Source organism: Pollachius pollachius (genome assembly GCF_949987615.1).
Source record: "Pollachius pollachius genome assembly, chromosome: 17".
Classification (NCBI taxonomy): Eukaryota; Metazoa; Chordata; class Actinopteri; order Gadiformes; family Gadidae; genus Pollachius; species Pollachius pollachius.
Window position 1 is genome coordinate 16,866,735 of NC_136950.1, and position 67,258 is coordinate 16,933,992.

The 67,258-nt window shown below is 43.1% G+C and overlaps 3 protein-coding genes and 1 pseudogene across 4 annotated transcripts; all 4 read left to right on the forward strand.

The window, feature by feature from the left end:
- Nucleotides 1–1,317: 1,317 nt before the first annotated feature.
- LOC307088882 (myelin-associated glycoprotein-like) lies at nt 1,318–7,297 on the forward strand. The gene is made up of 8 exons (XM_079754937.1): nt 1,318–1,549; nt 1,777–1,846; nt 2,689–3,063; nt 4,003–4,326; nt 4,464–4,721; nt 4,849–4,921; nt 5,290–5,323; nt 6,381–7,297. Exons 2-8 carry the CDS (start codon nt 1,780–1,782, stop codon nt 6,576–6,578), a joined length of 1,329 nt encoding a protein of 442 aa, XP_079611063.1. The 5' UTR covers nt 1,318–1,549; nt 1,777–1,779; the 3' UTR covers nt 6,579–7,297.
- Nucleotides 7,298–18,242: 10,945 nt separating this feature from the next.
- On the forward strand, nt 18,243–49,846 carry LOC307088883 (myelin-associated glycoprotein-like; annotated as a pseudogene). The gene is made up of 7 exons: nt 18,243–18,309; nt 18,605–18,981; nt 19,396–19,719; nt 19,853–20,121; nt 20,252–20,321; nt 20,435–20,468; nt 49,211–49,846. The product of its transcript is annotated as a myelin-associated glycoprotein-like (transcript).
- Nucleotides 38,170–40,480, forward strand: LOC307088884 (myelin-associated glycoprotein-like). The gene is made up of 6 exons (XM_079754938.1): nt 38,170–38,272; nt 38,571–38,948; nt 39,362–39,685; nt 39,819–40,076; nt 40,202–40,274; nt 40,363–40,480. The coding sequence occupies exons 1-6, from the start codon at nt 38,194–38,196 to the stop codon at nt 40,463–40,465; spliced, it is 1,215 nt and encodes a 404-aa protein (XP_079611064.1). The 5' UTR covers nt 38,170–38,193; the 3' UTR covers nt 40,466–40,480.
- Nucleotides 49,847–52,875: 3,029 nt separating the features above from the next.
- Nucleotides 52,876–58,799, forward strand: LOC307088881 (myelin-associated glycoprotein-like). The gene is made up of 8 exons (XM_079754936.1): nt 52,876–53,107; nt 53,335–53,404; nt 54,232–54,606; nt 55,546–55,869; nt 56,007–56,264; nt 56,392–56,464; nt 56,829–56,862; nt 57,920–58,799. Exons 2-8 carry the CDS (start codon nt 53,338–53,340, stop codon nt 58,115–58,117), a joined length of 1,329 nt encoding a protein of 442 aa, XP_079611062.1. The 5' UTR covers nt 52,876–53,107; nt 53,335–53,337; the 3' UTR covers nt 58,118–58,799.
- Nucleotides 58,800–67,258: the final 8,459 nt, after the last annotated feature.

Below are 67,258 nucleotides of genomic sequence, written 5' to 3' on the forward strand. Positions count from 1 at the left end.
TTTCCCTAATTTACCGACGCGGGGCGCAGGAGGGAAAAGAACGCTCTGCGCCAGTTGCAAACTAGCAACGACACATGCGCCAGTGAGCAAGTCAATTGCGCCGGATGCAAGATAGGGCCCTCTGTCTGTCTGTCTGTCTGCCTGTCTGTTTGTGTAAGAGTACGTGTGAAACGTAAGTCTCTAAAGACTTCAATCTATCAGAGGCGATAGTCGACCTTGACTCTCCAGAGTCCGCGCCACCAGTTGTTATTAGTGGCGGAATTAGTCGCGCGGTGCTGCGTGTGTGTGCGTGTGTGTGAGCCTCTACGTTATTGCCAGAGAACTAAACCCACGGGGAGGTCCGAGCAGCTCGAGCGCTAGAACGCGCTGTTTACGTCGTTTACGTCACGCACACGGAGACGCGTCCAGTGATCGCCCCGTACAGCGCGTGATATTTTGTCCACACATTAAAAGTTAGCGGAAGTGGTTGAAAGTCGTGTGTCAGAGTGTGCACCCAGGGCCAAAGCACCAAATTCTGGGCCCTGTATACAAGAGGTACTGATGGCCCCCGGCAGGCAAAAAGTTAGTATTGCCAAAACCGGTTGTAATTTCTTATTTTGAGGCGGCAGGGGGTGTTGTCGCAGCTAAATGTAACTAATAAAGTAACTTGTAATCTAACTTAGTTACTTTCAAAATCATAAGTTAAAGTAAAGCAACTAAGTTGCTATTTTAAGGAGTAATCAGTAATCAGATTACTTTTCCAAGGTAACTGTTGCAACACTGATTAGGACTCACAACAACAGGAGTCATTACAGTCAACCAGCAACCGGAGTCTCTACACCAGGACCCACAATTGCAGGACTCACTACAGCAGGACTCACTACAGCAGGACTCTACAGCAGGACTCACTACATTAAGACTCGCTACACCAGGAGGACTTCCTACAGCCAACCAGCAGTAGAGCTTGAAAAAGCTTCACAGAAGAATTGGACTAACTTGTAGAATTAAAAAACAATGGTTCTGGTTTTGTTTGTCGCATTTCAGTAAGACTTAAGAATAATTTACGATCAATTTATTTATTTGAATGAGTAGGCTTTCTATACTGATTTTAAAATGCTGTACTCATTTTTTGGTGAAAGCTTTTTCCAACTTCTTCTCTTTGCATTCACAGGACGGCAACCAAACAATTGCTTAATATGTGGTTGAGAGGAGGAAGTAACACAATGCTATAAATATAATTTCCTGCTTTCAACAAGCCATGATTTCTTGATATTTTATGTTCAAGTGACAGGGAGTATTAGGTCGGATCCCAGTTACTCTTTAGTTAGTGCAGTTTAGTCTCCTCACTCAAGGAGAATATCTAAGACAATTACTAATAGCTGACATCCAGGTCGATTAGCCGTGCATGGATCATAAACAGAGTGGTCACATAGGGACAATCGCTAAAGGGGGAAGTATCCTAACTTTGGTATTTAAGTTTACCTATCTCTAACACCGCATTAGTGCAACACTGTTCTTCTTTTAGAACAAACCCTGCCTGTTGGCTGTGAAAAAGCACCTACTGCTCACGGTAAGGAATTAAAACAGGATGTATATATGTAATTTTTTACAGGCCTAGAATAAACTGATTAATGCATTTTCTTGTAACTTCTGTTTTTCCATGTAGCCTACTGTTTTTCCATATTCCTTATTTGTTGTATTTGTAACAATGAAGATGTACAATAGGTACCTTTACCCAGGCCACATCAAAAACTAAAACGAGTATACCTTCACTCCTTCTTTGAAATCATGATGCAGGAGATGAGGTTCACAAGATGCATCACGATGATACAGTTTGAAATGCTACTGAATGTCATCTTTGTTGCAGGTCAGTGGTGTTCATTTGTTATATTGTGAATATTTAGTTCCAAGCACTGAATATGTTTAGGTGTTGGCTCGCCAACAGACCCGTCAGGGGTTGTTCGGAATTTTGGACATTGGACCTCATTTCCAAGTGAGCCAGTGTGTTATCTTTCATTGGAGACTGTTTTCAACAGGTTTCATTCAGTCCTTCTAGTTGTAGAGATCGCTGGTGCTAGGTTAGCGCAGGTCGACGGTTCCTGCTAGCCTGCCAATAAAAACAGTTTTACCCACTCCACAGTACACCCGAGGCAAATCAATTATAACGCCAGACTGTCGATGTTAATGTCTGTGTTGATAGAATACTGTTAGAAATAAAACTATTCTTTCATCGCAATTATCGAATAACATTTTGAGGGACTACTTTCTCAGCAGTGGCGGAATTTTACTTTGCTCCGGTGTAGCAACCAATTCACTAGAGCAGAACGTTAACAGAGAAGCACACTCCAGTCAGGGACACCTAATAGTAGGTGCCTTTGTAATATCAGTCCGTCGCTGCCGTATACTGCTTCCAACTACAGGGAAGTATAAACTAAATGCAATGCGACACTGGCTCACTTGGAAATGAGGTCTGATGTCCAAAACTCCGAACAACCCCTTCAATGGACCCAGAATGAGTCAATTGTTTTACACCTAATGGACTAAATGCTAATCTGCATGTAATCAATCTCTGAAATGAAGCCGGTATCCATGCTCAGAATGTGATGCCGGTCTAGTAGAGATGTGGCCAGGCTGTTGGAGGAGGATGTGGTGGTGACAGGAAGGATGCATGTCATTGGCCAATTTGGGTAAAAAATGCTTGTGTTGCAGGTGGTGAGGGAGACTGTCCTGCAGCCCTTAATGCATCTATGCCAAACAAGATGGAGGCACTGAGTGACACTTGTTTGCAAATTCCATGTTCATTTGATTCAGTACCATCAAATCTACTGGATAAAAACAAACCCCTTATTGGTTTATGGCTAAAATCGACTCACTATTTTGGGCCTCATCCAGAAAGTGTGGTTTTCAACGGCAGCAAAACCAATAATACAAATCCAATTAGTATCATTGGGAATATGAGTGAATACAACTGCACAACCGTTTTTACAAACATGAACTCAAGTTATGCTGGCGTGTATTACTTCAGAGTGGAAAGAAGTTACAGGGCAACTGACATCTGCAATCCTCTTACAATCACAGTTAACGGTAGGAGAACCCTTTTGGTTTGGGGGTCTATTTTTTGATTACTGTCATTATTATAATTGTTTGTATTCCTATTTTAATATTATAACAGGGTTCCTGCACATTTTCCATTTCAAAATTCCATACTTTTCCAGACTCAAATTTCCAGACTTCTCTGAGAATTTTCAGTCACTATTAAACACCTGAATAACAATTATAAGATGCTTTTATGTAAATAAATGGGAAAAAAACGTTGAGAGACTACAGCGCTTTTGCCCCTGCATATGGCTTAAATTTGCCACCTCCCCCATGTTGGAGATGTCAAACGATTTCAAGCATAGTTTGCATCGAGCTTTATTTCCCCACTTGGTATCCTTCATCAAGTCGCACAGTCGTGCGGCGAAAGTTAACCATGGTAACCAAACACCGTTCTCAAGACAGCTTGATTAGTTTCATATCATCACAGGTAGGCTATGTTGCGGTAGTCAGCTTGTTTTGATTTGTATATATTAATATATTTTATTTTAGAAAGTGAGATAAGAGTCTGGAAACACAAACACTTGTCAATACTCTTTTCTCATATCCATACTTATCCAGACCTGGAAATGACGCAAATTAAATTCCAGTTTTCCATACTGCGTAGGAACCCTGTTATTATGATCATTCTTAATTTTTGGCTACTACCTGAATAGGTAGACATACTTGTTCTCCTTGTCTAGAATTTAAGTATTGATACCATGTAATTGTAGTTTCCCTTTATAGAATGTTTTAACAATGTTTTATGCCAGTGTCATATTGTAATAATACTTATTATGGACTATGGGTTGTAGCACACTTCCCTCCCCATGATTATTCTCCCCTATGGAATATACTGGTCAACACTGAACATGCTGAATTCATTCATGTGGATATTAAAGCTACATTTCAGCCTAATACAAATGTTTATTGAAAACAACCATGTAGATTCAGCCCCAGCACCCTCCATACAGACCCTCCAGGAGGGACCACTAACGGAGAGGAGCAGGGTAACGTTCACCTGCAGGGCCATCGCACCCTGTCCCACCGAGCCGCCTCACCTGAGCTGGATCCTGTCAGGAGGCCCTGAGGGCCGGCCGGAACCGCACGGAGACCAAGAGCCTAACGTCAGGACACGGCGGCTGGATATCAATCTGTCGGACCGACATGACGGAGTCCGCCTCACCTGTCTGGCGGCGTATCCCGTGAAGGACCCAGCAGGCAGGCCCAGCATCAGAACAGCAGAGAGCGTCGTGACGCTCAACGTTTCCTGTGAGTGACCAGCAGACGGTCCAATCAGTGAGCCGGGACGGCAGAGAAGCGCAAAGAAAGAGTTTACATGCTGCATTCAAATCCGTCAACAGCGGGACCATAGCTTGAAATTGAAGACTCATCTTGTGTTCCTGTAGATTCCCCGAAGGATACCCAGGCCTCCATCAGCCCCCCCACGGTGTCGCTGGGCAGTGTGGTCAACCTGACGTGCACCAGCAGAGCCAACCCCCCCGTCCTCCGGTTCACCTGGTTCAGGAGCAGTGCGGAGGGACCCCTGAACGTGTCTGATGGATCTTTGTACAGCTTCAATGTGTCCAGCTACAGAGAAATCTACTACTGCGTGGCCACGAATCCCTTGGGAAACCAAACATCAAAAGAGATTACGCTAACCTTCGGTAAATCAACTTCTACCCATAGACCCTATAAAATACTTTACTCTAACAAGTATCCCAATTATATCCCTAAAATCTCTAAATGGATATGACAATGCCCCAGTGATCTACAATGTTTTATGTCCTGCAGATTCGAATGTCCCTCTGATAATTGGTGGATCCTTTGGTACCGTCTTCTTTATTGGTCTGGTCATCTCTGTCTTGTAAGTAAAACACACTAACACAAATCTATATCTATAGCTATAGATATATAGCTGTAGATATACATTTGGATATGTATAAATCAATATCTGTAGAGATCTAGATCAATATCTGCATAGAATTATAGATATAGATAAGGATCTAAATGTCTATACGTTAGGGATAATCCACGATGAAGTAAGAATCAACTTGAGAATCTTAAAATAAGGGTGTTTATTAATATTGTTGATGGTTCTGTTATATATTTATACATATATGCATAAATAAATTAATCATTTAGTTTGAACAATGATGAGTCAAGATGAACCTTTCCAGTATTTGTGCTGGGTCCGTCTCCGTTCTAACCCGTGATCCCACCTCGTGTTTTTAGGTGGTTATTGAAGAACCCTTCAACCCAGCAACAGGTAGGACTCACACAGTGGTGGACAGCGTACTAGCATCCTGCACTTGAACGTGTAATAGTTTACCCTATGAAGGCAAAGTTACCAAGTATACTGAACTGATTGAAGAAAACAACTTCAATGTGGACGATGTGATGTCATTAACGTTTTTGTAGGATGCAGTAATTTCTGTACATCGTCTTATTTTAAGCATTCTCAAATGTGCTTGCAAAAAACTAAATAATAGTACTTCTTGCATGCCTGACTAAAATTCTATATTTTTGCTACAATTTAGCAAATATTCTGATTGAATTAACACATACAATTGTCTACAAGGGAATAATCAAGCAAAGAACAAATGCAAATAAACGGTACTTAAAGCAAGTCATTTTGATTATAAATGTAAGCAGAAGACTGATAGTTGCTCTTCCATCAAGCCTTCCAAGCCGTTAGTTTTTTCCCAATTCAACATTTGTAATATCCGCTGCAGTGTGTGGGCACTCCTCCGTGTAAAGCTATTTTTTAATAAAAAAAAAACAAGATTCATGGGGGCCTAGGAACATGATTATGCAACGTACACTATTAAATCTTAATCGTTTGGACCAGGATGACTGAACATAAGGGGATTAGAATAAAGCCGGCTCTCCTGGTATGTAAAATACATTTGTTCCTCATTCAGATGAATTGGACTGCAGCGCTAAACACGTGAAAGTAGCTGGTACGTGAGGAGGAGTTGAAACGATCGTTTGGGCTCAATTGGGCCCTGGGATATTGACACATTCAGCCAAGCAGTGTTTCTGCTCTTTAGAATATCTCATCTCATACACAAGCGGTCAATCACAACACACACTCACAGAGCCAACTAAGGGACTGATGACTATGCTATACTTAGCCATCATACTTAGCCTTCCAATAATTAAACATTATCTTAGCTCTCCCAAAATAAGCATAATGTACTCAGCTACCTCAATAAACACATATTGTTCAAATGTTATCATAGTAGGTTTGCCATTATTCTATGGGAACCACTCGTTTACTCTTCTTTCAGGTCATGTATTCATGTATCAATGCTGTTCCACAGAATCCAATATTCGAGGCGTCAGACAAGCAGGTGGAAGAGGAGATCCACTACGGAGAGATCGACTTTGCCAAGCGAGGTGCTGTGCAGAACCCAGGCCTGGTGTTCCCCCAGGGGGAGGAGCAGACCTCAGAGTACGCTGAGATCACTGCTCAACTAAGAACAAACAGATCAGGGCTGAACTGGAGAGGAGCTGAATAGTTTGGACTGGGATCTCTTTAGTATCCACTCATGTCAGTGTAAACATATCCTGCTTAAGCATCTATGGCTTTCTGCAAAACGTTTCTAAAACACGGCACCCCTTATGCTTTTTTGTCTCTAAGGCACCATTAAACCAAAACAAAAGTTTGAACGACTCCCTGCAGGGCTATTTGATGTTTAGGAAATCAACAGCAAGTAAAATGTTAGGAATGACCGCTTTTATAAAATGCTGCAAAGAAACACTGCATTTCGTTAAATTTTAAGGGACAGCTCAAGATAAAATGCTGCGACAGGAATACATATGCAATGCATTGTATGAAGCTGGCATAGTATGTAAATGAGTCATAAATACAATTTAAATGAAATCATTTTATCCAACCCTTTTCCAAAAATGCCCCCTCTATAAAGTCGACAATAATGAAAAGCAAATAAAAATGTATTTGTATTAAAATTTGAATATTGTCCACTTTAAAGTGGACAATATTCAAATGTAAATAAGTGGGCGGGAGTAACTTCACCCATTGGAGAGCAGGTATGTCCACAGCGGACGAGGATGTGATGTGAAGGGTGACACTGATTTTAAAGTTCAGCCAGTAACCCAATGGGTGGACTTTGTCCCACCCACTCATTTGCATTTTAATATTGTCTACTTTGAAGCGTGCCATAGTTTGAAAATGCAAACGCAAATTGTTTTAATTTTCATTTGGATATTGTCCACATTTAAGCTGACATGTTTTAAAATGAGATAGCATTTTAATTGTATATCTGAGTCAAATAATGTGTATATTACGAAAAATAAAAAGCATTACTGCAATTGCATTTTCATCTTCAACATTGCATTTAATTTTGGTCCTCAAGACCCCTCCATAGTACACAGCCCTTGAGAGTATGGTAGGGAGGATTGGAGTGAGTGTGGATGCTGATGGAACTGGTTCTGGACAAGATCAGATTGGTGGAAGTGTAGATTGTCCCAGATGGCAATGTATCTCCTCTGCTCTGCAGACATTTGACATTCAAAATATCTGTGATGTTTCTCCATGTGACCTTCTCAGATGAAACCCTTCATCTATGAAAATAGATTCATGCAGGATTTCATAATCGTCTATTTGCTAAATTCTCAAACAGTTTATTCCAATATAGGCCTACTATCAAACAGCGCTTAAGTGTACATTACTTCCCTCAACACATTAATTTTATATGTTTGTCTGTCTACAGATTTTACTGGAGAAAGTAGAGAAATATTATTTTTGCCTGTTCTTTTAAACAAACCAAATTCACTTTTGCAACACTCCTCTGCTGAGGTCGGTCTGTCTGTTCAGCTCTCAACGTCCCAATGTCCCACAACATGGTCACGTGACGCTGCTCCAATCTCAGCCCATACTTAGGTCCTCGTCTCCTATGTCCACGTCCTCCTTCAGGTCGATCTCTTCCCCCCACGCTCCCCCCCATGACGGCAGTGTTTGATCATTGGTCCATAGGTTTGCTATATTTCAAGGCAGGGTTTTAAGTTCACAGAAAACGTGTGAATAGATGTGCAGATCCGGGCTGAGGTTTTGCTCCTTTAGTGTCAATCACTAATCATTCATAAATATACAACTATACTGACAGACAATTAGAAGGAAGCAGCGTTTGCAGCCAGGTTGGTGCCTACACAGGCAGGAAGAGGCAAGGTAGCGCTGGAGCTGAGGCCCACGCTGATCATGGACATGGAGCTGAGCTGAGAGAGCACTAAAAGAGAAAAGAGGCTTCATGGCCGCTGTGATGCCTCGTTCATGAAGTGGAGGGCTGTCCACACATGGCCACAGCATTTATAGTGTTTCGGAGTGGATGCACATACGACAAATCCCTTTATGGGACTCACAACAGCAGGACTCACTACAGCAGGACTCATTAGAGCAGGACTCACTACAGTAGGACTCACTTAAGCAGGAATCACTACAGCAGGAATCATTACAGCCAACCAGCAGCAGGACTCACTACAGCAGGACTCACTACAGCAGGACTCACTACAGCAGGACTCACTACAGCAGGACTCACTACAGTAGGACTCACTACAGCAGGACTCACTACAGCAGGACTCACTACAGTAGGACTCACTACAGCAGGTATTATTACAGCCAAACAGCAGCAGGACTCTACACCAGGACTCACTACAGCAGGATTCACTGCTCCAGGACTCACTACAGCAGGACTCGACACAGGAGGAATCATAACAGGACTCACTACAGCAGAACTAGCTACAGCAGGACTCCCTATAGCCGACCAACAGCGGAGCTTGAAAAAGCTTCACCAAACAATTTTACTGACTTTTTGAATGAAACCAAACAATGGTTCTGGTTTTCTTCGTCGCATGTCAAATAGTAAGAACAAAGAATAAGTTATAATCAATGTATTTGTTTTACATAGTTAGTTAGTTAGGCCTTTAAGTTCCCTAGGGAACATAGGCCATCGATGAAACCCCTCCATCCTCTTCGGTCTTGTGCCTTCCGATCCAGTTGTTGCCATGTCAGCCCTTTCGTCTTCATCTCCTGCTCTGTGGTTCTTCTCCAGGTGGCTCTAGGTCTTCCCCTCTTTCTGTTGACTTGTGGGTTCCATGTTAAGGCCTGCTTTGTAATTGATTTGTTTTTTCTTCTGAGTGTGTGGCCAATCCATTTCCATTTTCTCCTCCTGATTTGGGTCTCTATTGGTTCTTGTTTGGTGAGTTCCCAAAGGTTGGCATTTGAGATTTGAGAGGTGTTGGGCCAGTAGATTCCCAGGAGGCGTTGACAGCGGTTGCTGAATGTCTGTAGTTTGTTGAGTATGTTGGTGGTTGTCTGCCAGGTTTCGGATCCGTGAAGTAGAGTGGATTTGACATTTGAGTTGAAGATTTTTAGTTTGGTCTTGAGTGATTTTTTGTCTTTTTGGTTTTCCAGATTTTATTCAAGATGTTAAATGTTGTCCTTGCTTTCCCAATTCTGGCTTTGGCATCCGCATCTGATCCTCCTTCTATATTAATTACACTCCCAAGGCTTGTGAAACTGGTTACATCCTCTAGCTGGTTTTGATCCATGGTTATTGATGTGTTCTTCTTGTTGTTGATTCGCATTACTTTGGTTTTTGATGAGTCGATTTTGAGCTTGAACGAGGCAGCGGTTATCTCTAGTTCGTGTGATTTCTCCTGCATCTGTTGGTGGGTGTGTGCAAGTAGCGCCAAATCATCAGCAAAATCCAGATCCTCTAGCTGTTTGGTCAGGCTCCACTGTATGCCGGTTCGGCTGTTGTTGGTTACCTGTTTCATAGTCCAGTCTATGCAGAGGAGGAAGAGGAAGGGTGAAAGCAAGCATCCCTACCGCACCCCAGTCAGGACCTCAAAGGCCTCTGATATGCATCCTTCATGGAGAACTTGACATTGCATCCCATGGTAAGTGTTCTTGATGATGCTGATGAACTTCGGTGGGATGCCATAATGCCCCATCAATTTCCACAGCATCTCCCGATCCACACTGTCAAAAGCCTTTTCAAAGTCTATGAAATTTACTAAGACAGGAGAGTTCCATTCTATGGATTGTTCGATGATAATCCTGAGGGTGGCTATTTGGTCTCCACAGGATCTACTGTTCCTGAAGCCGGCCTGGTTTTCCCACAGTTTCTCATCCACCGCCTTCTGGAGTCTCTCGAGTATAATGCGGTTGAGCACCTTCCCTGGTGTTGAAAGCAGCATTATTCCTCTGTAGTTTTTACACTCCCTGAGGTCCCCTTTCTTTGGAATCTTTATAATGTTGCCATCTCTCCAATCTGGCGGGACATTCTATTCCTCCCAGATGATTTGCATGAGATGGTGAAGCATGTTGGTGGAGGTTTCGATGTCTGCCTTGAGGGCTTCGGCTGGTATCTCATCCGGCCCCTCTGCCTTGCCTCCTCTCAGGGCCTTGATGTCCTTCTTGATTTCAGTCTTGGTGGGGGGGTTGCAGTTTATCTCCAACAGGTTTGCGGCTGGTGGGATCTCTGCTGTTATTTGAGGGCGGGTGTCTGTTAAGCAGTACTCTAAAGCAGTGTTTCTCAAACTTTTTCAGACCAAGGACCACTTAACCCATAAAGAAACACTCAAGGACCACCTAACTCAAAATAGCCCCAAAACAATATGTTAGTTGTTCTCAGTTTCCCATCTGATGCAATGTCCACAAGGCTGTCAACCTCTTTTTGTGAAAGTTTGGAACTGACTTGGTCAATGTACGTTTTGTCCCCAAATGGATTTCTGATCCACTCAAAGCTTGTGTCTAATTCTGGGATATATATTCCCAGCTGCAAGTGGAGGTCTTGCAGATGTTGCTTGAAGGATGCAACTGTGCTCCTATCCATGTCCTCTCCAGCAGTGAGGAGAAAATCAGCAAGTGTGGGAAAACTGTTGAATTCTCCGCGATCGAGACAGCCACGCCATAATTCCATTTTCATGTGTGTGGCTTTAATTTTGTCTTGGACATTGAAGATGATGACGGTCTTCCCTTGCAGCGCCACATTCAAAGTATTGAGAGAGCTGAAAACATCAGCCAAGTATTCCAACTTTACGAGCCACTTGAAATCATGCATTCTGTCATACAGTTCATCGCTGTGGTGCATTAATAACATTACCTCGTCTCGCAGTTCAAATAGACAGGTGAGAACATTGCCACGCGACAGCCAGCGAACTTCAGTGTGGAACAGGAGTTTTGTGTGTTCTCTCCCCATTTCTTCATACAGAGCTTTAGAAGACGTGTGTTCAGTGCTTTACCTTTGATCTTGTTGACTATTTTCACAGATTCGTCCAGTAATGATTTTAGGCACTGTGGCATTTTTTTCACAGCCAGTTGTTCTCTGTGGATGCAACAGTGTGTTGCTGCTGCAGACGGCGCAACTGCGCGAACGCGCGCCACAAGTCCTTTATGCTTACCTGTCATTGCATTTTCACCATCGTTGCAAATGCCGACACATCTTGACCAGTCCAGATTATTCGTCAAAATGAAATCGTTGAGTGAGTGAAAAAGTGCTTCACCTGTGGTGTGGGTCGGCAGGGAACGGCAGAAGAGAAAGTCATCATGCACTTCACAGGCATAAATGTATCTCACAAAACACAGCAGAATTGCCTCATTCCCAATGTCGGTGGATTCATCCAGCTGTAGTGAGAAGAACTGGCTTTGGCGCCAACGTGTCACCAGCTGATCTTCCACGCTTTCAGCCATAGATTTGATGCGCCGCTGGACGGTGTCATTGGAAAGAGGAATCCTGTTAATTTCTTTGCTGGCTTTTCCCCCAAACAATATGTTAGTCATCCCCTTTGCAGCTGGTTTAACTAAATTTTCACCTATTGAATGAGGTTTTCCAGCTTTAGCGATCAAGAGGGATACCTTGTATGAAGCCTCAGTAGCCTTAGCATTTTCTCCGGGTGCAAAAAACTGTGCAGCCTCTTTTATCATATGCTGCGTGAGTTTGTCGCGTTTCCGTTCGAAAAATCCAGTAGGTATCCCCAAGTACTCCTTAGTTTCCATGTGTCGCTTCAACTTTGCAGGTTTCATTCCCTCGTTAGCTAATGTTTCATAGCACAACACAGTGTGGTTTAGGATCCTCCTCGTCGCCAGTCCAAAAACAAAACAAACTGTATGTAGTCGCTGTGGTACCTCCGTTTCACCTTAGCGGTGGATTTTTCACGTTCATGACGAGCTGGCGGCGGGATCTGCTTTGACGACGTCGTGGGCGCTGGACCAACATCCTGGGACTCAACAACTTTTCCTGTCTAATCAGAATTTTCATCTGCTTTTCTTTTACATTACCCGGTCCTAATCCACCGATCCATTTGTAACTTGTTCGCACCATACATCCAGGCTTTACACCGCTTTGCACAGTCACATTCCCACAGTTACGGCAGCAGGGTCACACTTCATTTGACGTAAACCGGTTGCGGTGTCGCAAACCGGTCCACTGCACTACTCAAGTCAGACAATGCCACAGAAAAAATACAAATATGTCACAGACAGTTTGAGAAACACTGAAATTTAAACACTGAAATTTTAAATTGTATTTATTTATTTTTTAATTTTATTTAATTTATATATTTTTATTTTTCCCCTGTCACCTCGCAGACCACTAGGGGTCGCTCACGGACCACCTCTTTAGTTGGTCTTCCTTGGTTGTGGGAGTGTTCCCTGTGAGTTTTTAATGTGTACTTGAGTTTGTTTGACCTTGCCTGTGAGCTTTACAAGTAGAGTTCCTTCAGGTTGTTCTTTCCTGCTGCTTCCTCCGCCTGTTGTGCTAGATCCTCAATGTACTTCTTTTTGTCTCTTCTGACACTTTTTCTCACTTCTTTGTTTGCTGCTTGATCTTCCTTCTGCGCTGTTGCCTTTGTTGCTCTGGTTTTACTCCTGTTTAGTACCTCTTTCTTCCCCCTTCGTTCGCTCACTTTCATGATCGTTTCGGTGGATAGACAGGGTTTGATGTTTGTTTGCCTTCTCCCTACCACTTCTTCGCATGTCTCTTTCCAAATGCTTTTCAGACCTTTCCACGTATCCTCCAGTGATCTTGGGGTTTCTGCTTCCTGCTGTTGTAGTAATTATAGTGCTTAGAACCGGTTGTGTAATGTGACTCGGTAGAGTTCCGATGTTCCTATATCCTGAAATTGCTGTAGATTGAATTTGACTCTTCCTTGTCTGGATTTCATGCGTTTCAGTTACAGCTGGATCCTTGCAGTAACCAGGTAATGGTCAGATCCAGCATCAGCTCCTCTTCTAACTCTGACATCCAGCAATGAATGCCTAAATCTTTGGCTAATGCAGATGTGGTCAATCTGATTTTCTGTGGTATGGTCAGCAGAAACCCAAGTTGCTTTATGGATGTCCTTGCGTGGGAAAATGGACCCACCGATGACCAAGTTGTTGTCTGCACAAGCCACTGCAAATCGTTCTTCATTTTCATTTATGGATCCTAGTCCATGTCTTCCCATTACCAGTTCGTAGCCATTGTTGTTTCCTCCTATCTTGGCATTCATGTCTCCCATCAGCATTATTATGTCATTTTCTTTCTTGGCCTGAATAATGTCGTATAGTCGGTTGTAAAAGTTACCCTTGGTTTCATCGGCTGCGTCGTTGGTGGGGGCATAGCATTGTACTACCTGGAGGTTTATTTTCTTGTGTGCAGTATGGAATCTGGCTGTGATGATCCTTGAGTTGATGGGTTCCCAGCTGATAAGGGCCCTCTGTGCTTCTTTGGAAAGCATGAATGCTACTCCCTCTGTATGTGGTGCAGAGTCATCTGGGTGCCCGGAGTACAGTATGGACTCTCGGCTCGCTGCTGGACCTGACCCATGTTCTCTTATGTTTTTCAGTTCAAGTGCCAGCAGTATTAGGTCTGATCAAAGTAACTCTTTATTTGGTGCAGTTTAGTCTACTCTCTCAAGGAGAACAAACATGCTGCATCGTTCATGTGGATATTAAAGCTACATTTGAGCCTAATGTAAATGTTTATTGAAAACAACCACGCAGCTTCAGCCCCAGCACCCTCCATACAGACCCTCCAGGAGGGACCACTAACGGAGAGGAGCAGGGTAACGTTCACCTGCAGGGCCATCGCACCCTGTCCCACCGAGCCGCCTCACCTGAGCTGGATCCTGTCAGGAGGCCCTGAGGGCCGGCCGGAACCGCACGGAGACCAAGAGCCTAACGTCAGGACCCGGCGGCTGGTACAGCGCTCCCTATCGACTGGTACAGCGCTCCCTATCGACTGGTACAGCGCCCCCTATCGACTGGTACAGCGCTCCCTATCGACCGGTACAGCGCCGCCTATCGACTGGTACAGCGCCCCCTATCGACTGGTACAGCGCTCCCTATCGACTGGTACAGCGCCCCCTATCGACTGATACAGCGCCCCCTATCGACTGGTACAGCGCTCCCTATCGCCTGGTACAGCGCCGCCTATCGACTGGTACAGCGCCCCCTATCGACTGGTACAGCGCCCCCTATCGACTGGTACAGCGCCCCCTATCGACTGGTACAGCGCTCCCTATCGCCTGGTACAGCGCCGCCTATCGACTGGTACAGCGCTCCCTGTCGACTAGCACAACGCCTCCTATTGACTATAACAATAATGGTAAAAAAAAAAAATACAAAACATGACGATAACTCTAAAGCCAAACGGTCCAATCTGAAGGCTCTACTTAACCAAGAAATACGAGGTGTGGCGTGTGAGCGTGTGCATGGGTTGAAATGCGTGTGTCTCACGCCAAGTGCGTGAGACTTGAGAGCCCTGTGACAGTATATCAAAGCAGGTTTTGGAGAGCTTTTGGGCGAAAAATGATTTAATTTCTTCCAGGATCAATCGAAAGGGACTACATTACGCTATGGAGGGGTATCCTCAAAGATCTTGAATACAGTTGGTATTCTGGCCTGCCGCACAGTAGCCACGTTTACATGGCCACTTCTCAGATTAGATTTCTAGTCGGAATAGATCTATTCTACTTGCGGAGTGATAAGAAAGACGTGAATCAGGCAAAAAATCCACTTTCCTTGACAGCGGTCAAGTTCGGTGTGCATAAAAGTACAGACGGACCAATTGCGAACTACAGCAGCTGCTGATGCCGTCTATCTAAGTTAAAAAGTAGCCGCACCCATCCCAAACCAATCGGAATAAGTGTATACGTGTTGATTATAGCAGACTACACCACCTCTTCTGTTCTGCAAAGAATTCTATTCCGATCAGAGGATTGTATTCCGATTGAGGCGTATATATGATCATTTTATATTCCGATTGAGCTGTTCTTCCACTTCTAATCGGATCAGAAGTGTCCATGTAAACGCGGCTAGTCTGATCCACATTACACACTTTCTCTTGTCACGGTGTGACTTGGGAGAAGGGATGAAATATACCCCATTCTGCAGCCTCTCGGGATATCAACTGTCTGTGTTACATGTACCCCAAGCACATCGTTTGACCATGTTTATTTTTTTTTTACATAAAAAACATAAATCCACCATTTAATTGTTATATTATGCCACTGTAGGTGTACACCTAGAGTGTGCATATATTTCTTGATATGTAGCCCCTACGATAACCTTTCCCTTAAAGGGGACATCTCATACCACCAGGTGTGAGTGTGATTAGCCATTACAAGCAGGTTTGAAAATGTGCAGCATTGTGACATCACAGGTGGGCGTGTCCATCTAGATGTGTGACGGATAGATGAGAAGAGTTTTTCCATCTTCTCTGAATTAGGGGCGTCTCATCCTCTGTCTTTAAAGTATAGCAGTTAGGGGAATACACGGTAAGTCACGCACATCGATAATTACTGATATTCTGTTCTTTAGGTCTTCACCGTGACAGGTCCAAATCCTAAAGCCTAAGCTGTTGTACTTCAACTGAGCAGGCAGAGTAGACACGAGACTAATAGGTCTGGGGGTTAGGGACCTAGATCCTCTTATTTCCAGCCATTCAGGGAAGAGTGATTTACCCATACTAAGGGGACGCAGGTCCCGTTCGCTACACCACCTCCCTGTTACTTTCAATGGAAATTGCAGGGATGTCCGAGTTTAGTTGAGGCTAGTTGAGGCTGGAATGTCATCGGCTCATCTGCGTTCTAAGGGCGGAGCTTAGCGACAGGTCAGTCCCATCAATTCACAAATGTTTTTTTTCCATCACAATCGGTAACTCCTCAGTCTCGCCCTCCCCTCAGGTTAAGAGCCTGGGTGTCATCCTCGACAGCACACTATCATTCCAAGCTCACACCAATAACATCACCAGGTCTGCCTTTTACCATCTACGCAACATCAACCGCCTCCGCCCACCCCTCACACCCCATAGCACAGCCATCCTTGTTCACACCCTGGTAACATCACGCATTGACTACTGTAACTCCCTTTTATTTGGTCTCCCCCTCAAGTCCATCCGTAAACTCCAACTGGTCCAGAACTCTGCCGCCCGCATCATCACCACCAGAACACCCTCCATTAATCACATCACTCCTGTCCTTCAGCAGCTTCACTGGCTCCCGGTCAAAACACGCATCCACTTCAAGATTCTGCTCCTCACCTTTAAGGCCCTCCACAACCTCGGGCCACCATACATATCTGAACTCCTGCACACCAACACACCCACCCGCACTCTCCGGTCATCCTCTTCCATTCAGCTCACCATGCCACCCGCCCGCCTGTTTACCATGGGGTCCAGGGCCTTCAGCCGATCTGCCCCCCTCCTCTGGAACGCCCTCCCACCTGACATCCTTTTTCCACTTTCAATGCAATGAATAAAGTAAAAGGCAGACTAAAAACATTATAAAAGGCTACAAAGGGTATGTTAGCAAAGCGTAAGGATGTTACCTTGTGATGCCATTGGACTGATAATCTAGCCCTTGGTGGACGTCGCGTGTACAACAGAAGTCAGCATTATGCAGTCAGCAGTATTATGTATTTATTTATATTTGCTTGCGATCAATTACTGTTAGAATCTCAGTTTTTCCAGAATGCAATATTCAACTAAGATATTTGATCCAGTTCACTATGGGAGCATTTTAAGGACAATAAACAAATGAATTGCAATGCTTTTTATTTTTCATAGTATACACTTAATATTTGAGTCATAAATAATATGAAAATGAAACCGTCCAATCATAATTAGCATTTTTTTTAAATGCCCCGCTATCAAGTGGACAATATTCAAGTGCATTTTTCATTTCATTTCTGACTCAGATAATGCCTGTTTATTAGGAAAAATAAAAAGCATTAATGCTATTGCATTTTCATCTTCAAGATTGCGTTTTAATTTGATTATGGTCCTTCAAAAGCCTCAAAGCAAAGCTTGAAAAAGCTCTCACCAAAGAATTTGAGAATTTTAGAATGAAAGAAAACCATGGTTCTGGTATCATTTGGCGTGTGTCAATTAGTAATGACTGAGAATAAGTTATAATCAATGTTTTCTAAAAAGCAACTATTTTGGAATTCTTCTGTAAAAGCTTCTGCAAACTTCTCCTTTGTCAATATAAACTAACTATGCTCAATAAATATAATGCAGGCCTTTTTCATCTTCATGAATTGATCGATTTTCATAGGATTGCAAGCAGACAGTTGCCTACTATTTGGTTGAGAAGTGGAAGTACCACAATGGTCTAAAACCCATTCTCTGCTTTCCACAAGCCGTGTACCCTGATGTTTTTCAGTTCAAGTGACAGCAGTATTAGGTCGGATCAAAGTAACTCTTTAGTTAGTGCAGTTTAGTCCCCTCTCTCAAGGAGAATATTAAACACAATAACTAATGACTGATAAAGGTCAATTAGCCGTGCATGGATCATAAAAAGAGTGGTCACATAGGGACAATCGCTAAAGGTGGAAGTTCCTAACTTCTGCATTTAACTCCACCCATATCTAATAAGTCATTAGTGCAACACTGTTCTTCATTTAGAACAAACCCTGCCTGTTGGCTGTGAAAAACCATCTACTGTTCTCGGTAAGGAATTAAAACATGATATAAATATATAGTTTTTTTAAAGGCCTTGAATAAACTGTTTAATGCATGTTCTTGTTACTCGTGTTGTTCCATGGAGCCTACTGTGTTTCCATATTGGTTATTGGTTGTATTTGTATGGAAGATGTAGGAACCTTAACTAAGGCCACGTTAAAAACGTAAACGTACGTGGATTAACTCTAACCTTCTTTTGAATTCATGATGCAGGAGATGAGGTTCACAAGATGCATCATGATGATCCAGTTTGAAATGCTACTGAATGTCATCTTTGTTTCAGGTGAGTGGTGTTCAATTGATTTATTGTGAATATTTTGTTCCAAGTAGTGAATATGTTTAGGTGTTGACACACCAACAGACCTGTTTTAAAGGCCCTAGATTGAGTCATTAAATTTACAACTAATGGACAAAATGCTAATTTACATGTAATCGACCTCTGAAATGAAGCCCATATCCATGCTCAGAATGTGATGCCGGTCTAGTAGAGGTGTGGCCAGGCTGTTGGAGGAGGATGTGGTGGGACGGGAACGATGCATGTCATCGGCCATTTGGTGTAAAAAATGCCTGTGTTGCAGGTGGTGAGGGATCCTGTCATGCAGCCCTTCATAGATCTATGCCAAACAAGATGGAGGCATTGAGCGACACTTGTTTGCAAATTCCATGTTCATTTGATTCAGTTCGTTCAAAATCAATTTGATAAAAGCGAACCCTTTATTGGTGCATGGATAAAATCAACCTACAGGTTTTGGACTCACCCAGACAACGTGTTTTTCGACGGCAGCAAACCAAAAACTATATCCAATCAGTATCATTGGGAACATGAGTGAATGCAACTGCACATCCGTTTTTACAAACATGATCTCAAGTTATGCTGACGTATATTACTTCAGAGTGGAAACCAGAAGTTACAGGGCAACTGACAGCTGCAATCCTCTTACAATCACAGTTAACGGTAATAGAAGCAATTTGTTTGGGGGTCTATTTTTTGATTATTATCATTATTATAATTACATGTATTCCTATATCAATATGACTATGATCATTCCCAATTTTCGGCTGCTTCCTGAATAGGTACATACTTGTTCTCCTTCTCTAGAATTAAATCGATACCAAAGAATTGTATTTTCACTTTAAAGAATGTTTTAAAAAAAATATAATGCCAGTGTCATATTGTATAGTGCGTGAGTTTTTTTGGACTATGAGGTTAGACAAACTTTGTTTCCCTCATACAATCTTTAATGTGTTGCTGATGATTATTATCCCTCTGGAATATACTGGTCAACACTGAAGATGCTCCAATCATTCATGTGGATATTAAAGCTACATTTCAGCCTAATGTAAATGTTTCTTGAAAACAACCACGTAGATTCAGCCCCAGCACCCTCCATACAGACCCTCCAGGAGGGACCACTAACGGAGAGGAGCAGGGTAACGTTCACCTGCAGGGCCATCGCACCCTGTCCCACCGAGCCGCCTCACCTGAGCTGGATCCTGTCTGGAGGCCCTGAGGGCCGGCCGGAACCGCACGGAGACCAAGAGCCTAACGTCAGGACCCGGCGGCTGAATATCACTCTGTCGGACCGACATGACGGAGTCCGCCTCACCTGTCTGGCGGCGTATCCCGTGAACGACCCAGCAGGCGGGCCCAGCATCAGAACAGCAGAGAGCGTCGTGACGCTCAACGTTTCCTGTGAGTGACCAGCATACGGTCCAATCAGTGAGCCAGGACGGCTGAAAAGCGCAAAGACTTTGCACACTGCATTCAAATCCGTCAACAGCAGAACCATAGCTTGAAATTGAAGACTTATCTTGTGTTCCTGTAGATTCCCCGAAGGATACCCAGGCCTCCGTCAGCCCCCCCACGGTGTCACTGGGCAGTGTGGTCAACCTGACGTGCACCAGCAGAGCCAACCCCCCCGTTCTCCGGTTCACCTGGTTCAGGAGCAGTGCGGAGGGACCCCTGAACGTGTCAGATGGATCTTTGTACAGCTTCAATGTGTCCAGCTACAGAGAAATCTACTACTGGCTACGAATCCCTCGGGAAACCAAACATCAAAAGAGATTAAGCTAACTATCAGCGGTGAAAGCGTCGGTAAATCAACTTCTACCCATAGACCCTATAATAAAAAACCTTACTATAACACATATCCCAAATGTATCCCTACAATCTCTAAATGGATATGACAATGCCCCAGTGATCTACCATGATTTGTCTCTTACAGGATTGAATGTCCCTCTGATAGTGAGATTCTTTGGTACCGTCTTCTTTATTGGTCTGGTCATCTCTGTCCTGTAAGTAAAACACACACCCAATTTAGTTTGAACAATGAGGCAAGAGGAACCTTTCCAGCATGTGTGCTGGGTCCATCTACGTTCTAACCCGTGATCCCACCTCGTGTTTTTAGGTGGTTACTGAAGAAACCTTCAACTCAGCAACAGGTAGGAACCACACAGTGGTGGACAGCGTACTCGCATCCTGCACCTGAACGTAGAAATGGTTTACCCTAAGAAGGCAAAGTAAACAACTTTACTGAATTGATAAAAAAAAAACGACTTCAATGTTGACAATGACCTCATTAACATGTTTGTAGGATGCAGACAACCATACTTAATGTAAAAAAAAACGTACTTGAAGTAAAAGTCATTATAAATGTCAGAGAACAATTGGGCCCTGGGATATTGACATATTCAGCCCAGCGGCATTTCTGCTCTTTAGACTATCTCATCGTAAATTAACATAACGAACTCAGCTACCTCAATGAACACATATTGTTCAAATGTTATCATAGTAGGTTTGCCATTATTCTATGGGAACCACTTGTTCACTCTTCTTTCAGGTCATGTGTTCATGTATTAATGCTTTTCCACAGAATCCAATATGCGAGGCATCAGACAAGAAGGTGGAAGAGTAGATCCACTACGGAGAGATCGACTATGCCAAGCGAGGTGCTGTGCAGAACCCAGGTCTGCAGTGTAAAAAAGAAACATAAAAAAAACGTGAAAGGTCTGGCAGCAAAGTCTTCAGACGGATAGTGTCAAATTACAGTGAATAAAAAAAGTACCATATGTAATGTAACTGTAAAATAGAGAGCAGGTTTAAAAATAAATAAATAACAGTATATTAATATTGATAAATGTTCACTATTCAAATTGATATGATACATGGAAAAACGTGTATTATGTATCATTAGTTACTTTATGAAACTGTCCATTCTACCTACAGTACTCTTCTATTAAAAAATGTTTTTTCATATAAAAGAACTAAGAAATAATCTATTAAAACACAATAAAAAGGCCTAAAAAAGTGCTTAACACCTATAATATTGTTTTTTTATAATTTAAAGAAGTAGTTGTATATTTATTATATATATATATATATATATATATATATATATATATATATAGTGAACCCTGGGCCCAAATGAGGAGATGTTTTCAGTCAGGATTGCTAAAAGAAGAAACCAGAACTTCTCTAGCTCCCTGTTCCGCCCGTCCGGTAACACCGGGAAGCCCCCTCCCCCTCTACTGCACGGACACACCTGTACCATTCAAACAACGGTAAACATTCAAAACATGACACTCACAGTATAATCATACTGAGTACGTCATCTTGAAAGGTAAAAAAACAAGCTTTGTCAATTGTTGTGTGCCATTTGGAAATGAAGTATTTTTTCATTGAGAAAGGTCAAGATGCTCAAGAATTCAAGGTCCATTATAAGTTACTTTTGAAAACAGAACTAAAAACACTGAATCTACATTTACATTTTAGGGATTTACATCAATAAACAGCAACAGAAAAACCTCATATTATGTAAACCAGTTAGTAATGGAAAAGCATTACAGGCTTACTCACTTCACAGGCCATGTTTTCAATTAATAAAAGACAAAATTACAGTGGGTTTATCCTTTAAATTGATATTGACTCCTGGTAGACCTTTGTGTTGTAGTGTCCATGTGCTAAGTACAAAATATTGATCTTCACCAGATGCTCCTGTGCTCCATAAGTAGGGTAACGTTAAAACAGCTTTTTAACTGATGGTTTATGTGTATTTTTTGCAATTCAAAGAATGTGTATTGGGAGGCTGTAGTCTGTTCCACACTTGTGAATCACAGAAGCAGCTGATCAAGAGCAATATGTAGCAATATATCATGGCCCCTAAACTCTACTAATAAACAATAAACAAAGTTCACTATCTTCAAGGGAAGTGGCCCCGTTAATAAACCAACAGTATGAGGCTGTGCCCAGAAAGGAGTGCAGGTCGCAGATAAAAAGCCTGAAAACACGGTTATGAATGTAGCCCTTTTACCCCTATAATAAAGAGGGCAGGGCCCTAGGTTCTTCAATCAATCTTAAATTATTAGTTTTGATTTCCTATATTATGCTAACCATATAACACCAGCAACCTTATTAAATATTAACCACTAAACACACACAATATCCACACTACACGTATTTAGTAAGCCAACCAACAAAAGGGTTAGTAAAACGTTTACTTACTTGATAACAATATAAGTGCATGTCACAGATCCCATATCGCACATCTTATTATCATACAGGCTACAATTAATTAACATTACTAAGCCGGCACATAAAAGAAACAAAATAAAACAATCCTTTACAAAAGAAAACCCCGTTGCAGGCCTGTTGATGAATAGTCCTCTTCGCTCCTCCGAGCCAAGAGAACTCGGTCGGCTACTCACACGTCCAGGTAAAACGCGATGGGCCTCCATGAAGGTCCGTGGAAGTCCGTCAGAGTACTGGGAAAGTCCGTGGAAGTCCGTGGAAAGGACGCAGGCGCTCCTCACTGCTTGTCGCGTGATTTCCTTCGCCCGAGCCCTGTCAGCCCACCCGCGTGGTCATATCCGCTATCTCGTGCGGCGGTCCCTCGGACACCCCGTGGCGGTAGCGTCGCTAGCTGCGTTAGTTAGCAGGCCACTGTTCAGCTACTTGTCAATTAACTGACCGGGTCGTATGTGAACCGGTCCGGTGGAGCTTTCAAGTTTTTTTTCGTGAAGAACTTTACTTTCGTTTACCAGACACAATCTTGAATCTTAGGGGTTGCTGATATGTCATCAGCCTTCAACAAGACTGTACTCCATCGCAAGCAGGTGCTCCGTCTCACAAACGTCTTATTTTTTCCTACCTCCAGCACGTCTTCCCTTTCCTCCCCTTTCCCGCCTTCTCCACATTCACCCGCAAACACCTCATTGCGCCGCCTTATGGTTTGATGGCCATATAACAGTTCGATTAAGCAGAGGATATCTACAACATTTACAATACATCAAATAACATTAACAAAGTTTGCAACCATTACACAAACGTCAACAAAACATTATGAAAAATAATAAACTCTTATATAATATTATTATTTTAAATAACCAGAATCCGAATTTCAACTGGGTTACATGAAGATGTGATCAGTTGTTGATTACAATTATGAATTTGAAATTGTTTCATGGAGTTTAAAATATTCTGTTTGTAACCAATAAACAGAATTTACTCGGGTTGTGATAGCAGTTTACTATCGATCCAGTTTTATTTAACATTTGCTGAACTGAAATGCATCTTACTTGATCACAATGTAGGTCAGGAACAACATAAAACAGTAAACCTTAAATCACATGGAAATGTGATTATATTTTTGGTAACCCATGAAAACAAAATGGATACCGAACGGTCTTCTTATAGAACATAGAACAAATCTTGAAGTGTCCTTATATTGTCTTTAGCAACAAAAATAAATAAATAAATAAAGTAAAGTAAGGTGCTGGCCAGCAAAACAATATTATAGAGCTCTATATGTGTGTGGTTATTGAATTGGTTTTGCCTGCAATCCTTGGCGACGTTCAGAAGATGGCGACGGCTCCTCACGAGCCACTGGGAAAAGCAACTCAGGAAACAGCAGCCGTCTCTTTCATCAATGTTCATTAACTCGGCGGAGTTCCCTTCTTATGGCCTTCTTGTGTATACACTTTGCCGACGGGCTTCCGGCTTATTATCAAAAGCAAACCGAGTACTTTGTATGGTATATATTACACTTAAAATACTTTTAACAAGTTAAACTCCGAAATAAACAGCAGGAGAATTACAGCTTGACCACACGTTGCTTGCAGGCATTGAAAAAAAAAAATCTACCCGCGAAAACTTAGTCTCCAAGGTAACAATAACACACACCGTAAAACAGCAGTCGTAAAGCTGCCGCAACATAAAGTGGTCGTAACCCTTAAAGAGACACACACCAAAAACAGTGATAATACAGAAAAGCATTAGCTGACTGAAAATATATCTGGGTTACATCCTCCCCCACTTAAAATGTGACGTCCCCGTCACTACCTACGGCTAGAGACTGAACTAACCCTGCAATTTGCTGCTGCAAGGACAATAAGAAACCATAAAACAGTGTCTGCTGTGTAGGGGGACTTAAGGTGTGATGTTTACAATGGGCTTTGCGACCAACTTGGTAGTCACTAAGATAAGCTGGTGGTACCCTTGTTCTCTGAGGCCTAGCCTGGGACGGGCCTGGACTAATTACAGTCTCAGTGTCTGACAAATCATGCTGATCTGACATGAATTCAGGGGCATCAGGATTTAGGGGATTTTGAGAGGTACCCTGTTCAGGGGTTTCAAGGCTCGTGTTCTGAGTTTCCAAGTCTTGATCCACTTCCATTGAAGACAGATCATCCTCAATATCTCCCTCATCAGTCACCTCAGGAACTTGAGTCGGGATTGCCTGCACAACAGTACTCACCGGATCCGCTTCTAAGGTTGCAGGTAAGAACCCACAGGGAAGAAGCATATCTCGATGCAAAACCCGCTCTCTGCCCTCACCATTATCGGGCCTGACAACATACACAGGGATACTCTCATCCGGCTGTTTGGCAACAACGTAAACAGTGGATTCCCATTTGTCAGAGATTTTGTGCTTCTTTCTGAGACTCAGATTCCTCACAAGGACTCGATCCCCTACCTCTAAAGGCAAGGCGGTCACCTTAGCATCCCAGCGCCTTTTGTTCAACAACTGCCGTTTTTCAGCATTTCTTGACGCTAGCTCATATGCGTGTCTGAGTCTTTTCTTTAGGTCTCGCACATATTGTGTGTGCGTTTTGGGGTTGTGACCCTGAGGGCTGATGCCAAAACAGAGGTCAATGGGGAGACGCGGCTCTCTGCCAAACATGAGTAGGAAAGGGGCTTCGCCAGTCACATCGTTCCGTGTACAATTATATGCATGTACAAGGGGCTTGACATATTTCCTCCATTCCTCCTTCTTTTTATCCTCCAGCGTTCCCAAGAGGTCGAGCAGAGTCCTGTTGAATCGTTCTACCGGATTCCCTCTCGGCTGGTAGGGTGTTGTGCGAGACTTGGCGATTCCAGCATGCTTACAAAGTTCTGCTACAACTTCTGACTCAAAACAGGCTCCTTGATCACTATGCAGCCTGCGTGGAAAACCATAGTGACAAATGAAGTTTTCCTATAACACTGTGGCAACAGTCTTGGCTGTCTGGTCTCTAGTCGTATATGCCTGTGCATATTTTGTAAAGTGATCAGTTATGACCAGTATGTTTCTAGTGTCTCTTGAGTCAGGTTCAATTGTCAGAAAATCCATACAGACTAACTCAAGGGGACCACTGACTTTGATGTTAACTAGTTTGGATGCCTTTTGCACCTTAGATTTTCGTCTGACACATCTTTCACAGCTTTTGCACTTTGTCTCAATGTATTTCGCCATCTTCGGCCAGTAGAACCTTGCTCTAGCTAGTTCCAAAGTTCTTTCGATGCCCATGTGGCCTGTCTCATCATGAATACCTTGGAAGGCTCGTTCTCTGTGACTACTGGGTATGACGAGTTGATGAAACGCTTCACCTCTTTGGTTGAGAACCTTGCGGCATAACACTCCATCCTTCAAGAGTAGTTTTGATCTCTCACGTAAGAGTTGAGCAACCTCTGGCTCCACAGACGTTTTATCAAATTCCTCAGTGTCAGGCTGCTCTTCCAGTATACAAATAACTTGTGCCAATGCTGCGTCTTCCCTCTGCAACTGATGCCAGTCCTCCATAGACATTTCTGGCAGAGCTGATTGTCCTGGCCCAGGGACTGGATCTTCCAGATCATCAGGGACCGCACTTTCATGACACAAGAGAGTTTCCACTGCAGGTATGACACTATCCGGATCCTGATTGTCTTGTGAAACTGCATGAACATTGACACCGTGGCGCATACAAAGAGTGCTCACTGTCTCCCCATCCAAAACCTGGAACTCCTCAAGTGAGAGGCTAGCGCGATCTAGCATACCGAGATTCTCTGGTCCATCTCTCGAGACTCATCATCGTCTTCGGATGGTTCATGAGGCCTCCTCGAGAGCCCATCAGCATCGATATTCAGCACACCAGATTTGTAATGGATGTCAAAGTTGAACAATGATAGAGAAGCAAGCCATCTGTGGCTCGCGGCATCTAACTTTGCACTTGTCAACACGTATGTCAGAGGATTATTATCCGTTAGCACTTTGAAGTTAGCCCCGTACAAATAGTCATGAAACTTTTCACTGACCGCCCATTTAAGGGCGAGAAATTCTAACTTATGCACGGGGTAGTTTTTCTCACTTTTAGAGAGACCACGACTGGCGTATGCCACCACTCGGGTTTGGCCATCTTGGACCTGATACAGGGCTGCACCTAAACCGGTCATACTGGCGTCAGTGTGGAGCACATATATAGTTAGGGCCTTTGCGCCTGGGCGCTAGATCTCCTTTCAACAAATCATTTAGTGGCCTAACAACCCTGGCATACTCTCTCACAAATCTTCGGTAATACCCTGTGAAACCTAAAAATGACCGAAGCTCTTTGGCTGTTTGAGGCCGGGGCCATTCTTTTACAGCAGCAACTTTGTCAGGATCGGGTTGGATTCCCTCAGCAGATATCACATGCCCTAGGTATTTCACAGAGGTCTGGAAGAATTTGCATTTGGAAGGGGACAGTTTGAGGCCAAAATCAGAGACGCGTTTGAGAACCTTCATTAATCTCTCCTCATGTTCCTCCAAAGAGCTAGAGAATATTATGAGATCATCGAGGAAAGCAACAACCTCTTGGAGGTTGATACCTTGCATCACCTTCTCCATGGTTCGCTGGAAGGTTGCTGGAGAGTTGGTCAGGCCTTGGGGCATTCTCCGAAATTGCCATGTTCCAAAGGATGTTGTGAATGCTGTCTTTGGCCGATCAGAGGGTTCAACCTCCATCTGATAGTACCCACTCTTTAGATCAAGTACAGTGAACCATTTTGAGCCTGACAGCAGGGAGAATGTCTCCTCTATACGGAGTAATGGGTAGGCATCTTTTTTAGTCAAGTTGTTCAGTCTGCGGTAATCCACCACCATTCGCAGATCTCCGTTCTTTTTCCGGACAGGAACAATTGGAGAGGCGTAGGGGCTATGTGATTCCTCTATGATGCCTATGGCCAAAAGGTCTTGGAGATGCCTTTTTAAGTCATTGAAGTCGGCAGGTGAGACACGTCGAGTTCGCTCTTTGAATGGTACATGAGGGTCAAGCTCTATGCGATGAGTGACTCCTGCAATGTTACCAACATCTAGATCATGTCTACAAAACGCATCTGGCACTTCTTTGTTTATTCTAGCCTGTATGTGCTCCCTTAGTTCTGGTGCTATGGGGCTGTCGCTGAAATCAGGATAGAAGATTTCAGCTGCTGAATTGATCTTTTCATTTTGTGACACCGACAGAGCATGTGTCTGTGGAAGGGCAACATCTGACTGTTTGTTCTGGTCAAAGTGTGAAACGGGCACTGCCCAGTCAATGGGAGAGCACTCAGCAATGACTGTTTTTGGGTATAAGGTGATGTCACGCTGAGAAATATTTTTGACAGCAAGCTTAAATTTATTGTGGGATTGAGGCTTTACATCCACTATCTGGTCATAGACGATCAGGCCTCCTGGCGTGGGTATTTCCTCCGTACCACCCACAAGAGCTTGGAACTCACCTTCACCAGGTTTATTGTGACAGATGCCCTTTAAAGTACAAAGCTCGCCACGCTTCAAGCGTATGGGTACTTTGCTGCTGAGCCTTACACGCAGAACTTTGGCGTCTTTTGTTTGGGAGTCAGTCCGGTTGTCACACTCTGCATAAGCCATTAGCCAGCTGGCCTGGATAGGAAGGGTTTCTGGGAACTTAGTTCCGCCTTGCCTAATGCAGTCTTGGATCATTGGACGCAGGACATTAGTACCTACAAGCAAAGAATGCTTGTCATTGTATGACTGATCTGGGCTTACTAAAGCTAGGATGTGAAAACATTGGTTTGTGCCACATTTATCTTTAGGGAACTGCACATCCACTTCAACATAGCCCAAATATGGAACCTTTTGTCCCGCTGCACCTTCAATGTTTAGGGCATCTTTAATAGAGAATAACTGTCGGTGGGAAAGGTAACGGGAATAAAATGACTGGGATATGATTGCTACTTGAGACCCTGTGTCAATTATGCAATTGCATTGGACTCCATCTAACCATGCTTCACTATCACAAGGCTCTCCAACAAGTCCTGCTGGAATCTGAATAGTTGCTGATGCATTTGGGGGTTCATGCATGCACTGGCTCAAAACAGGGGAACTAGTTTGACACTGAGCTCCTGCTTGTCCCACAGCAGGAGCCCTTAACTGTTTAAAGACAGATTTGGCTGGGGGCTTGTCTGTTGGTAGCTTAGTGGATGTTGGGTTTGTCTAGTTTGGTGTCTCTCACAAAGTTTCTTCTGCACAAGCACAGCATTAGTTTGGTTTGTGCATTGCGGCATCATATGTGACTCCTCTCCACAATTGTAACAAAACCTGCCTGCTTTAATGAGATTCTCTGTGGGCACGGCTTGGAGTGGTGGAGCTGTGTTGCTGCCTTTTGCTTTCGGTGAGAACTTTCGTTCTGCTCTATCATATCTGGGGGAATTGGCATTTTGAGTAGTGACACTTTGCTTTAGCTCAGCCTCTAACAGTCTGATTCTCTCCTCGAGCTGCTCCCTAGTGTTAGCATCGCACACCGCTAGGACTTTGTTGCTAGGGGGCTCAGACTCATCAGTAGTTAGGTGTGTCTTAGTATGAACTTTGGTTGTGCTCCCAGCAGTATGTCGCTTTTTCCTCATTTCCTTTAGCTGACTTTCTTTCTCATAATTTCTTATTTTGAACAGCAACTCTGAGAAAGTGGGCGTGCTCTGGGAGGGTTCATTGAGTTGTTCTTTTAGGTGCAATGTGGTTATCATACTGTCTTACCAGCAGCCTCTTAGGAACTGCTTTAAAAGTTGAGAATCACCATTTTGTTTAGCCACACCTTTATTTTCAACTACTTCCTGTAACAGAGTTTGGAGTCGACGCAGGTAGTCGGATGCTTTCTCCCCACTGTCCTGATGGGTCTCTAAGAACTGAATATACAGCTCCTCACCTCCTGTAACGTTACCATAAGCCTTGTCTAGTTCATGGAGATAGTCACTTGGTGGGGCTTGGGCTCCAATAGAGAAAGCCACATTTAAAGCAGGGGTATGAAGGCTATCAAGAAGCATACGTCGCTGCTGTGCCTCTGACAGGCTGGAGTCATTTATTACTTGCTTAGCTCTAAGCCGCCACACTTTGTAATCCACCTCTGTGGAAGGTTTAGGAGAATTTCCGGAGAATGGACGCAGTTCTCTTGCAGGTGGAATGAACACCAGGGAGTCGTGTTTTACAATATGTTCCACGATTACTCTCTGAACATCTGCAGGGAGGGGGTCAACAAGCAGAGTGTCATTAGGGGCCTGTCTTGGACTGGACGAATAGCTATCAGCACTGAAGACAACCGGTCTTGGATTAGGGGTAGACTGTGCTTTAAATGCCGGGGCTTTAAGAGCAGATGCTGGGGTAGAAGTTACTGGGCCCTTGTCACTATCCCCTTTTCCAGAAATATGATTCACTGCTACTTGATTCAAAGTAATGGGGCTCATGTTGTATGTTAGAGCTAACTCATTTACCTGCTCTCTGAAATTGACTGTCATGTCATTAATAGCACGAGCAAGAGGCACTACATCATCTGTGGGTGGCTCACTGACTGACTTAGGTGGACAGTATTCATCTATCTGCATAACCTCCCAATATGAGTAATCAGCTGGATGCTCGCGGTCTAGAAGCATTGGAGTTAAAGACTCGCTATACTGACACAGAATGGTATTGGGAAGGCTGTCAATGAGATGCACTCCAACAACATCATCTAGTAATGCAAAAACCCTTTTTACATCTTCCAGTTTAACCTTAGCTGGGACACCCTTAAGCATAACTGTGCGCTCTGGGTCAAAACCATACATGTCACAAAACTCTATTTTGTTTTCTCAATTAAGCCAACCTTACAATATTCAGATGATTATACTTTAAAGAGTTTTTATATTTAAGATCAAGTAGACACTTCAGTCCCTGTTCGGGCGCCAATTTTCGTCTGTAACCAATAAACAGAATTTACTCGGGTTGTGATAGCAGTTTACTATCGATCCAGTTTTATTTAACATTTGCTGAACTGAAATGCATCTTACTTGATCACAATGTAGGTCAGGAACAACATAAAACAGTAAACCTTAAATCACATGGAAATGTGATTATATTTTTGGTAACCCATGAAAACAAAATGGATACCGAACGGTCTTCTTATAGAACATAGAACAAATCTTGAAGTGTCCTTATATTGTCTTTAGCAACAAAAAAAAAAAAAAAAAAAAAGTAAAGTAAGGTGCTGGCCAGCAAAACAATATTATAGAGCTCTATATGTGTGTGGTTATTGAATTGGTTTTGCCTGCAATCCTTGGCGACGTTCAGAAGATGGCGACGGCTCCTCACGAGCCACTGGGAAAAGCAACTCAGGAAACAGCAGCCGTCTCTTTCATCAATGTTCATTAACTCGGCGGAGTTCCCTTCTTATGGCCTTCTTGTGTATACACTTTGCCGACGGGCTTCCGGCTTATTATCAAAAGCAAACCGAGTACTTTGTATGGTATATATTACACTTAAAATACTTTTAACAAGTTAAACTCCGAAATAAACAGCAGGAGAATTACAGCTTGACCACACGTTGCTTGCAGGCATTGAAAAAAAAAATTCTTCCCGCGAAAACTTAGTCTCCAAGGTAACAATAACACACACCGTAAAACAGCAGTCGTAAAGCTGCCGCAACATAAAGTGGTCGTAACCCTTAAAGAGACACACACCAAAAACAGTGATAATACAGAAAAGCATTAGCTGACTGAAAATATATCTGGGTTACATGTTCAAGGCCATAATGCAGATCGTTCTTTGAATAGGTACAGCGCCCCCTATAGACTGGTACAGCGCCCCCTATAGACTGGTACAGCGCCCCCTATCGACTGGTACAGCGCCCCCTATCGACTGGTACAGCGCCTCCTATCGACTGGTACAGCGCCTCCTATAGACTGGTACAGCGCTCCCTGTTGACTGGCCGCAGAAACAGCAACACATCACGTGTGTCAAACTTTCTGCCCAACAAAACAAAATGGATGACACTCTTTTTATTCACAGTGGCAAATGCAACATTTTAAGATAGTTTAAAATGCGTTTCGCTAACATTTCTAGCGTTAAAGGTGCATTTAATCTTCGTGTATATGATGTTTAGATTGTGAGTTAAAGCAACTTGTAGTTGTCATGGTGATCCATGTGGACGCAGCTCGTATGTTGTGTGAATCATTGTCTTTCTGAGCAGTTGTGTTATGGGTTATTTTATGTAACTGACAAAGTTATTTAAAAGGAATGGACAACATTTATTTGTCTTTGGGACGGATAAGGACAACAGGTAACACTTTATAATAAGGTGCCATAATAAATAGCTAACAAGTCATTACCTAACCCTTTGTTAATATGTGTTAATTGTTACAAAAATATCGATTTGGCACAAGTTAATAGTTGTTTCATCATTAATTTAATATTAGTTATTTGCATTACCCTAACCCAACCCTAACACACGACCCTAACCCTGACCCTAACACACGGCCCTACCCAAACACACGGCCTTAACCCTAACACACGACTCTACCCTAACACACGGCCCTACCCTAACACACGGCCTTAACCCTAACCCTAACACACGGCCCTAACTCTAACACACGGCCCTAACCCTAACCTACGGCCCTACCCTAACACACGACACACCTTTAAACCAGGGGGTGCCCTGGGATTACTGAAAATCTCATGTCTCTGCAAAAAAAAAACATAATATGAATTTAATCTTAAATGATGGTTCATTACCTGTCATTTTACAGATAATTTAGAAATGATAATGCCTGCACCAGTGGCGTCACTAGGCTGTTTTATTCGGGGCTAAAGCCCCGGATCTAATTTGATTAGCCCCGAATCTAATTTTTTGGTAAAAAAAAAAAGAAAAAAAATCGACTTTCCGACGGTCCTTGAACACCCCTCATTTACCGCACGAGAACAGAGCAACAAGTGCGTCAGTACACTTCAGCAGCCAGTCTCTCACTGTTTACAACAGGTGAGTAGTGAGCACAAGCCCTAGATTTCACAATGTCTTTATTATATGTCAGTAATTAAAATGTCTGTAAACGTTTTGAAAACCTTACTTATGGTAAATGTATATAATGTTATAATTGAATGCAAATGTATATCATGTATTTTGTCTGCAGCTAGAATGCTCTAGCTAGCTTACGTTAATGACTAGTAGTGTGATGGACCAGAGGCATTAAGCCTGCTACTATATCTATTATTTTCGTCTGTAGTCTAAATGACCGCTTTGTACATGAAAGTTGATGACAATAATATGAAGATATGATATGAAATTAAAAGAATAACAGTTAGAAATATTTATGTTACATACATGATTCTCATGGCAACAGGGAATGAGACCGGCTGCATAAGTGTACTGACTCATTTATGTTTGTTAACAGAGAATTATAATGACATCTGCTGTAGAGTCCCAACCCCCTGGGACCTGCAAACAACAATGTCACAAAGAAGGATTTCAATGTTTTTTGCTCCAAAAGTGGTTGGCAGCCAAGGAGGTAATGGGAATAGAGGTTTTTTTGTTGTTCTTGTTCTTGTTGAACTCTTTAAGCATATAATGGCACATCCTTCATTTTCAGGTATGATAGCAGATAAGGATGCAGTCAGGGTTCATGCAGGAGACCAAAGGGAGGAGAGTGCAAGTTCAGGTACCTGTAGGCTATGTTAAGAGTGTCTATGTAACAAAGTCGACCTGGTGAATTCCCTCTCAGTATAAAAAGAGGTAAAGACCTCCCACTTGCGCCAAAAAATAGGTTGTTTTGTCCTTGGCATAACTAATAGCACACACGTTTATTTGGTGGTCAATTGTGGTCGCAAATCAGAGGATCTGGTTTCGAGACCAATGAAGGCAAACTAGCAGGAGGAAGCAATACTGACGAGCAACACAGTGACACCACTGACATGTAGTATTTAACATATTTTAGTAACCTAATTATAATGTTTGAAATTAAAATTTCTAAATGCAATAATTTGATAGAATATTGATCTTAAGTTTACAGTAGGCTACAGCTTAACTTTTTTTTATTTATTCTTTTATACATTTTCAGAGATAAGGGCAGAGTCAGCATACATAGATGCAGCTGCCAGTGATGCTGCTGACCAGAGTGAGGACAGTGCAAGTGCAAGTGCAGGTACCTGTAGGCTATGTGAGGAGTATCTATACCAATATCTCTAGTCCAGAATTGTATAATATTCAGCAGTGTATCCCAGTATACATCCTTGCCAGTGCCCATTAATTGCAAGTTGTGGATAGCAGAGTTTTATTTAATCATGTTTAAAAAAGGGGGGAGAAGGAGGCCATAGCTTTATTTCGCTTTTTTCCCCTTTTTGGAAATACAGGTGGCTCAGGGTCAGGGAGCACAGGGAACCTGTTAGGAAAGAATGATTTAGGGACACGAGAAACAGGCCCAAAGCAACCCAGACGGGACCAGTACCCCTCCACTAGTTTTGGAAAGCAGCAACGGTCTTTCCAGTACAAATGGTTTGAATCTTTTGACTGGCTGGAGTATTCTTTGAGCAGAAACTCTTCACACTGTTTCTCATGCAAGCTCTTTGGGAAACACAACCCTAGAGCCAGCAAAGATGCCCTCCTCAGCATTGAGGGCTTTAATAACTGGAAAAGGGCCTTGGATAGCTACCGAGAGCATGAGGCAAGTGCTGTCCACAAGTCATCTATCCTGGCCTGGAAGAATTACATAGCTACGCTAACAGAAGGCGATGTTGTCGACCAAATGAATGTTGGAAATTCCAGTCACATTAGTGAAAGGAGAGAATACCTGCGGCGCATTGTGGCCGTCACTAGCCTTTTAGGGAAACAAGGCATTGCTTTCCGTGGTCATGATGAAACCAGTTCCTCCCTGAATCAGGGAAACTTTTTAGAAGTAATGAAGCTCCTTGAAACCTTTGACCCCTTCCTCCAGAACTACCAGGCCCCTTCTCATTCAACATATCTATGTCCTGCCTCGCAGAACAGCATGATCGAATGTTGTGCTGATGAAGTGACTGCAACCATCGTAGAAGAGATCAAGGCATCGAAAATGTATGCAGTGATGGCTGATGAGGCAAGAGATGGCCACGTTGAACAGCTTGCTGTTTGTGTGCGCTATGTTACAGCTGACGGCGGAGTCAAAGAGCGTCTCCTTGAACTTGTCACCCTTAAGGGATTGAATGCGCAGTGCATTACTGACGCAATTGAAAATGTATTGGAGTCGAATGGCCTTAATGATCTGCTGTGTGTCGCTCAGGCTTATGATGGAGCTTCCGTTATGAGTGGTTCAGTAAGTGGAGTTCAAGCTCGCTTACGTGAGAAACACCCAGAAGCAGTGTATGTACACTGCTATGCTCATGAGCTGAACCTGGTTCTCTGCCATACGTGCAGGGCTGTTCCAGAAGCCAGTGACCTGTTTGAGACATTGGAGAGTGTCTACTGTTTCTTCAGTGTATCAATCGTAAACCATCAGAGATTCTCTGATGTCCAGATGCTCCTGGGCTTGAAGAAGAGTGAGCTTGTCCAGCTGTCAAAAACCCGATGGGCATGTCAGGTGAAGTCTGTGAGAGCAATGCTCAACAATCTGCCAGCTGTTTTAAAGTGCCTGGAAGAGAGTGCAACACCTCTGGCAGTCGGATTACTGTCAAAGCTGTCCAGGTTTTCAAATGTCTACCTGCTGGTCATGTTCCGGAGTATGCTGTCAACTACAGAGGGGCTGCACCTGTACCTTCAGAAGGATTCTGTGGACTTGGCCCAAGCAACACTCTTTAAAGATGCAGTCCTTGACACACTGACATCCATCCGAACCAATGAAATGGCAGACAAGCTTTACAATGAAGCAAAACACATCTATGATGCCAACAACATATGTGAGAGTCACAGTGGTCGCAGGCACAAGCAGAGGGTGATGGAGGACTTTACAATAGAGTCCACCTTGGGTACAAGGGCTCATCTGGGCACAGAAGACCAGCTGAAACAAACTCTGTTGTACCCATGTCTTGACCGTATGGTAACTGAGCTAAACAGCAGATTTTCTGATGTGGGGGCAGAGCTAATGCGAGGCATTCAAGCTTGCAACCCAGCAGCCGTTGATTTCTTCTGTGAGGATTCCCTAGAGCTGATTGCAACACATTATAAAATGTCATTGAAAAAAGAGGAGATCCTGGTGGCAAAGCAGTTCCTTTCTAGAAGAAAGAGAGAAGGTGCCGTTTCTGACATGGGCAGTGTTTACAAGCTACTTCACCCAGACATGTTCCCAACCTTGAGCTCAGTTGTCCAAGCAGCCTTGACAATACCTGTCAGCAGTTGCACGTGTGAGCGGTCGTTCAGTGTACTGCGCCGTGTCCACACCTGGCTGAGGAGAACCATGGGTCAGGAGAGGCTACATCATTTGGCTATTATGGCAGTGGAGAAGGATGCGCTTTGTGGCTTAGACCATGGTGAAGTCATTGACCGGTTCGCCCAAGTCAAACCGAGGAGATACCCACTTGTGCTCAAAGGACAAAGGTCCAAAGAAAGGAGCAAGAAACAGTGAAACGAGTGAAAATAAAAAGTTCACTACAAACAAGAAATGAACAAAGAAAGACAATACATGTAGAGTAACAGTTAATAATACACAGACAAATGTACAAGTATACACAATATGGAAAGTGTAAAGTAAAGACAGATATACTGTAGAAGAAAAGAAATGAACAAAGACAAACGCATGACTACAGAAAGATAAGATGTTTAAAAGGCTCTTGCCTTTTAAACATCTTATCTTTCTGCATTTCTGCATTGTATACTTTTTCAGACATTGTTTACTATTGTGAAACTAATAAAAATATGTGAAGAATACATATATGACTATGTGACTCATTTATTATCTAAATGTTTAATGTTGGTGCTTATGAATGAGGCACTTTTTTGTTAAGACAAAGGGAAGTTTGTGAAAATCTATATTTTTACCATTGGTATTAATAAACTGCATACATTGTTTATTTTGTTATTTGTTATTATTTTCAAAAATTGCATGCGCAGTTACGTTTTGGCCCTGGGCTAAGCCCCGGATCTTTCAGAAACCTAGAAACGCCCCTGGCCTGCACGTATATTAAAATCCACAAAATCCACATGGTCAATGAAAAAAAGAAGGAACATTTCCTGTAAAATAACTTATTATTATTATTTCCTCATATTGTTCCCAAGGGGGAGGAGCAGACCTCCGGGTATGTTAAGATCACTGCTCAACAGGCTAATAACACACAGATCAGGGCTGAACTGGAGAAACACTGAATATAATAATTGAGACCAGGATGGATTTTGTATCCACTCATGTCAGCAAAATAATACTCTGTTTAAGCATCTATGACTCACTACAACCAACCAGCATCAGGACTCACAACAGCAGGACTCACTACAGCAGGACTCTACAGCAGGACTCACTACAGCAGGATTCACTACAGCAGGACTCACTACAGCAAGACTCACTACAGCAGGACTCACTACAGGACTCTACAGCAGGACTCACTACAGCAGGACTCACTACAGCAGGACTCTCTACAGCAGGACTCTCTACAGCAGGACTCTCTACAGCAGGACTCTCTACAGCAGGACTCACTACAGCAGGACTCACTACAGGACTCACTACAGCAGGACTCACTACAGCAGGACTCAGTACAGCAGGACTCAGTACAGGACTCTACAGCAGGACTCACTACAGCAGGACTCACTACAGCAGGACTCACTACAGGACTCTACAGCAGGACTCACTACAGCAGGACTCACTACAGGACTCTACAGCAGGACTCACTACATTAAGACTCGCTACACCAGGAGAAGGACTCTCTACAGCCAACCAGCAGTAGAGCTTGAAAATGCTTTACCATAGGAATTGACTGACTTTTAGAGTTAAACAAAACTATGGTTCTGGTTTGGTTTGTTGCATGTCAGTTAAAAAGAACTTGGACTAAGATATAATCAATGTATTTGTTTTAGATAGTAGGCTTTCTATACTCATTTTAAAACACAAAACTCTTTGTTGAAAGCTTTTTCCAGCTTATCCTTTGTCCAAACAGACAGTAACTATGCTCACTTAATACATCACAAGCCTTTTCATCTTTGTGAATCGATCGGTTTTAACCCATCTCAGATTGTAGTGTGAATACAAATACATTTGGTGACAAAATATTATTTATTTTTATATTTACATCCAGAGGACTGCCACCACACATTTGCTTCATATATGGTTGAGAGGAGGAAGTACCAGGATCAAGGTCCATCCAGGTTGATTAGCTGTGCATCGATCATGAGAAAGAGACAATCGCTAAAGGTGGAAGCATCCTAACTTCTGTATTTAAGTACACCCGTCTAACAACGCATTAGTGCAACACAGTTCTCCTTTTAGAACAAACCCTGCCTGTTGGCTGTGGAAAACCATCTACGGCTCTCGGTAAGGAATTAATACATTATATACATCATTTTTTATAAGGCCTTGAATAAACTGTTTAAGGCATGATCTTTTTAGTTTTTTTGTTCCATGTAGCCTACTGTATTTTAATATTTATTTGTTGTAATTGTTCAACAAGGGAGATGTAGGTACCTTAACCAAGTCCACATTAAAAACTAAGATAAATGTCTCTTAACTCTAACCTTCTTTGAATTCATGATGCAGGAGATGAGGTTCACAAGATGCATCACGATGATCCAGTTGGAAATGCTACTGAATGTCAGCTTTGTTTCGGGTGAGTGGTGTTAATTTGTTTTATTGTGAATAATTAGTTCCATGTACTGAATGTGTTTAGGAATTCGCACGCCAATAGACCCGTCCTACAAGACACAGAATCTATCATTTGTTTTACTCCTAATTGGACAATCGGCTAATCTGCATGTAATCGATCTCTGAAATAAAGCCGGTATTCATGTTCAGAATGTGATGCAGGTCTAATAGACGTCTGGCCAGGCTGTTAGAACAGGATGTGGTGGTGACAGGAAGGATGCATGTCATTGGCCAATTTGTGTAAAAAAATGCTTGTGTTGCAGGTGTTGAGGGAGACTGTCCTGTACACCTTAATGCATCCAAGCCAAACAAGATGGAGGCATTGAGTGACACTTGTTTGCAAATTCCATGTTCATTTGATTCAGTACCATCAAATCTACTGGATAAAAACAAACCCATATTGGGTGTGTGGATAAAATCGAAGCCCTATTTTGGGGGTCATCCAGAAAATGTGGTTTTCCACAGCAACAAACAAGATAATATATATCCAATTAGTATCATTGGGAATATGAGTGAATACAACTGCACAACTGTTTTCACAAACATGATCTCAAGTTATGCTGACGTGTATTACTTTAGAGTGGAAAGCACCAGGTTCAATGCAACTGACATCTGCAATCCACTTACAATCACAGTTAAAGGTAGGAGAACCCATTTGGTTTGGTGGTCTATTTTTTGATTACCGTCAGTATTATAATTATTTGTAGCCTATTTCAATGTGATTATGATCATTCCTGATTTTCGGCTACTTCCGGACTAGGTAGACATTCTTGTTCTCCTTGCCTAAAATTAAAGTATTGATACCACAGAATAGTATTTTCATTTTAAATAATGTTTTAACAACATTTTACGACAGTAATATTGTAATAATGCTTATTATGGACTATGTGCTGAGACACACTTTGTTTCCCTAATACAATCTTTAATGTGTTAATGATGATTATTCTCCCCTCTTGAATACACTGGTCAACACTAAACATGTTGCATTCATTCATGTGGATATTAAAGCTACATTTCAGCCTAATGTAAATGTTTCTTGAAAACAACCATGTAGATTCAGCCCCAGCACCCTCCATACAGACCCTCCAGGAGGGACCACTAACGGAGAGGAGCAGGGTAACGTTCACCTGCAGGGCCATCGCACCCTGTCCCACCGAGCCGCCTCACCTGAGCTGGATCCTGTCAGGAGGCCCTGAGGGCCGGCCGGAACCGCACGGAGACCAAGAGCCTAACGTCAGGACCCGGCGGCTGAATATCACTCTGTCGGACCGACATGACGGGGTCCGCCTCACCTGTCTGGCGGAGTATCCCGTGAAGGACCCAGCAGGCGGGCCAAGCATCAGAACAGCAGAGAGCGTCGTGACGCTCAACGTTTCCTGTGAGTGACCAGCAGACGGTCCAATCAGTGAGCCAGGACGGCAGAGAAGCGCAAATACTTTACATACTGCATTCAAATCCGTCAACAGCAGAACCATAGCTTGAAATTAAAGACTTATCTTGTGTTCCTGTAGATTCCCCGAAGGATACCCAGGCCTCCGTCAGCCCCCCCACGGTGTCGCTGGGCAGTGTGGTCAACCTGACGTGCACCAGCAGAGCCAACCCCCCCGTTCTCCGGTTCACCTGGTTCAGGAGCAGTGCGGAGGGACCCCTGACTGTTTCAGATGGATCTTTGTACAGCTTCAATGTGTCCAGCTACAGAGAAATCTACTACTGCGTGGCCACGAATCCCTTGGGAAACCAAGCATCAAAAGAGATTACGCTAACTTTCGGTAAATCAACTTCTACCCATAGACCATATAAAATACTTTACTATAACAAATATCCCTATTATATCCCTACAATCTCTAAATGGATGACAATGCCCCAGTGATCTACAATGTTTTATGTCCTACAGATTTGATTGTCCCTCTGATAATTGGTGGATTCTTTGGCACCGTCTTCTTTATTGGTCTAATCATCTGTGTCCTGTAAGCAAAACACACAGTAACCCACATCTATATCTTTAGATATAGATCTATATCCGTTCTAACCTGTGATCCTACCTCGTGTTTTTAGGTGGTTACTGAAGAAACGTTCAACTCAGGAACAGGTAGGAACCACACAGTGGTGGACAGCGTACTCGCATCCTGCACTTGAACGTAGAAATGGTTTACCCTAAGAAGGCAAGTAAACAAGTTTAATGATAACGACTTCAATGTGGACGACAAACTTATCAACCGTTTAGGAGGATGCAGTTATTTCTGCACATTGTCTTATTTTAGCTATTGTTATGAGTATTTGCAAAAAACTGAAAAATAGGCTTAATTACAGTAAAAATATTTTTGCTGCAATTAAGAAAATATTTGAATATACTTAACGTATACATTTGTCTACAAGGGAGTGACTCAAGCAAAAATCGAATCATAGCCCTCGCAAAATAAACATACCTAAAGAAATACATATTGTACTCTGTTACCGCAATAAATACATAGTTAATATAGTAGTACTATGTATTGTACTTCTTAGGCTCAATTTAGATGGAGACGATCTGGACAGAAAACACAAAAGTGGCGTTCGTTCTCACTTTTTATTCCGCGTTTAGACAAGCGTCTTTGGGGGAAATCTGCGTGCATACTGTGACGCAAAAGTGTGTGAAATTGTTGTTGTTTGCCTGCACTGCACATGGATGTGACGTATACACGTACGAGAACCACTGTGTGTAGATCAGATCACACGTTTGCGTTGTAAACCTTTTAGACGGAAACGCAACGGTGGAGCGTTTTTAAGAGTTCCACTCTGGCGGGTGGTTTCTTTTTTTTTTGCGTTTTTAAGCCCCGAAAACGCTGTCGGCGTATAAACGAAAGGCACATCTGATCAAATATTTTGTCTTTTTCACCCCCAAGTGTCATCGTGTAAACAGGGCCTCAGTTTACATACAAGGAGGAGCCGTCTTAAACAAGGTAGCTCCCGGCTTCCGGTTTGGCGATGATGCGATAGGCAGCAGTAAAGTAGAGCTCCCGGTCAAAATTAGTAAAAAACTGTGTAAAACTCCTCAAATTATCTGAATAGGACATGGATAAGAATACAAGGGGTCAAGAGAAAGACAAAAGGCTTAATATGCCAAAACCCGAATCACAAAGTAAGAAAAAGATGACGACGATGTCAAAGGAAACCAACGAGGGCCTCGTGCTAACAGCCAGCGCTGACAATGACGAGCAACCTAGCTGGGTGGCTGCGTTTCAAACAAGCATGCAGACCACCCTGGCTTGTATGCAAGTTAAAATTGACGCTGGCAGGCAAAATATGGAAACCAAACTGGACAAGATAAGTAAGCAAATGGATGATGCTCTGAAAGGAGTTCGAGACGAGATGGCAAGATTGAGAGAAGAAATGGGTCAAATCAGAACGGAGACGACGCGGAGCCTGGAGAGCTGCAGGGAGGAAACGAGCGGCAGAATCGCACGTGTTGAGGTGGATATTCGTGATCAACGGAAAGACATGGGATTGGTAGAGGAACGTGTGGGAGAGACAGAAGGATGGAACACCGAGGCTCAGGACGTTATCACGACTCTGATTGAACAACAGTCCAAACTTCAGGAAAAACTGACTGACCTCGAAGGACGATCCAGAAGAAACAACATCCGGGTTTGGGGTGTGAAAGAAGGGCTTGAGGGGGCCTCGACCAAAAAATACATTGATGAGCTAATTCACAAGGAGCTAGATGTACCTGTTGGTGAGGAGCTTCAGATCCAAAGAGCACACAGGGCTCCAGCCCCCAGACCAGCTGAAAACAAACCAGCCAGAGCAATCATTGTGAACTTTCTGAGCTTTGATGACAAAGAGAGCATCCTCAAGACGGCGTGGAAGAAGAACGTGCAGGTGTCCGGGCAACGAGTCACATTCGATCATGATTATTCTGCGGAGATTGCAGCCAAGCGTCGGGACTACGCTGGTCTTAAAAGGATTCTCAAGGAAAAAGGTCTCCGGTTCCAATCACCCATGGCCACGCTGAGGATCCACTGGGGCGACGGAACCAAGATCTAACAACCCACAGGAGGCTGCCAGGGCGATGCGACAGAAAGGGTTGGAGGTACCAGTTCGGAGAGAGGAAAGACCTACGCTGCTGCAGAGAGCCGAGGCAATACGCAAGTGGACCAGGGTCGGGAGACGAGAGCGCGGAGATCCCCCCAGTACGCGAACAACGAGGGACCCGAACTGAGGATAATCAATGGGTGACGGGATGGGAGCGAGTCCTATTGCTTACCATCCCCGACTTGAGGCTTCTATGGGTGAGCAGGAAATTGACTATAAATCGCAAGTGCACATTCTATTTTGTAGGATAACATATATAAAGGACACCAAGCGATTAACACAAAGGTAAATTGACCTACGACCGAGTGCAAGGGATATCTTCTTATAGATGACCTCAATGTTATTTGATCTGGCTTTGTTGGCCATAAGGTTCAGACTATTTGATAAATTTGACTCCGAAACAAGTTTTGACCGGGAGTTACGGAGTTTAATAATGTTGGACAATCTTAGTGAGCTTGGGAGACCCATAGCATTGGACGTCTTCGCCACGAGGGGGGGGGGGCCCATCCACTAGGGATGGATTTACCCCCTGCCCTCCAACAGGGAGAAGAGGAATAGTTTACCAATCCTCGTTTAACTTGGGAGACCGAACCATGTTCTTTTGCTTTTGGTTTGGTTTTTGTTTGTTGAGTTTAGCGGTTGCTGCTGATTTATTATTTGTGACTCTTGACATGTGGGGAGCTGATGAAGGACACTCTGAGAAACTGTACAATGGATAGGGGTTTGCAAATGGTGTCTTTGAATGTTAATGGAATGAACAACCCAGTCAAAAGAGCCAAGGTGTTAGCAAAATTTAGGAAGGAGGGGACCGTGGTCATATTTCTGCAAGAAACTCACTTGTCGTCCCAAGAGCATGACAAATTAAAACGGTTTGGATATGAAAATACATTCTACAGCTCATTCAAACAGACCAATAGGAGAGGAGTGGCCACCCTAATCAAGAATTCTGTGAAATTTGACTTAACTAAGGAGATAAGTGATAAGGAGGGGAGGTATGTGATGGTTAAAGGGAAGATGGAAGGGCAAATGGTCACGTTACTCAATATCTATGCACCACCGGATAGTGATAGAAAATTCTTTAAGACTATATTTGATATCATAGCGGGGGAATCAGAAGGTACTCTTATCTGCGCAGGGGACTTCAATGTGACACTCGATCACAAATTAGACACCACTAGTACCAACAGGAGCAGGGCACGTATCAGTAGGTATGTAAACCTACAACTGTCAGAACTAGGAATTGTGGATGTGTGGAGAGATATGCATTTACTAGACAGGGATTACACTCATTACTCGCACAGATATTCGACTTACTCCAGGATTGATTACTTTTTTATGACGACAGGGGACCGACACAGGGTGGAGGACTGCAGAATAGGGGTAACGGACCTATCCGATCATAGTGCTATATACCTGACGGTGGACTTGAACAGCAGGAGGAGAAAGACTGAGTGGAGAATGAATGTAGGACTATTAAACAATAAGGATTTGGTAGAAGGGATAAGGCGAGATATAACTAGATACAGAGAGGAGAATGATAATGGGGAAGTGGACCCGACTATTTTGTGGGATGCACTAAAGTCAGTAATAAGAGGGAAGTTAATAGCACAAACATCTCTCCTCAAACGAACCAGACTGGAGCTCTATCAAAACTTAATCTGACAACTTAAAAAACTGGAAAAACATCACCAAGAACTGAAAACCATCGAGACGCTAAAGAGGGTTAAGGAAGTCAGAGGAAAGATCGATCAGATACTATTGACAGAAGTAGAGAAGAAGGCCAGATTTGTGAAGCAGTCTTATTATGAGGGAGGGCCGAAGGCAAGTAAATTATTAGCCAGAAGAATAAAGATGCAACAAAAGTTAAACACTGTACACAAAATTAGGGATCCCACGACTGATGAGCTAGTAAGAGAACCAGAGGACATAGAGAGGGTGTTTGTCGATTACTATAAAGCGTTATACACACAACCCACAGCAGCAGAGCCAGATAGGATGAAGGATTTTTTAGAAGGACTGGAACTGCCATCAATAGGAAGAATACGGAATGACCTCCTGACCTCAGCTATAACAGAAGAGGAATTAGAGGAAGCAATAGGTAGAATCAAAAATGGCAAGACAGCAGGTAGCGATGGATTTCCATCAGAGTTCTATAAGGTATTCAGACAGGAGCTGAACCCAATATTGATGGCATCATTAAGGTATACGATGAAGGAGGGCAAAATTCCCCCCTCTTGGAAAGAAGCTAACATTACCACGATCCTAAAAGAAGGGAAGGACAAAGACCTATGCAGTAGTTTCAGACCAATATCCATACTTAATGTAGATTATAAAATATACACCTCAATACTGTCAAAGAGGTTTGGGACATTCATGCCCGATGTGGTCGATGAGGGTCAGACTGGATTTATAAGAGGAAGGCAAGCACAGGACAACATAAGGAAGGCTATTCACATTGTGGATGAGACGCAGAGGAGCGGAGAGAGTGCGGTCCTGGTGAGTTTAGATGCTGAAAAGGCCTTTGACTGTGTAAACTGGACATACCTTTTCATCGTGTTAGAAAAGTTAGGATTCAATGATAGTTCAGTTAAATGCATCAAAGCATTGTACCAGGAACCGACCGCAAGAGTGAGGGTGAATGGGAGTCTATCGGATAGGTTTATTTTAGGTCGATCGACTCGACAGGGCTGCTGCTTATCACCCACTCTCTTCGCTATCTTCATGGAGCCCTTGGCCCAAGCAATTAGACAACACCAAGACATCAGGGGAGTAGAGATAAGAGGGACAGAGCATAAATTGGGTCTATTTGCGGACGACCTGCTGGTATACATAACGCAACCAGACGTAAGTTTTCCGGCTTTGATGGGCTTACTACAGGAATATGGATTCTATTCAGGGTATAAAATTAATGTGACGAAGACACAGATCTTGACGTTAAATTACTCACCTCCGAAAAGGCTCAAAGAAAGTTTCAAAATCAGATGGGACTCAGACGAAATGAAATACCTGGGGGTATACATCACAAAAGGAATAGACAAATTATACAACGCAAATTATTTACGCACCAACCAAGAAATAAACAAGGATCTGAGGAGGTGGTCACTTATCAACCTAGATTTTAGCTCAAGGATAGAAGTGGTCAAAATGAACATGCTGCCAAGACTGCTGTATCTATTCCAGTCTCTACCTATACAGATACCACAAAATCAATTCAGGGAGTGGGATAAATTGATATCTCGTTTTATTTGGGGAGGGAAAAGACCAAGGGTTAGATTTACAACTATGCAGTTGCCCAAAGAGAGGGGGGGATTGGCAGTGCCCAATCTCGAGGACTATTATTATGCAGCGCAGCTCAGGGCGGTGATATGTTGGTGCGATTCACATTATGAAGCCAGTTGGAGGTTCATAGAAACGGGAGGGCTAACAGGGAGGGAGGGCCTTCAGATCCAGACAATGTTAGGGGATAGGGAACGTTTTAGGACACAGGGGAAATTATTGGATACAATCACTAGATTCACTTTAGACATCTGGAACACTGTAATTAAGAGGTATAAACTGGAAAAGGAAACCAAGGTTCTTAGATGGCTGGCTCATGACAGTAGGTTTCAACCAGGGAAAGATGATTGGAATTTTAAGAGATGGGAGGTTAGGGGTATCACGGCAATATGTACTATAATGGATAAAGGGGTGATACAAACTTTCCAGTGTCTTAAGGACAAGTTTGATTTGGGGGGCAGAGACTATTATAGATATATACAGGTGAAAGATTATTATGATAAGGAAATAAAAATAGACAAATCTGTAGGACGGAACCCGCTGATTCAATTGGTGATTAATGCATACGAAGGGAGGAAAGTGAGGGCCATTTCAGCTTTATACCAAGCACTGCATGAAAACAGGGGAAACTCAACAAATTATATCAAGGATAAGTGGGATAGAGAATTGGAGATAGAGATGACCGAGGAGGAATGGGAAAATGTATGTAGGATTCAGCACTTGGCCACGGCTTCGAGGTTGTGGAGGGAGTTTGGTTGGAAGAATGTCATCCGGTTCTTCATAACACCAAAAGTGAAGGGGATGTATACACCAGAACATAATGACTGCTGGAGACAGTGTGGCCAGGTTGGGGCTGACCATACGCACATATTTTGGAATTGCCCCAAGTTGAAGGTGTACTGGGAAGAAGTATGGGGGATATTGAAGAAGATCCTGGGTTATGGAGTGCCTATGACTGGATTGGTGCTGTATTTGGGGAATCTGACGGAGATGAACGTACATGCTGGAGATCTTTATTTGGTCAAAATTTTGCTTGTCGCTAGTCGGAAAGCTATAACTAGAGCATGGTACAAGGTTGAGCCACCTACAAAAGAACAGTGGTTGAGTGTAGTAGAGGAAATATATGATATGGAAAGGTTCACGTTTATACTGAGGGTGCAAGGGGGGAAACTTGACTCGAGATGGGTGAAATGGATTGAGTATAAGAGAGAGGAACAAATGTAACGTTTATAGGACACCGCACGACCATGAAGCCTGCAAGAGATGTTATGTAAATAAGGAGTAGCTCACATGTCACACTGTCATTTTTTCATTTTTTTTTTATTTTCTATTATTATTTTATTTTTTATTTATATTATTATTTCTGTTTAGTTATTCCGTTTTCTGTATTATTCAATGGAACTGTGATTATCTGTAATTTGCAAAAATGCCAATAAAAATTTAAGTAAAAAATAAATAAATAAACAAGGTAGCTCCCCACACAACAAGAGCAATCAAATAAATGTTTTGACATGGTGCCCAAAAAATGGCAGAACCAAAGAAACACAGGATAGCAAGTGAGTGCAGGAAATTTCAGACACGGTTGGAAAATGAATATTTCTTCACAGGAGTCAAGGGGGAAATGTGCAATGAAACTGTTGCAGTGATGAAAGACTATAATATATGACAACACTATGAAACAACACAATGAAACCATCAGACCTACACTGGTGCCAAGCAAGAAAAGAAAGTTCAGCAAATTGCAACCCTCTAGCTCAACAACAAGAAAAGGCCATAATAGCAGGTAGCTCAACTCATTGGCCAACATGGAATGGTGCCTTCATTAAACATTGTCTCGCTAAAGTTGCAGGATTAATGTGTTCATAGAAAATGCAGGAATTCAGAACTGTGACCATGTCCAGAAACACAGTTGTGTGGTGAATCGAAGACTTGTGGGAAAAAGCTTACGCTTCAGATTTTTGCATTACAGAGGATCTGCTTGATCTTAGGAGTCTAAAGGGCACAACAATGTTAAGGACATCTTTGAAGCTGTGTCATATGCAATTGAGAAGATGGGACACAACTTAGCGAGCACAAAGGAATGGCCTCTAGGGTGTGCTCAAAGGTGCAAGGGAGTGGAGGTGAGGCTGTTCCAATGCACTGCATCATCCACCATGAAGCCCTTTGTGGCAAAGCCGTCCAGCTTGGCAATGTGATGAACACTGTCAACATAATTCGAGCCTGAGGGCTCTACCAAAGCTTTTCTATCTGATGTAGGTGCTGAATACGGGGACGTACTCTGCCATTCTGATGTGCGCAGTCAACTGGCTGCTCCGTGTTGCTGCGGTTTTATCCCCTGAGATCTGAAATCAACTTTTTTCTATTTCTCTCTTTAAAAGAGAAGGACCGACCTCTTCATGAGCTGCAACTTCAATGTTGCGCACTTCCCCAAGATGTCCGAAATCAGATGTGCTTTTCCGAAGGCCAAGCTTTCTGTGCTAACTCAGCGCTTCCAAGATTGTTCGATGGATGCAGAAGAAGTGGAAGAGAGTCTGCAATTAGAATTTATCCAAATGCAGTGTGATTATCTGAGGAATCAACATCAGCTTCTCTCCACAACCGACTTCTACCGGAGCTTGGAAAAGGCCAAGTTTCCTCTGATGAGAATCCACACAAAAAGAGTGTGGAGTCTGAAAAGCGCCTTTTCAATAAGTTACTGTTCAGTAACTTATTCGCATAACAAGCTTGAAATATACCAATACCTTTTTTCCCTTTATACAGGGCTGTGAAGGGGGTCTCATTCCTGACTAAGAAGCCTGAGCTGCCACAGCTTTTTGTAACAACATTAATAAAAAAAAAATGAACCCATGATGACTCTTATACAGTCCCTCCAGAAAAACACGATTATGCGATCGCATAATTCAACGCATAGTCAGCCAAAGTCTGCATATTCATGTGGGGGCCGCATTTTTTCAAATATGCTGCACTTTCACCGCATAAATTGCAGATTTCCGCGCAAAATATTCCTTCGCATTTTTGTCGCAAAAAATTCACATATATCTTAGCAGAATGTTGAAAAATGTTGCGTTTACTTCACACAAGAGCAGCCATTTCCCCCTGTTGCCATGGGAACGTTATGAAGTGACGTAATTACGTGACACGAACGACATCGAAAAGCTGCATTTTTCGCAAGTTCCCGCAATTTCATAAAATTACATAAATATGCCGCATATTTCATCGCATTTTTTAGGAAAACGTGCCGCATAAAGGATTTTTCAAGGATTTTTGGCCGCAACAATCACAAAAAAACGCCACATTTTTCTGGAGGGACTGGTTTTATAGGCTTTTATATAGGAGTTTATCCTAAGAGTATTCAATTATCAAGCATTTTGCTAACTTTGATATACTTCAGTGAGGCGATATACCTGAGCTCTGGTGCGTGGCCCAGCCCTTCTTATATTTTTCTTTTTGTGGGCTTCAGTGAAAAAACCTTGGACATCCCTAACCCTGTTCTATGGGAAACACTTGTTCACTCCTCTTTCAGGTCATGTATTCATGTATCAATGCTCTTCCACAGAATCCAATATTCGAGGCGTCAGACATGCAGGTGGAAGAGGACATCCACTACGCAGAGATCGACTTTGCCAAGCGAGGTGCTGTGCAGAACCCAGGCCTGGTGTTCCCCCAGGGGGAGGAGCAGACCTCAGAGTACGTTGAGATCACTGCTCAACAGGCTAAGAACACACAGATCAGGGCTGAACTGGAGAGGAGCTGAATAGTTTGGACTGGGATCTCTTTAGTATCCACTCATGTCAGTGTAAACATATCCTGCTTCAGCATCCATGGCACCCCTTATGCTTTTTGGTCTCCAAGGCACCCAATAAACCAAAACAAAAGTTTGTACAACTCCCTGCTTGGTGCTGTTTATGAAATCAACAGCACAACAAATGTTAGGAAAGGCCACTTTTATAAAATGCTGCAAAGAAACAGCAGGCTGCATTTCATTACATTTTTAGGGACACCTCAAGATAAAACACTGCAACAGGAATACATATGCAATGCTTTGTATAAAGCTGGTATAGTATGTTAATTAGTCATAAATACAATTTAAATGAAATCATCCAATCTAACCCTTTTCCAAAAATGCCCCCTCTATAAAGTGGACAATAATAAAAAAAGAAAATGCAAATCTATTTGGATAAAATCTTTCCAAAATGCCCCCTCTTCAAAGTCGAAAATATTCAAATGTGAATAAGTGGGAGGGAACAACTCCACCCATTGGAGAGCAGGTATGTCCACATGTGATGTGAAGGGTGACACCGATTTTAAAGTTCAGCCAGTAACCCAATGGGTGGAGTTTGTCCCACCCACTCATTTGCATTTTAATATTGTCTACATTGAAGCGTGCCATAGTTTGAAAATGCAAACGCAAATTTTATTTGTATATTATCCACATTTAAGCAGACATATTTAAATTAATAAATATTTTAAATGCAAAGAGATAGCATTTTATTGTATATCTGACTCAAATAATGTGTGTATATTATGAAAAATAGAAAGAATAAGTGCTATTGCATTTTCATCTTCAAGATTGTGTTTTCATGTGATGACGGTCATTTAAAATGCCTCCATAGTTCAGTACATTATTGAGGCCAGTAACGCGTTACTAAGTAACGAGTAACTTATTTTTTTCAGTAACGAGTAATCTAACGCGTTACTATTTCCAAACCAGTAATCAGATTAAAGTTACTCATCAAAGTCACTGTGCGTTGCTATTATTATTATTTTTTTTACCGGATCAACGATTGGCGTTGAGAGCGATGGAGTGGTGTGTGTGTCTTTCTGGGCCCTATTTTAAGGGTCTGAAACGCAAGTGAGAAGCGCCAAGCGCAAGTAGCTTTGTGGGCGGTTCTATGGCGATGTCGCTATTTTACCGGTGCAAAAATGACTCTTGCGCCCGGCGCAAATCTAAAAAGGGTTGGTCTAAAGTAGCCTAATTACCCGTAGGTGTGGTTTGGGCGTAACGTGCAATAAACCAATGAGAGTGCCAGCTCCCATCCCCTTTAAGAGCCATGAGCGCATTTGAATCTGACGAGTTGATATTTTGACAGCGCGTCGGCAGGCTCCGATGAGACAGATGCACATGCATTTCAAACTTCAAATGGCTCAGTTTACGGCCAAATAATATGGCCTAATTCACACATGGAATAAAGTTTTCTATTTTGAGTCCTCAAATAAATTTCTGCAAAGAAAACTTAACACATTTATGATATGCAGTAACTGTGGTTCTATTTAATGATATACGAAATACATTATGAACATTTTTTCTTATCAGTATTGAATGCATTATCGTTATTGACTTGTGTTCCTAATATGCATGTGTCCCCCTGTTAATATACATTGCCATGGACTGTATTATGTATTGTGTTTAAACAGATGGACGCACACGCGCACCCGCATTCATTAATTCTTTTACAGATACACACACCTGCGCCTGCATTCATTCATTTTTAACACTCACTCGCGGTAAAACAATGTTTTCTCACGATCAAATACTCATCAATCCTAAAAGTTATGGGCATGAACACGATGTCTGTGTCAAGAAAATATGTGTTTGCTGTACGGTGTTTGCAAATGCATTGATTTAAAAGTACAACTTAATTTACCAAGAATGTGTGGCTAGATAGATGAGAGACGCAAAGTGTATGCGCGAGGTGCACAAGCAACACTATGCATGCGCCCTTAAAATAGCATCTGAAAAACGCGCCAGTGACTTTAAACCAGGTATTTCCTGGTTTGTGGCGCAAGTGATTTCTGAAACTGCAAAATAGCACCAGGGAACGTTTGCGCCAGAACACGCCTCCTCCTTTCGCGAACCGCCCCTTGGGGCGCAAGATCTTTCCCTAATTTACCGACGCGTGGCGCAGGAGGGAAAAGAACGCTCTGCGCCAGTTGCAAACTAGCAACGACACATGCGCCAGTGAGCAAGTCAATTGCGCCGGATGCAAGATAGGGCCCTCTGTCTGTCTGTCTGCCTGTCTGTTTGTGTAAGAGTACGTGTGAAACGTAAGTCTCTAAAGACTTCAATCTATCAGAGGCGATAGTCGACCTTGACTCTCCAGAGTCCGCGCCACCAGTTGTTATTAGTGGCGGAATTAGTCGCGCGGTGCTGCGTGTGTGTGCGTGTGTTGCGCTGAAACGACCCTAGCAGAGAGCGCGTGGGAGCCTCTACGTTATCACCAGAGAACTAAACCCACGGGGAGGTCCGAGCAGCTCGAGCGCTAGAACGCGCTGTTTACGTCGTTTACGTCACGCACACGGAGACGCGCCCAGTGATCGCCCCGTACAGCGCGTGATATTTTGTCCACACATTAAAAGTTAGCGGAAGTGGTTGAAAGTCGTGTGTCAGAGTGTGCACCCAGGGCCAAAGCACCAAATTCTGGGCCCTGTATACAAGAGGTACTGATGGCCCCCGGCAGGCAAAAAGTTAGTATTGCCAAAACCGGTTGTAATTTTTTAATTTGAGGCGGCAGGGGGTGTTGTCGCAGCTAAATGTAACTAATAAAGTAACTTGTAATCTAACTTAGTTACTTTCAAAATCATCAGTTCAAGTAAAGCAACTAAGTTGCTATTTTAAGGAGTAATCAGTAATCAGATTACTTTTCCAAGGTAACTGTGGCAACACTGATTAGGACTCACAACAACAGGAGTCATTACAGTCAACCAGCAACCGGAGTCTCTACACCAGGACCCACAATTGCAGGACTCACTACAGCAGGACTCACTACAGCAGGACTCTACAGCAGGACTCACTACATTAAGACTCGCTACACCAGGAGGACTCCCTACAGCCAACCAGCAGTAGAGCTTGAAAAAGCTTCACAGAAGAATTGGACTAACTTGTAGAATTAAAAAACAATGGTTCTGGTTTTGTTTGTCGCATTTCAGTAAGACTTAAGAATAATTTACGATCAATTTATTTATTTGAATGAGTAGGCTTTCTATACTGATTTTAAAATGCTGTACTCATTTTTTGGTGAAAGCTTTTTCCAACTTCTTCTCTTTGCATTCACAGGACGGCAACCAAACAATTGCTTAATATGTGGTTGAGAGGAGGAAGTACCACAATGCTATAAATATAATTTCCTGCTTTCAACAAGCCATGATTTCTTGATATTTTATGTTCAAGTGACAGGGAGTATTAGGTCGGATCCCAGTTACTCTTTAGTTAGTGCAGTTTAGTCTCCTCACTCAAGGAGAATATCTAAGACAATTACTAATAGCTGACATCCAGGTCGATTAGCCGTGCATGGATCATAAACAGAGTGGTCACATAGGGACAATCGCTAAAGGGGGAAGTATCCTAACTTTGGTATTTAAGTTTACCTATCTCTAACACCGCATTAGTGCAACACTGTTCTTCTTTTAGAACAAACCCTGCCTGTTGGCTGTGAAAAAGCACCTACTGCTCACGGTAAGGAATTAAAACAGGATTTATATATGTCATTTTTTACAGGCCTAGAATAAACTGATTAATGCATTTTCTTGTAACTTCTGTTTTTCCATGTAGCCTACTGTTTTTCCATATTCCTTATTTGTTGTATTTGTAACAATGAAGATGTACAATAGGTACCTTTACCCAGGCCACATCAAAAACTAAAACGAGTATACCTTCACTCCTTCTTTGAAATCATGATGCAGGAGATGAGGTTCACAAGATGCATCACGATGATACAGTTTGAAATGCTACTGAATGTCATCTTTGTTGCAGGTCAGTGGTGTTCATTTGTTATATTGTGAATATTTAGTTCCAAGCACTGAATATGTTTAGGTGTTGGCTCGCCAACAGACCCGTCAGGGGTTGTTCGGAATTTTGGACATTGGACCTCATTTCCAAGTGAGCCAGTGTGTTATCTTTCATTGGAGACTGTTTTCAACAGGTTTCATTCAGTCCTTCTAGTTGTAGAGATCGCTGGTGCTAGGTTAGCGCAGGTCGACGGTTCCTGCTAGCCTGCCAATAAAAACAGTTTTACCCACTCCACAGTACACCCGAGGCAAATCAATTATAACGCCAGACTGTCGATGTTAATGTCTGTGTTGATAGAATACTGTTCTTTCATCGCAATTATCGAATAACATTTTGAGGGACTACTTTCTCAGCAGTGGCGGAATTTTACTTTGCTCCGGTGTAGCAACCAATTCACTAGAGCAGAACGTTAACAGAGAAGCACACTCCAGTCAGGGACACCTAATAGTAGGTGCCTTTGTAATATCAGTCCGTCGCTGCCGTATACTGCTTCCAACTACAGGGAAGTATAAACTAAATGCAATGCGACACTGGCTCACTTGGAAATGAGGTCTGATGTCCAAAACTCCGAACAACCCCTTCAATGGACCCAGAATGAGTCAATTGTTTTACACCTAATGGACTAAATGCTAATCTGCATGTAATCAATCTCTGAAATGAAGCCGGTATCCATGCTCAGAATGTGATGCCGGTCTAGTAGAGATGTGGCCAGGCTGTTGGAGGAGGATGTGGTGGTGACAGGAAGGATGCATGTCATTGGCCAATTTGGGTAAAAAATGCTTGTGTTGCAGGTGGTGAGGGAGACTGTCCTGCAGCCCTTAATGCATCTATGCCAAACAAGATGGAGGCACTGAGTGACACTTGTTTGCAAATTCCATGTTCATTTGATTCAGTACCATCAAATCTACTGGATAAAAACAAACCCCTTATTGGTTTATGGCTAAAATCGACTCACTATTTTGGGCCTCATCCAGAAAGTGTGGTTTTCAACGGCAGCAAAACCAATAATACAAATCCAATTAGTATCATTGGGAATATGAGTGAATACAACTGCACAACCGTTTTTACAAACATGAACTCAAGTTATGCTGGCGTGTATTACTTCAGAGTGGAAAGAAGTTACAGGGCAACTGACATCTGCAATCCTCTTACAATCACAGTTAACGGTAGGAGAACCCTTTTGGTTTGGGGGTCTATTTTTTGATTACTGTCATTATTATAATTGTTTGTATTCCTATTTTAATATTATAACAGGGTTCCTGCACATTTTCCATTTCAAAATTCCATACTTTTCCAGACTCAAATTTCCAGACTTCTCTGAGAATTTTCAGTCACTATTAAACACCTGAATAACAATTATAAGATGCTTTTATGTAAATAAATGGGAAAAAAACGTTGAGAGACTACAGCGCTTTTGCCCCTGCATATGGCTTAAATTTGCCACCTCCCCCATGTTGGAGATGTCAAACGATTTCAAGCATAGTTTGCATCGAGCTTTATTTCCCCACTTGGTATCCTTCATCAAGTCGCACAGTCGTGCGGCGAAAGTTAACCATGGTAACCAAACACCGTTCTCAAGACAGCTTGATTAGTTTCATATCATCACAGGTAGGCTATGTTGCGGTAGTCAGCTTGTTTTGATTTGTATATATTAATATATTTTATTTTAGAAAGTGAGATAAGAGTCTGGAAACACAAACACTTGTCAATACTCTTTTCTCATATCCATACTTATCCAGACCTGGAAATGACGCAAATTAAATTCCAGTTTTCCATACTGCGTAGGAACCCTGTTATTATGATCATTCTTAATTTTTGGCTACTACCTGAATAGGTAGACATACTTGTTCTCCTTGTCTAGAATTTAAGTATCGATACCATGTAATTGTAGTTTCCCTTTATAGAATGTTTTAACAATGTTTTATGCCAGTGTCATATTGTAATAATACTTATTATGGACTATGGGTTGTAGCACACTTCCCTCCCCATGATTATTCTCCCCTATGGAATATACTGGTCAACACTGAACATGCTGAATTCATTCATGTGGATATTAAAGCTACATTTCAGCCTAATATAAATGTTTATTGAAAACAACCACGTAGATTCAGCCCCAGCACCCTCCATACAGACCCTCCAGGAGGGACCACTAATGGAGAGGAGCAGGGTAACGTTCACCTGCAGGGCCATCGCACCCTGTCCCACCGAGCCGCCTCACCTGAGCTGGATCCTGTCAGGAGGCCCTGAGGGCCGGCCGGAACCGCACGGAGACCAAGAGCCTAACGTCAGGACACGGCGGCTGGATATCAATCTGTCGGACCGACATGACGGAGTCCGCCTCACCTGTCTGGCGGCGTATCCCGTGAAGGACCCAGCAGGCAGGCCCAGCATCAGAACAGCAGAGAGCTTCGTGACGCTCAACGTTTCCTGTGAGTGACCAGCAGACGGTCCAATCAGTGAGCCGGGACGGCAGAGAAGCGCAAAGAAAGAGTTTACATGCTGCATTCAAATCCGTCAACAGCGGGACCATAGCTTGAAATTGAAGACTCATCTTGTGTTCCTGTAGATTCCCCGAAGGATACCCAGGCCTCCATCAGCCCCCCCACGGTGTCGCTGGGCAGTGTGGTCAACCTGACGTGCACCAGCAGAGCCAACCCCCCCGTCCTCCGGTTCACCTGGTTCAGGAGCAGTGCGGAGGGACCCCTGAACGTGTCTGATGGATCTTTGTACAGCTTCAATGTGTCCAGCTACAGAGAAATCTACTACTGCGTGGCCACGAATCCCTTGGGAAACCAAACATCAAAAGAGATTACGCTAACCTTCGGTAAATCAACTTCTACCCATAGACCCTATAAAATACTTTACTCTAACAAGTATCCCAATTATATCCCTAAAATCTCTAAATGGATATGACAATGCCCCAGTGATCTACAATGTTTTATGTCCTGCAGATTCGAATGTCCCTCTGATAATTGGTGGATCCTTTGGTACCGTCTTCTTTATTGGTCTGGTCATCTCTGTCTTGTAAGTAAAACACACTAACACAAATCTATATCTATAGCTATAGATATATAGCTGTAGATATACATTTGGATACGTATAAATCAATATCTGTAGAGATCTAGATCAATATCTGCATAGAATTATAGATATAGATAAGGATCTAAATGTCTATACGTTAGGGATAATCCACGATGAAGTAAGAATCAACTTGAGAATCTTAAAATAAGGGTGTTTATTAATATTGTTGATGGTTCTGTTATATATTTATACATATATGCATAAATTAATCATTTAGTTTGAACAATGATGAGTCAAGATGAACCTTTCCAGTATTTGTGCTGGGTCCGTCTCCGTTCTAACCCGTGATCCCACCTCGTGTTTTTAGGTGGTTATTGAAGAACCCTTCAACCCAGCAACAGGTAGGACTCACACAGTGGTGGACAGCGTACTAGCATCCTGCACTTGAACGTGTAATAGTTTACCCTATGAAGGCAAAGTTACCAAGTATACTGAACTGATTGAAGAAAACAACTTCAATGTGGACGATGTGATGTCATTAACGTTTTTGTAGGATGCAGTAATTTCTGTACATCGTCTTATTTTAAGCATTCTCAAATGTGCTTGCAAAAAACTAAATAATAGTACTTCTTGCATGCCTGACTAAAATTCTATATTTTTGCTACAATTTAGCAAATATTCTGATTGAATTAACACATACAATTGTCTACAAGGGAATAATCAAGCAAAGAACAAATGCAAATAAACGGTACTTAAAGCAAGTCATTTTGATTATAAATGTAAGCAGAAGACTGATAGTTGCTCTTCCATCAAGCCTTCCAAGCCGTTAGTTTTTTCCCAATTCAACATTTGTAATATCCGCTGCAGTGTGTGGGCACTCCTCCGTGTAAAGCTATTTTTTAATAAAAAAAAAACAAGATTCATGGGGGCCTAGGAACATGATTATGCAACGTACACTATTAAATCTTAATCGTTTGGACCAGGATGACTGAACATAAGGGGATTAGAATAAAGCCGGCTCTCCTGGTATGTAAAATACATTTGTTCCTCATTCAGATGAATTGGACTGCAGCGCTAAACACGTGAAAGTAGCTGGTACGTGAGGAGGAGTTGAAACGATCGTTTGGGCTCAATTGGGCCCTGGGATATTGACACATTCAGCCAAGCAGTGTTTCTGCTCTTTAGAATATCTCATCTCATACACAAGCGGTCAATCACAACACACACTCACAGAGCCAACTAAGGGACTGATGACTATGCTATACTTAGCCATCATACTTAGCCTTCCAATAATTAAACATTATCTTAGCTCTCCCAAAATAAGCATAATGTACTCAGCTACCTCAATAAACACATATTGTTCAAATGTTATCATAGTAGGTTTGCCATTATTCTATGGGAACCACTCGTTTACTCTTCTTTCAGGTCATGTATTCATGTATCAATGCTGTTCCACAGAATCCAATATTCGAGGCGTCAGACAAGCAGGTGGAAGAGGAGATCCACTACGGAGAGATCGACTTTGCCAAGCGAGGTGCTGTGCAGAACCCAGGCCTGGTGTTCCCCCAGGGGGAGGAGCAGACCTCAGAGTACGCTGAGATCACTGCTCAACTAAGAACAAACAGATCAGGGCTGAACTGGAGAGGAGCTGAATAGTTTGGACTGGGATCTCTTTAGTATCCACTCATGTCAGTGTAAACATATCCTGCTTAAGCATCTATGGCTTTCTGCAAAACGTTTCTAAAACACGGCACCCCTTATGCTTTTTTGTCTCTAAGGCACCATTAAACCAAAACAAAAGTTTGAACGACTCCCTGCAGGGCTATTTGATGTTTAGGAAATCAACAGCAAGTAAAATGTTAGGAATGACCGCTTTTATAAAATGCTGCAAAGAAACACTGCATTTCGTTAAATTTTAAGGGACAGCTCAAGATAAAATGCTGCGACAGGAATACATATGCAATGCATTGTATGAAGCTGGCATAGTATGTAAATGAGTCATAAATACAATTTAAATGAAATCATTTTATCCAACCCTTTTCCAAAAATGCCCCCTCTATAAAGTCGACAATAATGAAAAGCAAATAAAAATGTATTTGTATTAAAATTTGAATATTGTCCACTTTAAAGTGGACAATATTCAAATGTAAATAAGTGGGCGGGAGTAACTTCACCCATTGGAGAGCAGGTATGTCCACAGCGGACGAGGATGTGATGTGAAGGGTGACACTGATTTTAAAGTTCAGCCAGTAACCCAATGGTTGGAGTTTGTCCCACCCACTCATTTGCATTTTAATATTGTCTACTTTGAAGCGTGCCATAGTTTGAAAATGCAAACGCAAATTGTTTTAATTTTCATTTGGATATCGTCCACATTTAAGCTGACATGTTTTAAAATGAGATAGCATTTTAATTGTATATCTGAGTCAAATAATGTGTATATTACGAAAAATAAAAAGCATTACTGCAATTGCATTTTCATCTTCAACATTGCATTTAATTTTGGTCCTCAAGACCCCTCCATAGTACACAGCCCTTGAGAGTATGGTAGGGAGGATTGGAGTGAGTGTGGATGCTGATGGAACTGGTTCTGGACAAGATCAGATTGGTGGAAGTGTAGATTGTCCCAGATGGCAATGTATCTCCTCTGCTCTGCAGACATTTGACATTCAAAATATCTGTGATGTTTCTCCATGTGACCTTCTCAGATGAAACCCTTCATCTATGAAAATAGATTCATGCAGGATTTCATAATCGTCTATTTGCTAAATTCTCAAACAGTTTATTCCAATATAGGCCTACTATCAAACAGCGCTTAAGTGTACATTACTTCCCTCAACACATTAATTTTATATGTTTGTCTGTCTACAGATTTTACTGGAGAAAGTAGAGAAATATTATTTTTGCCTGTTCTTTTAAACAAACCAAATTCACTTTTGCAACACTCCTCTGCTGAGGTCGGTCTGTCTGTTCAGCTCTCAACGTCCCAATGTCCCACAACATGGTCACGTGACGCTGCTCCAATCTCAGCCCATACTTAGGTCCGCGTCTCCTATGTCCACGTCCTCCTTCAGGTCGATCTCTTCCCCCCACGCTCCCCCCCATGACGGCAGTGTTTGATCATTGGTCCATAGGTTTGCTATATTTCAAGGCAGGGTTTTAAGTTCACAGAAAACGTGTGAATAGATGTGCAGATCCGGGCTGAGGTTTTGCTCCTTTAGTGTCAATCACTAATCATTCATAAATATACAACTATACTGACAGACAATTAGAAGGAAGCAGCGTTTGCAGCCAGGTTGGTGCCTACACAGGCAGGAAGAGGCAAGGTAGCGCTGGAGCTGAGGCCCACGCTGATCATGGACATGGAGCTGAGCTGAGAGAGCACTAAAAGAGAAAAGAGGCTTCATGGCCGCTGTGATGCCTCGTTCATGAAGTGGAGGGCTGTCCACACATGGCCACAGCATTTATAGTGTTTCGGAGTGGATGCACATACGACAAATCCCTTTATGGGACTCACAACAGCAGGACTCACTACAGCAGGACTCATTAGAGCAGGACTCACTACAGTAGGACTCACTTAAGCAGGAATCACTACAGCAGGAATCATTACAGCCAACCAGCAGCAGGACTCACTACAGCAGGACTCACTACAGCAGGACTCACTACAGCAGGACTCACTACAGCAGGACTCACTACAGCAGGACTCACTACAGTAGGACTCACTACAGCAGGACTCACTACAGCAGGACTCACTACAGCAGGACTCACTACAGCAGGACTCACTACAGTAGGACTCACTACAGCAGGTATTATTACAGCCAAACAGCAGCAGGACTCTACACCAGGACTCACTACAGCAGGACTTATTAGAGCAGGACTCACTACAGCAGGATTCACTGCTCCAGGACTCACTACAGCAGGACTCGACACAGGAGGAATCATAACAGGACTCACTACAGCAGAACTAGCTACAGCAGGACTCCCTATAGCCGACCAACAGCGGAGCTTGAAAAAGCTTCACCAAACAATTTTACTGACTTTTTGAATGAAACCAAACAATGGTTCTGGTTTTCTTCGTCGCATGTCAAATAGTAAGAACAAAGAATAAGTTATAATCAATGTATTTGTTTTACATAGTTAGTTAGTTAGGCCTTTAAGTTCCCTAGGGAACATAGGCCATCGATGAAACCCCTCCATCCTCTTCGGTCTTGTGCCTTCCGATCCAGTTGTTGCCATGTCAGCCCTTTCGTCTTCATCTCCTGCTCTGTGGTTCTTCTCCAGGTGGCTCTAGGTCTTCCCCTCTTTCTGTTGCCTTGTGGGTTCCATGTTAAGGCCTGCTTTGTAATTGATTTGTTTTTTCTTCTGAGTGTGTGGCCAATCCATTTCCATTTTCTCCTCCTGATTTGGGTCTCTATTGGTTCTTGTTTGGTGAGTTCCCAAAGGTTGGCATTTGAGATTTGAGAGGTGTTGGGCCAGTAGATTCCCAGGAGGCGTTGACAGCGGTTGCTGAATGTCTGTAGTTTGTTGAGTATGTTGGTGGTTGTCTGCCAGGTTTCGGATCCGTGAAGTAGAGTGGATTTGACATTTGAGTTGAAGATTTTTAGTTTGGTCTTGAGTGATTTTTTGTCTTTTTGGTTTTCCAGATTTTATTCAAGATGTTAAATGTTGTCCTTGCTTTCCCAATTCTGGCTTTGGCATCCGCATCTGATCCTCCTTCTATATTAATTACACTCCCAAGGCTTGAGAAACTGGTTACATCCTCTAGCTGGTTTTGATCCATGGTTATTGATGTGTTCTTCTTGTTGTTGATTCGCATTACTTTGGTTTTTGATGAGTCGATTTTGAGCTTGAACGAGGCAGCGGTTATCTCTAGTTTGTGTGATTTCTCCTGCATCTGTTGGTGGGTGTGTGCAAGTAGCGCCAAATCATCAGCAAAATCCAGATCCTCTAGCTGTTTGGTCAGGCTCCACTGTATGCCGGTTCGGCTGTTGTTGGTTACCTGTTTCATAGTCCAGTCTATGCAGAGGAGGAAGAGGAAGGGTGAAAGCAAGCATCCCTGCCGCACCCCAGTCAGGACCTCAAAGGCCTCTGATATGCATCCTTCATGGAGAACTTGACATTGCATCCCATGGTAAGTGTTCTTGATGATGCTGATGAACTTCGGTGGGATGCCATAATGCCCCATCAATTTCCACAGCATCTCCCGATCCACACTGTCAAAAGCCTTTTCAAAGTCTATGAAATTTACTAAGACAGGAGAGTTCCATTCTATGGATTGTTCGATGATAATCCTGAGGGTGGCTATTTGGTCTCCACAGGATCTACTGTTCCTGAAGCCGGCCTGGTTTTCCCACAGTTTCTCATCCACCGCCTTCTGGAGTCTCTCGAGTATAATGCGGTTGAGCACCTTCCCTGGTGTTGAAAGCAGCATTATTCCTCTGCAGTTTTTACACTCCCTGAGGTCCCCTTTCTTTGGAATCTTTATAATGTTGCCATCTCTCCAATCTGGCGGGACATTTTATTCCTCCCAGATGATTTGCATGAGATGGTGAAGCATGTTGGTGGAGGTTTCGATGTCTGCCTTGAGGGCTTCGGCTGGTATCTCATCCGGCCCCTCTGCCTTGCCTCCTCTCAGGGCCTTGATGTCCTTCTTGATTTCAGTCTTGGTGGGGGGGTTGCAGTTTATCTCCAACAGGTTTGCGGCTGGTGGGATCTCTGCTGTTATTTGAGGGCGGGTGTCTGTTAAGCAGTACTCTAAAGCAGTGTTTCTCAAACTTTTTCAGACCAAGGACCACTTAACCCATAAAGAAACACTCAAGGACCACCTAACTCAAAATAGCCCCAAAACAATATGTTAGTTGTTCTCAGTTTCCCATCTGATGCAATGTCCACAAGGCTGTCAACCTCTTTTTGTGAAAGTTTGGAACTGACTTGGTCAATGTACGTTTTGTCCCCAAATGGATTTCTGATCCACTCAAAGCTTGTGTCTAATTCTGGGATATATATTCCCAGCTGCAAGTGGAGGTCTTGCAGATGTTGCTTGAAGGATGCAACTGTGCTCCTATCCATGTCCTCTCCAGCAGTGAGGAGAAAATCAGCAAGTGTGGGAAAACTGTTGAATTCTCCGCGATCGAGACAGCCACGCCATAATTCCATTTTCATGTGTGTGGCTTTAATTTTGTCTTGGACATTGAAGATGATGACGGTCTTCCCTTGCAGCGCCACATTCAAAGTATTGAGAGAGCTGAAAACATCAGCCAAGTATTCCAACTTTACGAGCCACTTGAAATCATGCATTCTGTCATACAGTTCATCGCTGTGGTGCATTAATAACATTACCTCGTCTCGCAGTTCAAATAGACAGGTGAGAACATTGCCACGCGACAGCCAGCGAACTTCAGTGTGGAACAGGAGTTTTGTGTGTTCTCTCCCCATTTCTTCATACAGAGCTTTAGAAGACGTGTGTTCAGTGCTTTACCTTTGATCTTGTTGACTATTTTCACAGATTCGTCCAGTAATGATTTTAGGCACTGTGGCATTTTTTTCACAGCCAGTTGTTCTCTGTGGATGCAACAGTGTGTTGCTGCTGCAGACGGCGCAACTGCGCGAACGTGCGCCACAAGTCCTTTATGCTTACCTGTCATTGCATTTTCACCATCGTTGCAAATGCCGACACATCTTGACCAGTCCAGATTATTCGTCAAAATGAAATCGTTGAGTGAGTGAAAAAGTGCTTCACCTGTGGTGTGGGTCGGCAGGGAACGGCAGAAGAGAAAGTCATCATGCACTTCACAGGCATAAATGTATCTCACAAAACACAGCAGAATTGCCTCATTCCCAATGTCGGTGGATTCATCCAGCTGTAGTGAGAAGAACTGGCTTTGGCGCCAACGTGTCACCAGCTGATCTTCCACGCTTTCAGCCATAGATTTGATGCGCCGCTGGACGGTGTCATTGGAAAGAGGAATCCTGTTAATTTCTTTGCTGGCTTTTCCCCCAAACAATATGTTAGTCATCCCCTTTGCAGCTGGTTTAACTAAATTTTCACCTATTGAATGAGGTTTTCCAGCTTTAGCGATCAAGAGGGATACCTTGTATGAAGCCTCAGTAGCCTTAGCATTTTCTCCGGGTGCAAAAAACTGTGCAGCCTCTTTTATCATATGCTGCGTGAGTTTGTCGCGTTTCCGTTCGAAAAATCCAGTAGGTATCCCCAAGTACTCCTTAGTTTCCATGTGTCGCTTCAACTTTGCAGGTTTCATTCCCTCGTTAGCTAATGTTTCATAGCACAACACACAGTGTGGTTTAGGATCCTCCTCGTCGCCAGTCCAAAAACAAAACAAACTGTATGTAGTCGCTGTGGTACCTCCGTTTCACCTTAGCGGTGGATTTTTCACGTTCATGACGAGCTGGCGGCGGGATCTGCTTTGACGACGTCGTGGGCGCTGGACCAACATCCTGGGACTCAACAACTTTTCCTGTCTAATCAGAATTTTCATCTGCTTTTCTTTTACATGACCCGGTCCTAATCCACCGATCCATTTGTAACTTGTTCGCACCATACATCCAGGCTTTACACCGCTTTGCACAGTCACATTCCCACAGTTACGGCAGCAGGGTCACACTTCATTTGACGTAAACCGGTTGCGGTGTCGCAAACCGGTCCACTGCACTACTCAAGTCAGACAATGCCACAGAAAAAATACAAATATGTCACAGACAGTTTGAGAAACACTGAAATTTAAACACTGAAATTTTAAATTGTATTTATTTATTTTTTAATTTTATTTAATTTATATATTTTTATTTTTCCCCTGTCACCTCGCAGACCACTAGGGGTCGCTCACGGACCACCTCTTTAGTTGGTCTTCCTTGGTTGTGGGAGTGTTCCCTGTGAGTTTTTAATGTGTACTTGAGTTTGTTTGACCTTGCCTGTGAGCTTTACAAGTAGAGTTCCTTCAGGTTGTTCTTTCCTGCTGCTTCCTCCGCCTGTTGTGCTAGATCCTCAATGTACTTCTTTTTGTCTCTTCTGACACTTTTTCTCACTTCTTTGTTTGCTGCTTGATCTTCCTTCTGCGCTGTTGCCTTTGTTGCTCTGGTTTTACTCCTGTTTAGTACCTCTTTCTTCCCCCTTCGTTCGCTCACTTTCATGATCGTTTCGGTGGATAGACAGGGTTTGATGTTTGTTTGCCTTCTCCCTACCACTTCTTCGCATGTCTCTTTCCAAATGCTTTTCAGACCTTTCCACGTATCCTCCAGTGATCTTGGGGTTTCTGCTTCCTGCTGTTGTAGTAATTATAGTGCTTAGAACCGGTTGTGTAATGTGACTCGGTAGAGTTCCGATGTTCCTATATCCTGAAATTGCTGTAGATTGAATTTGACTCTTCCTTGTCTGGATTTCATGCGTTTCAGTTACAGCTGGATCCTTGCAGTAACCAGGTAATGGTCAGATCCAGCATCAGCTCCTCTTCTAACTCTGACATCCAGCAATGAATGCCTAAACCTTTGGCTAATGCAGATGTGGTCAATCTGATTTTCTGTGGTATGGTCAGCAGAAACCCAAGTTGCTTTATGGATGTCCTTGCGTGGGAAAATGGACCCACCGATGACCAAGTTGTTGTCTGCACAAGCCACTGCAAATCGTTCTTCATTTTCATTTATGGATCCTAGTCCATGTCTTCCCATTACCAGTTCGTAGCCATTGTTGTTTCCTCCTATCTTGGCATTCATGTCTCCCATCAGCATTATTATGTCATTTTCTTTCTTGGCCTGAATAATGTCGTATAGTCGGTTGTAAAAGTTACCCTTGGTTTCATCGGCTGCGTCGTTGGTGGGGGCATAGCATTGTACTACCTGGAGGTTTATTTTCTTGTGTGCAGTATGGAATCTGGCTGTGATGATCCTTGAGTTGATGGGTTCCCAGCTGATAAGGGCCCTCTGTGCTTCTTTGGAAAGCATGAATGCTACTCCCTCTGTATGTGGTGCAGAGTCATCTGGGTGCCCGGAGTACAGTATGGACTCTCGGCTCGCTGCTGGACCTGACCCATGTTCTCTTATGTTTTTCAGTTCAAGTGCCAGCAGTATTAGGTCTGATCAAAGTAACTCTTTATTTGGTGCAGTTTAGTCTACTCTCTCAAGGAGAACAAACATGCTGCATCGTTCATGTGGATATTAAAGCTACATTTGAGCCTAATGTAAATGTTTATTGAAAACAACCATGTAGATTCAGCCCCAGCACCCTCCATACAGACCCTCCAGGAGGGACCACTAACGGAGAGGAGCAGGGTAACGTTCACCTGCAGGGCCATCGCACCCTGTCCCACCGAGCCGCCTCACCTGAGCTGGATCCTGTCAGGAGGCACTGAGGGCCGGCCGGAACCGCACGGAGACCAAGAGCCTAACGTCAGGACCCGGCGGCTGGTACAGCGCTCCCTATCGACTGGTACAGCGCCCCCTATCGACTGGTACAGCGCCCCCTATCGACTGGTACAGCGCCCCCTATCGACTGGTACAGCGCCCCCTATCGACTGGTACAGCGCCCCCTATCGACTGGTACAGCGCCCCCTATCGACCGGTACAGCGCCGCCTATCGACTGATACAGCGCCCCCTATCGACTGGTACAGCGCCCCCTATCGACTGGTACAGCGCTCCCTATCGACTGGTACAGCGCCCCCTATCGACTGGTACAGCGCCCCCTATCGACTGGTACAGCGCTCCCTATCGACCGGTACAGCGCCGCCTATCGACTGATACAGCGCCCCCTATCGACTGGTACAGCGCCCCCTATCGACTGGTACAGCGCTCCCTATCGACTGGTACAGCGCCCCCTATCGACTGGTACAGCGCCCCCTATCGACTGGTACAGCGCTCCCTATCGCCTGGTACAGCGCCCCCTATCGACTGGTACAGCGCCCCCTATCGACTGGTACAGCGCTCCCTATCGACTGGTACAGCGCCCCCTATCGACTGGTACAGCGCTCCCTGTCGACTGGTACAGCGCCCCCTATCGACTGGTACAGCGCTCCCTGTCGACTAGCACAACGCCTCCTATTGACTATAACAATAATGGTAAAAAAAAAAAATACAAAACATGACGATAACTCTAAAGCCAAACGGTCCAATCTGAAGGCTCTACTTAACCAAGAAATACGAGGTGTGGCGTGTGAGCGTGTGCATGGGTTGAAATGCGTGTGTCTCACGCCAAGTGCGTGAGACTTGAGAGCCCTGTGACAGTATATCAAAGCAGGTTTTGGAGAGCTTTTGGGCGAAAAATGATTTAATTTCTTCCAGGATCAATCGAAAGGGACTACATTACGCTATGGAGGGGTATCCTCAAAGATCTTGAATACAGTTGGTATTCTGGCCTGCCGCACAGTAGCCACGTTTACATGGCCACTTCTCAGATTAGATTTCTAGTCGGAATAGATCTATTCTACTTGCGGAGTGATAAGAAAGACGTGAATCAGGCAAAAAATCCACTTTCCTTGACAGCGGTCAAGTTCGGTGTGCATAAAAGTACAGACGGACCAATTGCGAACTACAGCAGCTGCTGATGCCGTCTATCTAAGTTAAAAAGTAGCCGCACCCATCCCAAACCAATCGGAATAAGTGTATACGTGTTGATTATAGCAGACTACACCACCTCTTCTGTTCTGCAAAGAATTCTATTCCGATCAGAGGATTGTATTCCGATTGAGGCGTATATATGATCATTTTATATTCCGATTGAGCTGTTCTTCCACTTCTAATCGGATCAGAAGTGTCCATGTAAACGCGGCTAGTCTGATCCACATTACACA

Excerpts from the sequence above, each read along its gene's own strand:
- LOC307088884 (XM_079754938.1), top strand. The coding sequence starts at position 38,194 with ATGATGCAGGAGATGAGGTTCACAAGATGCATCACGATGATCCAGTTG. Across the intron at positions 38,949-39,361 it reads ACTTACAATCACAGTTAAAG|ATTCAGCCCCAGCACCCTCC; the intron begins GTAGGAGAACCC and ends ACAACCATGTAG. Across the intron at positions 40,275-40,362 it reads GGTCTAATCATCTGTGTCCT|GTGGTTACTGAAGAAACGTT; the intron begins GTAAGCAAAACA and ends TCGTGTTTTTAG.
- LOC307088882 (XM_079754937.1), top strand. The coding sequence starts at position 1,780 with ATGAGGTTCACAAGATGCATCACGATGATACAGTTTGAAATGCTACTG. Across the intron at positions 4,722-4,848 it reads AGAGATTACGCTAACCTTCG|ATTCGAATGTCCCTCTGATA; the intron begins GTAAATCAACTT and ends TATGTCCTGCAG. Across the intron at positions 5,324-6,380 it reads ACCCTTCAACCCAGCAACAG|AATCCAATATTCGAGGCGTC; the intron begins GTAGGACTCACA and ends GCTGTTCCACAG.
- LOC307088881 (XM_079754936.1), top strand. The coding sequence starts at position 53,338 with ATGAGGTTCACAAGATGCATCACGATGATACAGTTTGAAATGCTACTG. Across the intron at positions 56,265-56,391 it reads AGAGATTACGCTAACCTTCG|ATTCGAATGTCCCTCTGATA; the intron begins GTAAATCAACTT and ends TATGTCCTGCAG. Across the intron at positions 56,863-57,919 it reads ACCCTTCAACCCAGCAACAG|AATCCAATATTCGAGGCGTC; the intron begins GTAGGACTCACA and ends GCTGTTCCACAG.